At 37.4% G+C, this 72,089-nt stretch overlaps 1 long non-coding RNA gene across 1 annotated transcript; it reads left to right on the plus strand.

Moving 5' to 3' along the window:
* Positions 1–6,616: 6,616 nt before the first annotated feature.
* Positions 6,617–35,460, plus strand: LOC126082001 (uncharacterized). Its single transcript, XR_007518485.1, has 5 exons — positions 6,617–6,694; positions 6,987–7,081; positions 19,567–19,633; positions 29,245–29,309; positions 35,040–35,460. It is a non-coding gene; the product is annotated as an uncharacterized LOC126082001 (long non-coding RNA).
* The last annotated feature ends 36,629 nt before the right edge of the window (positions 35,461–72,089 follow it).

The raw sequence follows: 72,089 nt of genomic DNA on the forward strand, positions 1-72,089 counted from the left end.
AGAGACCTCATTAGGTATATAGTAACCTTTGCCATCCAGTCAATCCTGATTCATAGCAACACTTTAGGACAAAGTAGAACTTCCCCAAAGGGTTTCGTAGGTTGTGATGTTTATGGAAGCAGGCTGTCACATCTTTCTCCCATGGAGCAGCTGGTGGGTTTGAACTATCAACCTTATGGTTATCAGCTGGTTGCTTAATCACTGCACCACCAGGGCTCTTCAGGGATATATCCACTGCTGTGGGGTCGATTCCGACTCATAGCAACCCTATAGGACAGAGAAGAACTGACCCATAAGGTTTCCAAGGAGCAGCTGGTGGATTCTACCTGCTGACCTTTTGGTTAGCAGCCGAATGCTCCACCACTGCACCACCAGGGCTCCACCTTTAGGCATATAGCAGGGCCCTAAATATATATTTTAAAGGAATAAAGTTGTGAATCAATTATTCATTACTCTCATGAAAGAGATTATATTGCCCACTTTTTATAAAGTCATTAGCTGTTTCTAATGAATGATATCCATTTTGTGAATCTTCTTTGACTGGCAAGATATTTATAATAACTTATTTGCTATCTCTGAACTATTTAGCTGAATTTATGCAATTTTCTCCATCAACCCCCCACCACTGTCTCCACTAATCAGCAACATAGGGAACATGCTACCACACAAGCCCTAGCTCCTCTGCTCCTCTTCCCTCCTGGTTGTTGTTGTTAGTTGCCTTTGAGTTGATTCCAGCTCATGGTGATCCCATATGTGCAGAGTAGAACTGCTTCATAGGGTTTTCAAGGTTGTAATCTTTCAGAAGCAGGTTGCCAGGCCTGTTTTCTGAGGGTGGGTTTGAACCACCAACCTTTCTGTTACTAGATGAGTGTTCAGCTGTTTGAACCACCCAGTGACTCTTCCCTCCTTAAACATAAGAAATTATACATTTTAAAGGTATCAGATGTGAGAATTTTGACGGCCTTTCATTTTCAGCCTATGTCTGGTGAACTCTATTACACCCTAATGTCTATAAAGGAGTCCCATGGAAAAAAAACAGATGTGGTAAAGGCACAGAAAAATGTGAGAAATAAAAGTCGCTTCACCTAGAAAACAATTGTTCATCTAATTTTAGTATCTAAAAGATTTCACTTTAAAAAACCTACTACACATCCAGATTAGACTGACAGAAGAAAAGAAATGGTTTTGAATTAGAGCAAGGGAAAATATTAACATTTAAAACTCTATAACGGTTCACCAAAGAAGATTGAGGGGTGCTATTCTCCAGATTCAGAGAAAGAAGGCAAACAATTTTAAAATACAGACTTTTCTTTTCTGCTCTTAACTATGCGTATGTCTGGTGTTGACCAAACTATTTTTGTAGATTAATACTAGCTTTTTTATTCATCTGCTAGGCTCTGGAAAAGTCAGTAAAAAATACAGATTAATGAAAATACAAAATGATATGAGAAATAAGTAGAGTTGGGGTTAATGGAGATACTAAGAACATCATAGCACAAAGGGGTGGGGGATATTTATAGGCCTAAATTTCAAAAGCCTTCGGCAAAACTGTCTCAGGCCAACTTTCCATGCTGTGGGTTTTTTTTTTTTTTTACTACCTGTTCTTATAAAAAAATGTTTTCAATCAATGCAGATTACCAAATCAGGCATGATTTATATTTATAACTGCAGAGGTGAACCTGTTTCATGGAATGGGTCAAACCAAACATTTTTTAGAGTCATCCAGCCTACTTAATTTGAAAAGTAGTTGACAATGGCATGTTTTTGTGTAAGTTAATGATGTGAGAAATATGCACTGCATCCTGGGTTGTTTCAACATTCAGAATGATTCTCCACCAGCTTAGAATTTCTCATACGTTTCTTTTACTCCTTCCATGACACTTTAATTTAGTTCCACCAAATAATTCAAGTTCAATTATATGCTGGTCAAGTGCCTGAGTTTTTCAAATACAACTCTGAGTCTTAAAGAGTTTCTTCACCACTAGGGATAGTTGAGCAGATGGAGAAACATCATGTCAGTAGAAGCCTGAATGTGTTCCCTACTTGGCCCAGGAAGAAAAGGAAGGCAAAATGGCCTCTGGGCAGTGTTCTACAAACTATAACCTGCCAAGGACCTCAATGTTCAAGTTTACTCTGTCCTTTTTCCTTTCTTCCCTAGCAACTAATTGAGTCAATGATTCCAATATTCTGGCAGAGAAGGCAGTTTCTGAGAGTCTGTAGCTATGTCTGTAATTGTCTCTGGTATAGCTGCTGTTTTATGTAAGGAAGGGAGGAGTATATAAAAGAGAAATGAAAAATTAAAGAAAGCCATAAATTTCTGTCTACTTTGGTTTCTGTCTATATGGCATTATCTTAAAGGAAAGATACTGACTTGCCCTGTGTTTAGAGATGGAGTGAAGCAAAAAGTCCACTGGTTTGGGAACCCAGACAACTGGGTTCTGATCTCAGTGTAGCGAGTAACTACTGTGTATAACCTTGGTACATTGTGGTTTCTGCCTCTTGAAAATGGAAGATGTTAGATCAGCTCATTTCTAAGATCCCTTCTTACTTTTTTGGCTAAGGAGTAGCAAAGCCTGAAGCCCGCAAATTCTAAATATTTTCTGGGCTGCACCTTCCAATGAATCCTTAATTCACATGCATCCTCAAATGTTTGACAGCCTAACACCACTCCAACCACTGGCTGTAGGTTTTGCCGGACAACTCTGAGTGAATATTTAAGCATAACACAAGAATTTGGAAGGGAATAGGGGGAAAGGTTGCCTCTGCCTGCTGTGACCCTTTCATAGCGTAGACAAGAAGGCAAAAGTTGGAAAACAGAATACTGAGTGGGTGCAAATGAAGTGAGAAGAATAAGAAGAGTACCTAAAAGTCATCAACACAATATGGCATTAATAAAATCTTCACATGAAAATTGTTTGAGAAAAGACTACCACTGTATAGCTATGTTTGCATAAGATTAACTCTTGGAGCAAACCAATGTGTGTGCGTGTGTTTTCTCACACAAATCTTTAATATACACACTGGATCACCAATGGAAGAAAAAATATTTCTTGAGGAGACCTTACCTTTTTAGTACAAAAAATACTCACTTTTATGCCTTGGTTCCTAAACTATCAACCTGGCAGGCATCTAGGGAGTACCTCACACTCTGCCAGAAACTGTGAAAGCATTATACATTTAAATTTTCATTTATTGCTCGCAAATATTTTTTATAGTAGCTGCTGTTCCGTGGGAGAAAGGTGTGGCAGTTTACTTCCTTAAAGATTATAGCCTAGGAAACCCTATGGGGACAGTTCTCACTGGCTATATGGTTGCTATGAGCTGGAATCAACTGGATGGCAACAAGTTTGGTTTTTGGTTTGATTTTACAGTAGCTATTAAAAAAAAAAATTTTTTTTTTTTTATTAGGAATTGAAAAATGGAAGCTCAGCAAGGCCAATTAAATTAGAAGCCAGATCTCCTTCACTTTAACTGTCTTTTCACTATTCCATGAAGTCTCTATCAACACAGCAGGAGAATTATCCCCAATATTGACTAATCCTAGACTCTCATGAATCCAAGATTTAAGTTTACCTTACTTACAAGCCAATAAATTAGTCTGTTACTGTTTCATGGATGCCGGTAGAGGAACAAGACTCCCGGATCAGAGACAAAGGAATTTGTTACTCATAGCACGACAAGCAACATGAACATTGGTAGATTTGCCTAGGTGACTGTATTAATTTTAGTGATGTAACAAACTGTCACAAACTCAGCAGCTTACAACAACACCCACTTATGATTTCACCAATCTATAGGTCACAAGTCCAGTAATCAAGGTGCCAGCTGGCCAGGGCTCTTATCTGGAGGCTGGGGGCTGGGGGTGGGTAGAGAATCCAATTCCAGGCTTCTTCAGAATTCAGCTGGCAGAATTCTATTCAAATCCAAGTGTTTGTAGGACTGAAGTCTTCATTTTCTTACTGACTGCTCAGGGGCTGTTCTCAGGTCCTAGAAGTCAACCATATTCAGGACCCTCATTCCTCCTTTTCTGCATCTCCCAGACTTCCTCTACTGCATCAGTTCTTAAGGGCTGAGATGAATCATTGGGCCCATTTAGACAATGCAGAATAATCTGCCTATTTTAAGGTAAAATGTTTAATAGCCTTAATTATCTCAGCAAATTCCTTTTCTCATAAAGGCAACATATTCATGGGCATGTTATTTCATCATATCCAAGGTCCCAGAGATTAGGAGGGAAATTTTCCTGGAGTCATAATTCTTCCTACCACAGTTCCTCTTGCCTCCAAGTCCTATGGGAACAATGAGATACGGTACAAATGGATTCTCGCAGTTTGCATCCCAGTTGAGGGACTCTAAGCTGGGGCAATCTGGTACTTGTACAGCAAACAGTAAGCAAGCCTACTCTTTGTTTAAGTGGAGCTGTTACCTCACCTCTCAATGATATTATCTGTAAAAACACAACCCTGAGAAATGATTAAAGAGTAGTCAGGTAATTGCATTCATATCATAGGCAGCAAGACTTGTAGGAGGCAAGAAACTAATAGAGGACTGTCTCTCCCAACCGACTCCCAAATTTCTCGACGAACTCCAAACAAAACCAACCTTAAATCTCTAAACAAACAGGTCATTCTTAAGCTCAGCAACATGTCTTCTCACAGAATTTCAATAAAGACAGGATGTAAATATAAAATACTTCCATTTACTAACTCAAAATGCTTTACTTACACTTACTTCTAAGGGTAGAGAAACTTCAGGAGATAAATTTTGAATAGCATATGTTCAGAATTTTTGATACAATTTAAAAGCACATATTAAAGAGTGTAGAGAAAAACCTCCAAACTTTGGAAAATATGACCCTTCCTCTGAGTTAAATATTCAGCTGAAAGAGACCTGGAGAAATTTTTGCCATTTGCACTGCTCTGGGGCAGTTTCCACAAACTAAGGCAGAGCATAAAGCCCCAAGGACCACCTACCCAAATGTATTCTTTTTTTTTTTTTTTTATTGCTTGGCTTGTAATCATTATTGTGGTTAGATTTTTTTTAAAGTTAATTTTTGTGCTTTCCAACACAGGCTCGGTTCTGCAGTGGAAAATACATTTATATAATTATGTTTTTGTGTGTGTGCAACTTGCATTTTGGGCTTGCTTCCAGACCACCTGGAACACCTTCACCGGTTCTAGTTATCCAAAAGCCACATGGCGAAAACCAATGGGATGCTTCATAAGATTACTACTGGCAGCGCTTTGAAGTCCCCAAATAAAAATCAGCATTTTTTTTTTTTAACTTTTCCTCTTTTGTTACAAATAGAGTGTACCCTGGTGGTGCAATGGTTAAGCCGCTCGGCTGCTAACCAAAAGGTTGGCGGTTCAAACCCACCAGCCGCTCCTCGGGAGAAAGATGTGGCAGTCTGCTTCGGTAAAGATTTACAGCCTTGGAAACCCTGTGGGAGCAGTTCCACTCTATCCCTTAGGGTCGCTATAAGTCCGAATCCTCTTAACGACAAGAGGTTTGGTTTGTTTTTTTTTCCTACATGCTATTTTTTTTTTTAATATTTTAGGTAATATTTGAAACCTGCAGTATAAAAAATAATAAAAATACTGGTCTTTAACTTTCGGCAGAGGTAAATTTTAAAATGACTCTAACATTCTGAGAAAGCTGCGCCTGTTTTTCTAACCCGGACACTGGAGTCTACAAAGTACAGACCACACCCTCAGAGCCTACCTCGGGTTTATAGAAGGCCTAGTGTGTGGTCAAGACCTCTAGACTCACAGTAAAAAGTTCATACCAGGCCTGGGCTCATTAACACTGATGGCTTGTTGTAATTAAGTTGAAACCCTCAGATGGCTAAGGTTCCAGGCAATCAGTCCTCCAAGCACACACCACCGGGATAAGGGCATCTAAGCTCCACAAATTTTTCCAATTCTCAAGGATTCTGCTTTTTAAATAAATATTAATGCTCCAGTTCCTATGCTATGGAAAGAGTAAGGAAAAGCTTAGGAATCGAGCCTGCAAATTTCATGGTTAGAGAGAACTGACTACCTGACCGGCAGGCAGAGAAGGCCAAAGGCACACCAAACCACACAGCAAAAGCTCAGTTTGCCAAAACTGTGGCTGAGCTGAAGTGGATTTGGCCTTAAATATATTAATTCCAGGCACCTGGTGGTCTGAAAGAGCAAAGGCAAAGTAAGCAAAATAATGGGCATAAGAAGAAGCTTTGTTCCCTCTTCCTCTATCCCCCCACCCCGCCCCGCCCTTTTTTTTTTGATGGCCCCCTTCTCACATGTGCCTCTGCTTTTCCCACACAGAAGTCTAAGGACAAGAGAGGGCAGCAGGTGACATCGTGGCTGTGCGATGCTGCCACTCTGGGCACAGAGGATTTGTCTGGCCAAGGCATTTTAAAGTCCCCTGCATTCTCCAGCCACAGGAGTAAGACACTTGTCCTTCTAGATGAAAGGGCTAATCTCCTTCCACTTTCCTGATTTCTAAAGTGCAACTATGCACTTTTGAAAGCAAGCCTTGAAGCTTACATAAACTGACCAGCAACTTCTAGACAGTAAGTCTGAGCTATCCACTTCATCACTACTTGGTCCTAGCTCTTTGGTAATGTTGAGCTTGACTCCATTTGGTCTTTCCCAGTTAACTTTATGCAAAGGAAAGATAAGAAGAACAAAACAAACTTCAAATCAAATGCCAGGTATCCATCATACTTTCATATTGTTGCCTTATTTAAATAAATATGTGTATGTTTTATTTGTTAAGCAGTTTTTCTTCTAGATAATTGCTTCTAAGAAAAAAGAGCTCCCTCTAGCTACCACTTCAAAATAACACATTCTGCTAACGAGCAAACTTAGCTTAAATGTGAGCTTATGTTTGTGTAGCAGTAAAACTGTATTCTGAAAATGAATGACAAGACTTCTGCAGAGTTATTAAACTTCTAATTCATTGGAATTTTTTTCTGCTTTATTTTAATTTTATCCTGGTGGCAGGAAAAACATTTCTGAGGAAGACAGCTAATGAGGGATTGCCAACGGTAGGAGGAATTCACTTTCAAAGCAACTGGAAACGTGCGATATTATTTAAGGTAACGCTCTTCTTTATATACTTTATGAATATTGGGGGGAGAACCAAGATTCAAAAATAGTTATATTTTTAATCTCAAATCGTGTAAAAATTAAGCATAAAATGCCTGTTGATGGTGAAGTATTTTGTGTTTGTGTGAGTTCATCTAAAAAGTCAAAGTTAGAAAATATTTACACCTCATGCTTCTATTTAGAACTGTCTTGTGCTGCTGTTTTACTAAAAGTTACACTTCCTCACATAACTGCTTTTGATATGTCCACCTTTAGCTGTTAAAAGAAACGTGAAGCATATAAACAATAAATACACATCTAAATTATTTCAAAGTATGTTTTAACTGTGCCAAAATAAGTAAAAAAAAAAAAATTCTTTGTCAAGGGCTTAAGTCAGATGGGGATAGGCACCTCCCAAATGAACCAGCAGCCATCTTCCACACAGCTGGGTAATGGCTGTCTCCTCATTACTGCTGCCAGACAGTCGACTAAAAGCTGGGTAGGGAAAGCAGGACTGAAACAGGGAGCTTGAGAGGCGTGGTATATAGAATAAACCAAAATTATGATAGAATGCCATACTCATAATGACAAAGATAAAAAGTTATCTAAGGGCAAAAGTTAATTTTAATGTTCCTAAAATTAAATAAATTTATTGTAACAATTACTAGAATCTGATAACAATTGAAACCTTGAAAGGAAAACTTTTTTTTTTTTTTTTATTTTAAAGAGGGCGTTAAGAGCTCGGCTGCTAACCAAAAGGTCAGTAGTTCGAATGCACCAGCTACTCCTAGGAAGCCCTATGGGGCAGTTCTGCTCTGTCATATAGGGTCATTATAAGTCAGAATCGACTTGATGGCAGCAGAGTTTTGTTTTATTTTTTTTTTACATAGCTCAAACTTAGAGTTGTTCTGGGAGAATTTAAAGACTACCCAGCAACCCCAAGTTCTCAGCTCTCCTGCTGGAGAAACCCACTGGCATTTCTTCACCCAGAGCTCTGTAAAGCTTTACCAGTTTAATTTTGCATGCACATACCTTGCACGTGGGAATGATTGTGGCACTCCCTGAAGCACAGCGGTTTTGAGATGATACACACCTCTCACTCTCACCGCACTGAGCAAAGATTTCTATCTCTGCATCAGTGTCCTTCTGAACGGCAACACAGTACTTCTTACCATGATGTCCAACATTTCATGGGTACTTCAGATTTCCAAAGCCAATTGGACATTATCTGTGTGCTGTCATAAAACTAGTTGTGTGTGATTTCATTAGAATATTAGGTATTCCAAGCCTTTCTTCAGTTTTTATATACAACAAACATGTAACAGCAATTTCAGAGATTATTCCCACTCTCATTAACTCTTCAGGTGAAAAGCTGAAAGTACCACTACTTCCTTTTCTTACTCCTCAACTGTTAAATCCCGTATACCTGAGGCTGAATCCAGACATTTACCTGTGTGTACCATGAATCTGTAAATTCAAGTTCTGTTTTCCACTGATAGATTTAAAGGGAAACCAGTTACATAACATAGGGAAATTAAAAAAAAAATTCTTTTTGATGTCTTTTTTAAGAAAAATATTCCTACTTTTTCAAAAGAAAAAAAAAAAAAAAAAAAGCCAAAGAAGTCACCAGAGGGGAAACAAGTTTGGATTTTCCATAAAAAAATGTATTTCCAGTTTTTCCCTCCAGAGCTTTTACTTATACATAGCTTTGTTAACATTATGGAGTTGCTTCTCTGTGCTTTCCTCTTCCATGGTATTGATCTGCATGAGCAGTTTCTGAAATCTAACAGCAACCGAAGTGGTTTGTAGCATCTTAGTTTCTGAATTCAACTTAGAAATCTTTATAGTGTAAAAAGATTTTTCATTTTTACATTAGAATGTGACCTGTAATCTTTGCATTATTGCCTAACACTTACTGTAATGCTTACTGAAAACTGGACTGTTTAATCAACTAATAATTATTAAGCACCCATGATATGCAGATGACACAAGCTTGCCTGCTGAAAGCGAAGTGGACTTGAAGCACTTACTGATGAAGATCAAAGACTACAGCCTTCAGTATGGATTACACCTCAACATAAAGAAAACAAAAATCCTCACAACTGGACCAATAAGTAATATCATGATAAATGGAGAAAAGATTGAAGTTGTGAAGCATTTCATTTCATTTGGGTCCACAATCAATGCCCTTGGAAACAGCAATCAAGAAATCAAACTACACATTGCGTTTGGCAAAATTGCAAAAGACCTCTTTAAAGTATTAAAAAGCAAAGATGTCACTTTGAGGCCTTAGGTGTGCCTAACCCAAGCCATGGTATTTCAATTGCTTCATCTGTGTGGGAAAGCCGGACAATGCATAAGAAAGATGGAAGAACTGATGCTTTTGAATTATGGTGTTGGTGAAGAATATTGAATAAACCCTGGACTGCCAGAAAAACAAACAAATCTGTCTTGGAAGAAGTACAGCCAGAATGCTCCTTAGAAGGGAGGATGTTGAAACTCAGGTATTTTGGGCATGTTATCAGGAAGGATCAGTCCCTGGAGAAGGACATCATGCTTGGTAAAATAGAGAGGGTCAGTGAAAAAGAGGAAGATCCTCAATGAGATAGATTGACAGTGGCTGCAACAATGGGCTCAAACATAGCAACAATTGTGAGGATAGTGCAGGAGCAGGCAGTGTTTTGCTGTATTGTACATAAGGTCACTATGAGTGGGACCAACTTGATGGCACTTAACAACATCAACAACACTGACCTAAAGTTCGGTTTTTTGAACCCGCCCAGTGGTACTTTGGAAGAAGGGCCTGGCACTTTTCTTCCGTAAAGATTACAGCCAAGAAAACCCTATGGAGCAGTTTTACTCTATAATACATGGGGTCGCCATGAGTGGGAATCAACTTGATGGCAGTGGGTTTGGTTTTGGTGTGCTAGAATCTGTATTAGGTGCTGAGATATAGCAGTGTCTTGCATGATGGAGTTTCAAGGTTAATGTTTGAGATAAATAAAACTATATAAATAATTACACTTTACAATAGTAATACATTATAATAATGGAAGGATGCATGAAAAATGCTAGGAGGATAGTGAATACATACTTAGTATAATTCGAGGGCTTAGGGAAGCGTTCCTAGAGAGAGTGACCTTTGTATGGAACATTCGTGTTGATTTCTGATCAAACATTCAATATTTATTACATAAGATTTTCCCTTACCCTTTGAATTCTGTTGGCAGGGAAACTATTTTTAATTTGGTCGTGGTTACCAACAGTAGGCAGATACAATTACATGGAATTTTCTATTGTATTGTGGAAAAGACAACACTTTTTGCTTTTCTATTTATTTGTGTTTGCATCCAGAAAACAGGATAATTCTAACTCCTTTAAATTCACAGCCCTAGGAACTGAAACTGACTCAGAACCACAGGGTCCTGCTCTCTGTCTGGAATCAGGATAGTCATTCATAAACCCTCACGAGGGGTTAATTTCTTAATCTGTCACCTTCTAACAGATTGTTGGAGAAGAAACACCCAGATTCTTAATCTTTTGGGGTGACCCTTGGAGATTCTGAGAAACTACACACTCCTCACTCAAAAAAATTCACAATAGCAAACTGAATCCAAGCTTACACAGCAATCGTTGGAAGGCAAAAGTATGTCTAGATCAAGAATTCTCCACAACTTTTCTAGCCATCCTCAAATTGGTGAGGACAACTCTCCTTTTCATCATTTAGCAAATTTTGTACTGTAAACTTTTCAAAAAAAATCACATGTTCATATTTGGTATTTGAGTTAAAAGCTACTTTAAAGTAAAACTATATTTGACACAGAAGGCACTCAATTTGAGATTCTCTCCTACTTTGTCTTCCAGCTAAATCCAACTTAATGGCTTTTTGAATATGACAGTAAAATCCATAGTTCATAGGGTGGATTTAGGTTTTGAATTTCAACTTATTTTTAATCAGTCAAGTGTCTTTTGAGCATCCACACTAAAGTAACCTGAATATCCAATCTATCTTTGGGATTTGGAAAAAATTAGATATTTAAATGGTACTGCAGCAAGAAAACTAGATTTGGAATGTTTGAAAATTAATTTATTTCTCTTTAAATTTTCTTTATTTTGTACTTTTTAAATATATATTTATGTTAATAAACATAATGATTTTGCTTGTATAATTTAAAGATTATCTCCCACCCATGTCTGTTGCCAGTTGCTGTTGAGTCCGTTCTGACTCACGGCAACACCATATGTATCAGAGTAGAACTATGCTCCGTGGGCTCTAATGGAGCTAATTTTTTGGAAGCCGAACATCAGGGCTTTCTTTCGAGGAGCCTCTGGGTGGGCTCAAACCATCAACCTTTAATTTAGCAGCCAAGCATGTTAACTGTTATACCACCCAGGGATGAAAAAATAAAGCTAACCAAATTCCATCATGGCATGAATAGAAAGCTATATTAAATTAAGGACAATTGGACATTTTTCATAGGTATTTTTATTAAAGTTTACAAATCTACTGCAAAGCTAATTTATTAGTATCATCATCATCACCACCACCATCATCATTATTAGTTTGCAATGGACTCTACTAATATGGAAAATTTGGCCAATTGTGAAATTTCTCACTCTAACAAAGATACATTGCCTTTTTGCCTAAAGAAAAAAAAAATATATATATATGTATATATATAAAAAAAACATTACCCTTTCATGAATGGAAGAGGGAGCCCAGAGACAATATAATTTTATAAGCATGGGAGTGAGAAAGGAGAGGGAAAAAAGAGGGGGTAGGTCACAGTAGAAAAAGCCAGGGGTGTGGCACTTCCATGTGTCCTTTTCCAAGTGAAGCAGACAGCAAGCAACTAAGCTATCCCAATCAACATGAGAAATTTATATGTGGTTATTGAGCCATAGAGACAGCACACTATGTGAGTGGCTACCTTGAAATGCAAACACTGAAACCCAGAACACAAGGTATATCATTAGCCTACTCCCTGACACATTTTAATGTGATCAATTTTAGTGATTATATTAAAGAGTTAAACTTTAAAATTAATTGTAATAAACTCTAGCAGGGCACTGAGTTTAGACTATGAAGGTTTCTTTGTGAGAAAACCAATAATATTTCCCTAGCCTGGTTCAATATCTCAATCTCCTTTTTTTTTTTTATTAGTTACCTATTCAGTCTGCTCTGATCAATTATCAGATCGATAAAAAATCTCAGAAAGTTCTAACAAATATTCATTTCTAAAGGGAGAGAACTCCACCCTAAGAGACAGTTGCTATTGAAAACACCCGAAGTGATAGAATTTTTCAAAATAACTGGCCTGTCTTCACCCTGGTGGCGTAGGGGTTAAGTACTGCCGCTGCTAACCAAGAGGTAGGCAGTTTGAATCTGCCAGGTGCTCCTTGGAAGCTCTATGGGGCAGTTCTACCCTGTCCTATAGGGTTGCTATGAGTTGGAATCGACTCAATGGCTATGGGTTTTTTGTGTTTTTTTTCTGTCTTCATCAAAAATGTCAAGGTCAAGAAAAACAACAACAACAATAAAAATTCCGAACTTTTCCAGATTAAAGGTGATTAGAAAGAGAGGACATGACCAAGTGGAATTTATCCCAGGAATGCAAGGGTGTATCAACATTTGAAAATCAATCAATTCAATTTACTTCATCACATTAAAAAAGAAAACCCATACAGTTATTTCAATAGATGCATAAAAAGTATTTTAAAAATTCATGTCTATTTATGATAAAAAAAAAAAACTGCCAACTAACTGAAGGTATTTTCCCCAACTTTTGCTAAAGACCATCCACAAAAATCCTATAGCTAATATCATACTTAATGATAAAAATGCAGTGCTTTCATGTAAGACCAAAAACAAAATAAGGATATTAACTATTATCATTTCTAAACATCATTATACTAGGGGTCTTAGCCAGTACAATAAGGAACAAAAAATTAATTTAAACATCATACAAATTGCAAAGAAAGTGTCTCTTTATTCACGGGTTACATGATTGACTATGTAGAAAATTCCAAACCATCTATGAAAGAGTTAATAGAACTAATAAACCCACTATAGCTAACAATTTTACAAGGTCACGAGATACAAAGTCACTGTACTACAATCAATTTATTTCTATATACTACAAATAAAAAATTGGAACTTTATATAAAAATAAGACCAAAAAACACCAAACCCATTGCTATCGATTCCGACTCATACAATACATTATAATACCATAAAAATATGAAATGCTTAAGGTAAATATAACGAAATGTGTGCAATGTTTATAATACTGAAAACCACAAAAGAACACCTAAGGGTGAGATATATTCATAGATTAGCAAAAAAAAAAAAACACATGAAACGGTGCTTACAATCATTAGCCAGTAAAAAAAATCAAAATTAAAACCACAATGAGACATTGCCACACACCTACTATATTGGCTACGATTTAAAAACAATCGGCAATAGAAAATGCTGGCATGGATGTGGAGCAACAGCAATGCTCATACATAACTAGCGTCAACGCAAGATGGTACAACTATTTTGAGGAATCTTTGACAGTTTCTTACAATCATATATTGACCATATGGTCCAGAAATCCCACGTCTAAATATTTACCAAGAAGAAATAAAAACACATATCTACCCAAAGCCCACTATGTGAAAATTTATAGCATCTTTATTCATAATAAACAAAAAAAATGGAAACAACCTAAATGTTCATCAATTTGGTGAATGGATAAACCAGTTGTCATATATCTATACAAGGGAATACTACTCAGCAATTAAAATATGAACTATTGATGCTTGTAACAGTATGGCTGAATCACAAAAGCATTGAGCTAAATGAAGGAAGCCAGACACAAAACTACATAACACATGAGTCAATTAATATGAAATTCTGGAAAGTAGAAAAATACAGGGAAAGAAATCGAATGGTTGTCAGGGGCTGGAGTTGATGAAGAGGATTACATACAAAATGTGATGAGGAAAATCCTGATGTGCTGGAACTATTTTATATCTTGATTTTGGTGGTTGTTAAATAGCTGTATACATTTGTCAAAACTGGACACCTAAATTGGGTGAATTTTCTTTTATGTAAATTATACCTCAAAAAAAGGCACTTTAAAATAAAAGGCATGGCAGCTAAGGCAAATAACGATAAATCTTTAATGGAAAAAGAAAGAAAAAACAAAGCAAAAAAACCCAACCTGTAGATGACATTTTTAAGACAACTGACAAAATATGAATATGCTCTGTTGGTTAGAAAATATTGTTGTATTAATATTAAAGCTCCTGATATTGATTACTTTATTGTGATCATGTAAGAAAATGTCCTTGTTCTCAGGAAATATGAACTAAAGTATTTATTGTTAAAGGGAGATGGTATTTCTAACTTATTTTTAAATTGTTCAGAAAAATGCATGTTGTGTTTGTGTGCATATATATACATAAATGTGTGTCTATGTATATGTATACATACACACGTGTGTATGTATACATATACATGCTTGTATACACATATTTGTATACATACACCTATATGTATGTCTTTAGGTATACATATGTACATAAATATGTATCTATGTATATGATACATACAAACATGCATATATACACATATGTAAGATAGAGGAAAGAGAAGATTAAAAGAGGAGAGAGGAGAGAGTTGAGGGGACAAATGATAAAACAACTGGGACAAAATATAAACAGTGAATTGGGTAAATCGCATACTGGATTTTCTTATATTATTATTACAACTATTCAGTATGTTTTAAGTAGAAAGATGGAATAGTTTTTAAAAGAAATTAAATCTTGAGTGTCTGGGAAAAGAAAAAACACTAACGTTCATAGAACATTTGATTTTTTTTTACATCAAGATCCAAATGAATCTATAGAAAAGGTTTAAGTCTTAAAAGGGATATAACTATTGTTTTTGTTACTGTTGAGTCAATTCAGACTATATAACACTCCAAAATTTATATATATGTTATTTAATATGTAATATATATAAATATATACATTATATATGTATATGAAATGGAAAAAAATTAAAATTGGTGCAGTGTAAAATTGCATCAAGAAACATCAAATTCCTAGGAATTAAAAAATTAAGTTAAATAATACAAAAATAAATGGAGGGATATAAGATAATTACGGATTAGAAGACTCAGTATTGTAAAAACACAACAACAAAAAAAAACTGTCTGCCAACTCACCACTATATTAATACATAAATTTTAAAGGTGTTCCAAGAACTTTCAATAATGTTTGTGTTTTGTTGTTGTTGTTGTTGTTTTTGGAGGGGTAGAGGAATAGATTCTGGAAAATATAGAAGACAGACTAACAATCTTGTACAAGAAAAACAAAATTGAAAACTTACATTATCACTTACAGCAAGATTTACTATTTCTGCATTAATGAAAACAATATGGACTTGGAAAAGGATGCACTAATAGATCAGCGGACCAAAAGTAGAGTTCATATATCAACTCATCTATCTCTATCTATCATCTATCTATCTATCTATCTATCTATCTATCTATCTATCTATCTATCTATCTATCTATCTATCTATCTATCTATCTATCTATCTATCTATCTATCTATCTATCTATCTATCTATCTATCTATCTATCTATCTATCTATCTATCTATCTATCTATCTATCTATCTATCTATCTATCTATCTATCTATCTATCTATCTATCTATCTACCTACCTACCTACCTACCTACCTACCTACCTACCTACCTACCTACCTACCTATCTATCTATCATTTATCTATCTATCTACTCATCCATCGACTTTATTTATGTAAAATGGATAGTTGTATAATAGTGGAATATTATTATAGCAGTGAAAATGAACGATCTGTAAGTACACGGAAAATAAGCTGATGCTCACAAACATAACGAAGAACAAAAGAAGACAGAAAAGAAGATATACCATAAGATAATTTATTTATTTTTAAGCAGAACTAATCTCTGCTGGTAAAACTGTAAAACGTGAATACTCAAGTGACCGGTCGTGACTGGGAGGGAGCATTAAAGGTCTTTGGGGTGCTGAAACTAATTAGTATAAGAAAGGCCAGGATGCCTTTTACCTAATTCACAAAGTCTTTACATTTTGCCCTAATTGCTTTATCGTTCTTGTCCTCTCCCCATTCCTTGCCCTCTTCCCTCTCTATTATATGTGTGGGTGTGTGTGCATACATAGACACATATTTATGTATATATACATACATGCATACATAAAAAAAAAAACCTTTATATATACTGGGTTTTCTATGGGTATGTATATTTTATTAAAATGTATCAAGCATTAAACTCATGATAAATGTATCTGTAAGCCCGCTGTGTTGCTTTTGTTGGGGGTTGTTAAGTTGATTCCAACTCATAGAGACCCCATGTGACAGAGTAGAACTGCCCATGCTTCAGTAAATTTTAGGTTAAAAAATATTCTTTAGAAAAATATGATAAAATTAGAAAGAATTAAATTATGTTCTTATTTTTTCTTGGACTAAGTTTGGGGACGAGAGTGTGGCTGGTAGAGGAAAAGAAGAGGTGAAATAAAATTTATTAGCATTTTTGTATTTATCTTAAATGAAAATACAGTGTAAAGTAGCCTAAAGTTTAGTAGTAGTTGAGTGCCTATACTACCATGGAAAAGTGGTCAAAATTAGCTGCAGAAATATTTTCAAGGGATGCCTTTGATATTCTCCATTGTAATGTACAGGCCAAACCTTAGAGGAGCCTTTGAAGGCCACCAGAAATTTGGGCTCACTGCTGGAATACTTAACTTCTATGACCTTTACTGAAGGCTTGCCAGGAACTCCGCAGAACACTGCGTCGTTTCCTGAAAGAAGCTGTCACATGGGATTAGAAATTCAGTCAGAAATTTGACTTTTCCCTACAGGTTCTGGTGTGACAATTAGAGAATTTTTAAAAAATAAAAGGTCTGACTTTCTGCTGCTGGTAACGGAGTGAAAATCTAAAAGAGATGTTCTATGCATGTCAGATACACATGTATATGGTTACAATAACCTTACCTGTCACTCAATTTCCTCTGAGACATTTCACAATGCTTGGTTTGCCCTCAGCCTATTTCTAGCCATCTTACTAATCTAACTTCTTGTATGGAGTTTACTTCATTGATTCCCCACCAGTTTTTTCAAATTCTCACCCTCACCAAAAGAAATTACTATTGGCATTTTCACTGGGATTAAATTAAACATATAGATTAATTTTAAGATAGATTTAAAGCTTTACTTGATATGCTGTTTTCTAATTTCTTTTCTTTTCAAAACACAGAATTTAAGTCATAGAAAATTCTAGCTGTTGGTAAAGAACTTCATTTTATCTTGAATTGTCCTTATTGTGAGTTGCCATCAAATCGATTCCCACTCAAAGCAACCCCTCGTGTGTCAGAGTAGAACTGTGCTCCATGGTGTTTTCAAGGCTGTGACCTTCTGGAAGCAGAACTCCAGGTCTGTCTTCCGAGGCATCTCTGGATGCGTTCAAACAGCAAACCTTTTGGCTAGTAGTCCAGCACTTTACCATTTGCACCACCCAGGGAGCCCTTTAGCTTGAACAACCAAAACCTTGTTGCTGTTGAGTCAATTTCAACTCATAGGGACCCTATAGGACAGAGTAGAACTGACCCATAGCTTTCCAAAGCTGTAAATCTTTATGGAAGAGACTTCCACATCTTTCTGCCATGAAGCGGCTGGTGGATTTGAATCACTGAACTTTTGGTTAGCAGCCACTACACTACCAGGGTTCCTTTATTTTGAATAGAAACTCTAATAAGGAACAGAATATATTGATTTCACTTCACCAAGAGACTTTGAAATTACATTCAAAAATATACTTAATGTTTGCTGGATTTGAATTAAAAATAATGCTTTTATCTCATACATTTACAATATGAAATGAAAGGAAGTGTAAGTTGCATTCATCTATTAATTCTTAAAGTGAGGAACTAATCTTTAATACATTTTGTCTTTGTCATTTATTAAAGACAACATTAAATAAATCATAATAGTCCTATTATGTGTCTTTATATGAGTGCACAGTAATTACTGGATTTTTGTTCTAAAAGTATCAGCTAACAGAGGAGCAGAGGTGCATGACTCTTGTGCCCTTCGAATGTCTCTTAATGGATGTTAAGGAAAAAAAAACAAAACACTTCCTTGTGAACAGAGAAGCTTTTGGCTTCTAATGGAAATAAATCACATTGAATATGCAAACTTCCTGTGCAATAGATTTTATTGGTGTTCTTACTATTTATCACACAGTATCATTTTTTTTATCGTTGAGGTATTTATGAGTAATAAAATAATAATTCTTATGATAAATAAGGAATTTATTTCACTTGATTATTAATTACAGAAACTAACCTTGAGTCTCTGGATGCTCTGCTGAGTTGCTCAGATTGAGAAGTACAAAGTGAGACCCTGCTGTGTGGGTAAACTGATGACTCACTTTTAATATCAGGTTGAGCCAGGAACTCAGACTCTGCCAAGTTAACTCCACAGGGAGTCCCACTTCAACCCACTCACATTTCCTAATAACAGCACTCTATTTCAACAGTGCTGAAATAAACTCTGCTTCACTTTGGCATTTTGATTTGTACATGAAGGTAGTACAGAAAATAATGAATTGCAGTAGGGTCCCAGGATAAAGTTTTAAAGAAACAAGATAAAAGGACACCTATGTTATGACAATGGCATACAATCACATCCTATTAGAAATTAGAAAAGATTCATTTGTCATATCCTTTTGCCCCCATTTTAGTTACAAAATGATTCAACCTGCAATACCACAAAGATAATGATGCTGTTATTCGTATTATGAAGATGATGGTACGGGGGAGGGGCATTTATAAATTCACGCTTGTAAAAACAGGAGTTTGAAAGAGGTTTAATTTATAAACCTGGGGCCAAAGAAGTTTCATGTGATGTAGGCCATGCATTTCTGTGTTTTGACGTTGGGATTTAAGCTATCACACTGGTTAGGATTTTTATGACCCCTTTCGACATGTTTATTTGAAATCTCTCTGGCTTTATTTGGTGAACTTTAGACATGCAAAAGCACCCTGAGGGCACACACTCACCTCTGGCAGATTTGTTTCCCATTTTTCCCTTTTTAGAACCCTCCTGCTCCAACACGATAGCCAGCCACACAGATCAAAAGCCTCATGTTTATTGTCCTGGCCACATGATGGAAAATATATCTCTGGTTAAGCACTGCTTTAGGTTTCCTGCCTGAGAAGACAAAATACTTTCTGTTCAGACACAAAGATTGTCCTTAAAAGAGGCTTGTGTTTGCCTGTGAAGTGGCACTGGTCCGTTGATGGCAAATCCAGCATTTTGAAATGTTAACAAATCACTGCTTTGGTTTTGTTTCTTTAATGTTCACTTCCCTCGCCTCTTCGCAACAGCACTGGGAGCCTTTGTAATAGCCTAACTAGTGCATTTTTGTTCTTCTCTAGAGTAAAAGAAGAAGTCGGGATGCAAAGAATTGGCAATTTGAAAAGCTTTAAAACTGAGCTTTGAGAGGTGAGCCACAAACATCAGTCACCCTTCTTAGTTGTGTGCTGGGTGCTTTCAAGATACTGCAGGTATATATTCAGGTAATTAAATAAACAATCCTTTGATGGCACAGATCCAAAATCTAGTGCAAGACCTCTGAATATAGTCTTACTCAACAGCGGGTTTTCAATTACTATCATTTCTGGGGGGTCTTGAGTCCCCAGATGGTGCAAATGGTTAATAGGCTCAGCTACTAAATGAAAAGTTGGTGGTTTGAATCCACCCAGAGTTGCCTTGTAACAAAGGCCTGGTGATCTTCTTCTGAAAGATCATAGCCACTGAAAACCCTACGGGGTGTAATTCTACTGTGCACACATGGGGTCTCCATGAGTCGGAACTGACTAGATGGCAACTGGTTTCTGGTTTTGAGAAACAGCCATCTGTAGTTATGCTTTCTTACAACACAGATGTGGTGGCTTATTCTGTTTAGAAATCCTGTATTGTGACCTGAGCTCACTTTATATTCTATTTTGTAGGGTAGGCTGACCTTGCCCAAAGTGCAAATTTGAGCGGTTTGCAAATATGTATACTAAGTTTTAAGACTCAGAAGAAAAAAATTAACAAAGAACTTTGATTCAGAGCTCTGCTCCTCAATCCTTATATATAAAATATCTTAGTAGATTGGCTAGTTTTCTTGCTTCCTCATCACTTTTCTTTCTTTTTTTTTAGCAATAACTTGCTCTTTCCTATCACAAAAGCAAACCAAATTAGTTGTAGTAAAAATCTAGAAATAAAAATATAAAACTTTGATAACCATAAAAAAAACATAATACCCACACTTAAATACCAGTCCAGATTTTGGTTCACTATTTTTGGTTCCCAGTTACCTACTTCAACTTTCATTCAAGAATTATACAGTGTTTAAATGAATAAGGAAGACCAAAGAAGAATTGATGCCTTTGAATTGTGGTGTTGGCGAAGAATATTGAATATACCATGGACTGCCAGAAGAACGAATAAATCCGTCTTGGAAGAAGTACAACCAGAACGCTCCTTAGAAGCAAGGATGGCAAAACTGTGTCTTACATATTTTGGACATGTTGTCAGGAGGGATCAGTCCCTGGAGAAGGATATCATGCTTGGCAAAGTACAGCGTCAGCGGAAAAGAGGAAGACCCTCAATGAGGTGGATTGACACAGTGGCTGCAACAATGGGCTCAAGCATAACAACAATTGTAAGGATGGCACAGGACTGGACAGTGTTTCATTCTGTTGTGCATGGGGTTGCTATGAGTCAGAACTGACTTGATGGCACCTAACAACAACAACACAGTGTTTAAATTACCTCCTTGGCAGGTAGTAAATGCTATTTTAATCTAACTTCCTTAATGTTCATATTTCATAGAATGAGCTGAACTATATATGCTATTGTACTATTCAATACCAAAACCATCACTTTCATGCCACATGTGTATCCTTCCAGACCACAGTTAAAGAGGGTGCTAGTTTGCATTTGTTGTGTGTAATTTCAAGTCCCTAGTAAACATTTTGTAGCTTCTGAAATAATGAATTACAAAAATCATTACACTTTGAATTGATAAAGAGTTTAAAATGACATTTGTTCCAATCAGAAGAATGAAATGAAAAAGTTATTGGAGGTAGAGATTGGCAGATGGAAGAGAAGTCAGCCCTATAGGTAAGGGATACTGCATTAATTTTCCACTTACAAGTGATTAGATGCATTCATTAATATCTCACAAACGTGTAATCTACACGATGACTGTCTTAACACCTAAAAGCAGCACAGAATAATATCTTAAGAAATATCGTTCTAACATTCCAGAATAATATAAAGACAATGTGAAAAATTCTCAAAAAATAATGGTAGAGGTGGAAGCAACATAGTTCTTAAATATCCCTGAATCCCTCCATAAAATGGATAGGGTAGCCAGCGTAGGGAAATCTAAGTCAATGGCATGAACCAGAGTCAGATATGATACTCTGGTATTATCAATGTTTCTGCAGGAGGAAGTAGAGGAAAAGCAACTGTGTTTTTGATGGCTCTGAGAAACTGAGCATCAATTGGTATCCCTGAAAAGCTAGTGAATTATACTTAGAACAACAGCTGAAACTAGAAGGAGAATTTTTAGGATTTGATTCAAAAACAGACCTAGATGTTAAAATGCCTGACAGTGCTAAAGCAATCTGGACTCTAAAAATTACAAAATCAACAAATTAAGATAAATCAACTCATGGAGGCAAAACAGATACAATAGAGGCAAAGAAAAGATAAGGTCCAGATAAAAAGAATGGGCAAGGGAGCAGAAAAGACCGATAATAAAAAGTAAGAGACTATCTTATTATCTATTTGCAAAACAATGGAAAGAAAGCTATAGATCTATGAAGCTGGAAAAGTTATTTTGATCTGCCTTTCCTCCTAAAAAAACAGGAAAATTAATTTAAATGAATAATAAAAATCAATAAAAATGATTATAATTTAATCCTATAAAAATTTTTATAAGAAAACAGAATAATGTTCCTAAAAACTGAAACCAATATAGAAGGAAATGTCCACAAAAGAAATAAAACTGTATTGCAATATTTCAAAATGATATAAATGCTATTTTTTTAATTATAGAAATTATAAACAAACAATGCCAATTAGAAATTAGATGATTAAAGAAAGGAAATTTTGAAAAGAGAGGTCATAGAACCCAGAAAAAGAAAAATTTCAAAAATGAAGACTAAACTAGAATGAACACAAAAATAAACACAACTGCAATGCCTTAAAATATATGGAATGGAGAAAAAAAGTTAAAAATAAAACAATAAAGAAATACATTTAAAAAGCCATGACAATTAGGAAGATCCAATGTATGTATAATACGAATCCCTGAAGAAGAAAACAAAACAACAGAAGATTTAATAAAAGTTAAAATTCAAAAATGCTTTCCTTTAAAAAAAAATTGAAAGCACATTTTGACATGTTAAACTGGGAAAATCAAACCTGACTGAACAAAACCAGGACATACAGTAATAAAACAATTCCATTTGAAATAAATAAAAAGAAAAATTTGTCAGTCATATAGTTAAAAAGACACAATTACTTATAGTGTAAGGAAAATAAGATTGTCATCAAACATTTTGGCAGCTATGCCATATACCAGTATAGAATAATATGAACCACAGATACAAATTTTTATGAACATGCAAGAATTCAGAAATAATTGTTCCCATGAGCATTTCCTAAAAAACCTGCAATCTAAAGAAGGACTTTTATGCAATCGAAAGACTAGAGAGAGATCAAAATAAAGATCATGGTGAGTATTAAATATCCATCTTCTTGTAGAATCAGTGGTACATGATGGTTATAAGGAAATTAGCATACTATAGTATAATATGTAATAGCTATATGCTTCAATAACCATTGTATGTTAACATACAATTGTTGTTTGCTGTTTAATAACAGTTACAATTGTTGTTTGTTGTTAGGTACCATTGAGCTGGTCTGACTCATAATGACCGTACACACGACAAAAGGAAACACTGCCCAGTGCCATCCTCACTTCACAGTCATTGCTATGTTTGAGCCCATTGTTACAGCCACTGTGTCAATCCATCTCATTGAGAGTCTTCCTCTTTTTTGCTGACCCTTTACTTTACCAAGCATGATGTTTTCTTCAGGGACTGGTCCCTTCTGATAGTATGTCCAAAGTACACGAGATGGTCTCCCATCCTTGCTTCTAAGGAGTATTCTGGCTGTACTTCTTCCAAGACGGACTTGTTTGTTCTAGCAGTCCACGGTATCATCAATATTCTTTGTCAACAATTGGTTCAAATGCATCAATTTTTCTTCAGTTTTCCTTATTCACTGTCTAGCTTTCACATGCATTTGAGGCAATTGAAAATACTATGGTTTGGGTCAGGTGTACTTTAGTCCTCAAAGTGATATCTTTGCTTTTTAACACTTTAAAGAAGGCTGAGTAGTCTTTGATCTTCATCAATAAGTATTTCAGGTCCTCTTCACTTTCAGCAAGCAAGGTTATGTCGCCTACATGTCACAGGTTGTTAATGAGTCTTCCTCCAATTCTGATGCCACACTTGTCTTTATATAGTCCAGCTTCTCGGATTATTTGCTCAGCAAACAGATTGAATAAGTATGGTGAAAGGATACAACCCTGATACACACTTTTCCTGATTTTAAATCATGCATATCCTCTTGTTCTGTTTGAACAACTGCCTATTGGTCTAGGTAGAGGCTCTGAATGAGCACAATTAAGTATACATGAAAAGTTGAATAAGTTTTCTGATTCCCTATAGGCTTTATAAGGAGCCCTGTGGCTCAGTAGTTAAAACACTCAGCTGCTAACTAAAAAGTCAGAGGTTTGAGCCCACCAGCCACTCTGCAGGAGAGAGATGTGACAATCTGCTTCCGTAAAGATTTACAGTCTTGGAAATCCTATGAGGAAGCTCTACTCTGACCTATAGAATCACTGTGATTTGGAATCAGCTGGATGTCAGTGGGTACTTACAAAGTCTTTTAGCCTCCAGACTATGAGAAAGCAAATTTCTATTCTTTAAAGGCACCCACTGTGGTATTTCTGATACAACAGCACTGGGTAACCAAGGTTCCCACTATCTTACTTTGTATAGAACAAATGTTGTTGTTGTTAGGTGCTGTCAAGTTGGTTCTGACTCATAGTGGCCCTATGTGCCACAGAACGAAACACTGCCTGGTCCTGCACCATCCTCACAATTGTTGTTATGCTTGAGCCCATTGTTGCAGCCACTGTATCAATCCATCTCATTGAGGGACTTCCACTTTTTCACTGACCCTCTGCTTTACCAAGCACGATGTCCTTCTCCAGGGTCTGATCCCTAGAGATAACATGTCCAAAGTATGTAAGATGTAGTCTCACCATCCTTTCTTCCAAGGAGCACTTTGGTTGTACTTCCTGCAAGACAGATTTGTTCGTTCTTTTGGCAGTCCATGGTATATTCAGTATTCTTCGCCAACACCACAATTCGAAGGCATCAATTCTTCTTCAGTCTTCATTATTCATTGTTCAGCTTTCACATGCACATGATGTGTTTGAAAATACCATGGGCTTGGGTCAGGCGCACCTTAGTCTTCAAGGTGACATCATTGCTTTTCAACAGTTCAAAGAGGTCTTTTCCAGCAGATTTGCCCAATGCAATGCATCTTTTGATTTCTTGTCTGCTGCTTCCATGGGTGTTGATAGTGGATCCAAGTAAAATGAAATCTTTGACAACCTCTCTCTTTTCCCTGTTTATCATGATATTGCTTATTAGTCTAGCTGTGAGTATTTTTGTTTCCTTATGTTGAGGTGTAATCCATACTGAAGGCTGGGGTCTTCGATCTTCATCAGTAAGTGCTGCAAGTTCCCTTCACTTTCAACAAGCAAGGTAGTGTCATCTGCATATCGCAAGTTGTTAACGAGCCTTCCTCCAATCCTACTGCCCCATTCTTCTTCATATAGTCCAGCTTCTCAGATTATTTGCTCAGCATACAGATTGAATAGATATGGTGAAAAGATATAACCCTGGCACACCTTTCCTGAATTTAAACCATGCAGTATTCCCTCGTTCTGTTTGAACGACTGCCTTTTGATCTACGTAGAGGTTCCTCATGAGCACAATTAAGTGTTCTGAAATTACCATTCTTCCTAATGTTATCCATAATTTGTGATCCACACAGTTGAATGGCTTTGCAGAGTCAATAAAACACAGGTAAACATCTTTCTGGTATTCTCTGCTTTCAGCCAGGATCCATTTGACATCAGCAATGATATCTCTGGTTCCAAGTTCTCTTCTGAAGCCATCCTGAATTTCTGGCAGTTGGCCTGTCTGCATACTGCTGCAGCCACTTTTGAATAATCTTCAGTAAAATTTTACCTGTGTGTGATATTAAAGATATTGCTCAATAATTTCCACATTCGGTTAAATCACCTTTCTTGGGAATAGGCATAAATATGGATGTCTTCCAGTTGGTTGGCCTGGTAGCTGTCTTCCAAGTTTCTTGGCATAGAGACAAGTGAGGACTTCCAGCATTGCATCTGTTTGTTGAAATGTGTCAATTGATACTCCTTCAATTCCTGGAGGCTTGTTTTTCACCAGTGCCTTCAGTGTGGCTTGTATTTCTTCCTTCAGTACCATTGTTATGCTACCTGTTGAAATGGTTGAATGTCGACCAATTCTTTTTGGTATAATGTCTCTGTGTATTCCTTCCATCTTCTTTTAATGTTTCCTATGTTGTTTAATATTTCCCCATAGAATTCTTCTCTATTGCGACTTGAGGCTTGAATTTTTTCTTCAGTTCTTTCAGCTTGAGAAATGCCTAGCATGTTCTTCCGTTTTGGCTTTCTATCTCCAGCTGTTTGCACATGTCATTATAATACTCTGTCTTCTGGAGCCCCTCCCTTTGGAATCTTCTGTTCAGTGCTTTTACTTCATCATTTCTTCCTTTTGCTCTAGCTACTTGACATTCAAGAGCAAGTTTCAGAGTCTCTTCTGATATCCATTTTGGCCTTTTCTTTCTCTCCTGTCTTTTTAATGACCTCTTGCTTTCTTCATGTATGATGTCCTTGATGTCATTCCACTACTCATCTGGTCTTCTGTCATTAATGTTCAATGCGTCAAATCTATTCTTGAAATGGTCTCTAAATTCAGGTGGGATATACTCAAGGTCATACTTTAGCTCTCGTGGACTTATTCTCATTTTCTTCAGTTTCACCTTGAACTTGAATATGAGCAATTGGTGGTCTGTTTGCAGTCAGCCCCCAGCCTTGCTCTGACTGATGATATTGAGCTTTTCCATTGTCTCTTTCCACAGATGTCATCAATTTGATTCCTGTGTAGTCCTTCTAGTGAGGTTCTTGTGTATAGGTGCCATTTATGTTGGTGAAAAAAAAGTATTTGCAATGAAGAAGTTGTTGGTCTTGCAAAGTTCTGTCCTGTGATCTCTGGCATCATTTCTACCACCAAGACCATATTTTCCAAGTACTGAACCTTCTTTTTTGTTTCCAACTTTTACATTCCAATCACCAGTAATTATCATTGCATCCTGATTGCATGTTCAGTCAGTTTCAGACTGAAGAAGCTGGTAAAAATCTTCAACTTCTTCATCTTTTGCTTTAGTGGTTGGTGTGTAAATTCGAATAATAGTTGTAGTGACTGGTCTTCCTTGAAGGCTTATGGATATTATCCTATCATTGACAGTGTTGTACTTCAGGATAGATCTTGAAATGTTCTTTTTGGCAGTGAATGGAATGCCATTCCTCTTCAAGTTGTCATTCCCTGCATAGTAGACCATATGATTGTCTGATTTAAAATGGCCAGTATCAGCCCATTTCAGCTCACTAATGCCTAAGACATCGATGTTTATGCATTCCATTTTGGTTTTGACACTTTCCAGTTTTCCTAGATTCATACTTCTTACATTCCACACTCCAAATGTTAATGGATGTTTGCAGCTGTTTCTTCTTATTTTGAGTCTTGTCCCATCAGCAACTGAAGGTCTCGAAAGCTTGACTCCATCCACATCATTAAGGTTGGTTCTACTTTGAGGAGGCAGCTCTTCCCCAGTCATCTTTTGAGTACCTTCTAACCTGGGGGCCTTATCTTCTGGCACTATGTCAGACAATGCTCTGCTGCTATTCATAAGATTTTCTTTGGCTAATTCTTTTCAGAAATAGACTGCCGGGTCCTTCTTCATAATCTATCTTAGTCTGGAAGCTCAGCTGAAATCTGTCTAGCATGGGTGACCTGGCTAGTATCTGAATGCCAGTAGCATAGCTTCCAGCATCACAACAACACGCAAGCCCCCACAGTATGACAAATTGACAGAGATGTGGGGCGCACTAAATCACACTAAAGTTAGGAATAAAACAAAGATGCCACTCTCCTCTGTACAGTTCAACATATTGCTGGAGGTATGTTCCAACTCACTTAGACAAGAAAAGGTAATTAGAAGTAGAAGAATAACTAAAGCTTCTTTTATTAACAGATAACGGGAACATATACCTGGAAACTCCAAAAGAATAAATAAAGAAAGAAAAAAAAAAAACTGCAAGAAAGTAATCTAGTAAAGCAGCAGGCTAGAAAATGAACATATAAACATATATGCTACATACCATTTAGAAGCCCCTACGTGTCTGTCAGCTTATCATACTGTGGTAGATTGTGTGTTGCTGTGATGCTGGGAGCTATGCCACCAGTATTTCAAATACCAGCAGGGTCACCCATGGTGGATAGGTTTCAGAGGAACTTCTAGACTAAGACAGACTGGGAAGAAGGACCTTGTGGTCTACTTCTAAAAAAAGTAGTCAGTGAAAACCTTATGAATAGCAGCGTAACATTGTCTGATACAGTACTGGAAGATGTGCCCCTTAGGTTGGAAGGCACTCAAAATATGTCTGGGGAAAAGCTGCCTCCTCACAAGAGAGTTGACCTTATTGACATGGATGAGGTCAAGCTTTCGGGACCTACATTTGCTGATGTGGCACGACTCAAAATGAGTAGAAACAGCTGCAAACATCCATTAATAATAGGAACTTAGAATATACAAAATACAAACCTAGGAAAATTGGAAATCATCAAAAATGAAATGGAATGCATAACATCAATATCCTAGGCATTAGTGAGTTGAAATGGACTGGTGCTGGCCATTTTGAATTGGACAATCTTATGGGCTGCTATGCTGGGAGTGACAAATTGAAGAAGAATGGCATTGCATTCTTTTTCAAAAAGAACATTTCAAGATCTGTCCTGAAGTACAATGCTGTCAGTGATAAAATAATGTCCAAGTAAAATGAAATCCTTGACAACTTCAAATTAACTTGAGCTGTAAACTTTCCACTAAAGCACACACACACAAAAGACCTGTAATCATTTACACAATCCCTATCCCATCATTTTTTTTTTTATTGACAACTGACATTTAGAATTCTTAAAGGAATTGCACTAAACAAATTCTCTCCTCTTGGTCTCCATTCTTTATGCTTGGGAGTTTTGAGTGTTTTGGGTGATATTAAAATCATTATATTTGGAATCTAAACAAAATACATTCAAATGCAAAGATTAATCATAATTATCTACTGTTTAAACAAATTTTTCAGTGAAATATATTCCTGGAGATATTGAGACAGGGGCTGTGAGGTATATGGCAGCCCCAAAAGGCCACACACACTAATAAAGTTTATGAAGTTCCTTGTATCTTGTGACCTTGTAAAATTCACTTAGTTCTATTAACTCTTTTGTAGATGTTTGCATTTTTTCACACAGTCAATCATGTAATCTGTGAATAAAGAGAGACTTTCTGATTTGTATGATTTTTAAATTAATTTTTTATTCCTTATTGCACTGGCTAAGGCCCCAGTATAATGATGTTTAGAAATGATAATAGCAAATATCCTCATCTTGTTCATGATCTTAGAATGAATGCATTGAGTTTTTATCATTAAGCATGGTATTAGCTATAGAGCTCGGCTGCTAGCCAAAAGGTCAGCAGTTTCAATCCACCAGCAGCTACTTGGAAACCCTGTGGTGCAGTTCTACTTGGTTAGGGTCCCTACGAGTTAGAATCAATGTGATGGCAACAAATTTGATTTTTGGTTTCAGTTTCTTGGCCTATATCTGTCTTCAGCCTAACCACCAATGATTGCAGAGATGCCCAGTGTACAAAGGTAAATTTCTGTTTACTCATGCTAAAATGATCTATGTCCCAAGTGTAAAATTGCCCCATCACCTCCTCTACTAGACTTTAATTTGTGATATTTAGTAAACAAACCCGCTGCAAAAGACTTCTTTAAAGTATTAAAAGACAAATATAGTCACTTTGTGGGCTATGGTGCGCCTGACCCAAGCTATGATATTTTTAGTTGCCTCATATGCATGTGAAAGCTGGACGATTCATTGAATTATAGTGTTGTTGAAGAATATTGAATATACCATGGACTTGGAGAAGAATGAACAAGTCTGTCTTAGAAGAAATACAGCCAGAGTGCTCCTTGGAAGTAAAGATGATAAGACTTTGTCTCACATATTTTGGACATGTTATCAGAAGAGACCAGTCATTGGAGGACATCATGTTTGGTAAAGTAGAGGGTCAGTGAAAAAGAGGAAGACCCTCAATGAGATGGATTGACATAGTGCCTACAACAAAGGGCTCAAACACAACAATGATTGTGAGATGGCACAGGACCAGGCAGTGTTTTGTTCTGTCGTACATAGGGTTGCTATGAGTTGGAACCAACTCAAAGGCAACTAACAACAACAGTAAAGAAGACTATGTTACCCTTAGGCCTAGATTTTGTTTCTTGTGGGAATTAATTTCCTATTCATGACTTAATACTGGATTGCAGTCTTAGGGTAACTCTTTTTAAATCATTGTAAATTATGTCCTCTGGACTTCCTTTATTCTCATATTCCCTAAAATGAATCAATCATAAATAAGAAATCTGGGCAGGCAGAGAGATCATATACTTCAACAATTGTCGTCAGTAAAGTAAGGCATTTTTACCTTCTGATATAGAGGGTCAACGATTTATTCTGGAAAAAAATGAATGGTGAAATGTAGATAATAACCTTGCCTCTTGCCTGATAGTGTAGTTGAATTTTTATTGCATTCTAATAGAAATCATCATCATTATTAAAACAGTATGTGTTAAATATAGATATGAGCTCAGGGGAAAAGAGAAGTGAAAGTTGTATTAATAAGTAGGAACCTAAGGCAGAGTGATCTATGGAAATAGGGGTCTGGATCTGGGCCCAAGAGACTAAAGAAAAGGGTTATAAAGCCTTCAGGAGACTGAATAAAGTGGCATGGATCTTGCACAAAGCATTGCTATTGGAATCTAATTTCTGCTTTCCTTACCCAGTAAACCAGTTGCCATTAAGTTCATTCTGACTCATGACAACAGCATATGTGTCAGAATAAAACCGTGCTCAGTAGGGTTTTCAATGGCTGATTTTTCAGAACACCAGGTCTTTTTTTCGAGGTACCTCTGGTTGGAACCAAACCATGAAACTTTTGGTTAGCAGCTGAGCATTTTAACAGTTTGTACCACCCGAAGATTCTTTGAATCAGACTCTACAACAACTTATGTTTCCCTCACTCCATATTCTCCTAAACCCCAAAACCTGAGAGTACTGTCGCACCATAAAACAAGAACAAAGAAAAATTGCCTGGGAAAGGAGTAAGGAAGTATATCTTCTGCCCAGGGCCTAGAGCAAAATTTTAAGGAAAAAAATTTAAGGAAAAAAAAAAAACACACAAATAGAAATTCAGGAAATCCAAATTTCTACCTGCTAATTGACAGAGAATCTTCTTATACTGTGGGAAAGACAGAAATTTGATTATCTTTTGAGCTTTTCAAATAAAGTATGAATCCTAACATTTCAAGAGTCAGAACTAAAATATACAAACATATTTAAAAACTTTCAAAACAATTTAGGTGTAAAAGGGAATAAAAATTTATATCAATTAAATTGAAAGAGGTCAGAAGGAAAAAAAAAACCATGGTTAGAAAATAGCATACATCGAACCTTTCCTATGTAAAATAGAAAATACGGATTCTTATCAACTACATATGAAAAACATTTAAAAATTGTCCATATACTACTAATATACAAAGGCAGGCTACAAATGCCAAAGAATGTATACCATATAGATGACAATCTTTGTTCATAAAGCAATAAAATTCGTACTTAATAAAAAATAAAAAGAGAACCACATCCTCATGTGCTCGAGAAAAAGAAAAATACACTTCTATAGTAATTTCTAGGCCCAGTGAAAAATCATATCGGGATGAATATTTAGAACTGAATAATAATAAAGCATTACATATTAAAACATGAATGCTATAGTGGGAACCTATAGGGGATACCCTAACCTTAGATGCATACTGGAAAGAAGAAATATTAAAATGTTGCAAAATAATATTTTAACTAAAAATATAGTTTAACTAAAAATTGTAAAAAATAATAAAAAAGAGGAAGCAGAAAGAAGGGAATAATAAAAATAAGAACAAAAATAATGAAATAGAAAAATAAGCAACAATAAAACTAAAATAAGTTCATTTTTAAAAGCATTAAGACAGAAAAATCTTTTGGCAAAATTGGTAAATAAAATCTTTAGGACAAAAATATGAATATTAGAAATGAGGAACAGAAAGTACTGACATTCCAAGGGAAAGATAATGAGACTAGAATGAATAATAGGAGCCCTGGTATCTCATTGGTTAAGTGCTTGGCTGCTAACCACAAGGTCAGCGGTTCAAATCCACAAGCCACTCAGGGGGAAAAAAATGTGGCAGTCTGCTTCCACAAAGATGACAGCCTTGGAAACCCTATGGGGCAGTTCTACTCTGTCCCACAGGGTAGCTGTGAGTCAGAAAATACTTGACAACAAGGGGTTTTGATTTTTGGTTTAGAACAAATAACTTCAAGCCAATAATATGAACATTTAGGTAAATTATATAATTTTATTTAAAATAATTGTAAACATTGGCTTACAACAAAATATAAAACCTACATAGAACAACAATCATTAATGAAACACACACCAGATCAAGATGCTATCATAAGCATATTCTACCAATATTAAGGGAAAAATAATCTCAAACATGTAAACACTTTACCAGAAAATTTTAAAAGAGGGAAGCTCTCTAACTCCCTCATGATGTTAGTAAATTTTGCTGTTACAACCAGATAAGTGCAATACAAAAAGAGAAATAACAGAATAGTGTACATCAACATAGAGGGTAAAAACAAATAAGCTAAAACAATCCCTGACAAAGCAAGGTTTACTAAGGAATGGATGGATGATTCAGTATAAGAGAAATTATCAAAACACATCTTTGCATTACTAGATTAAAGAAAAAAAGCATACATTCATTTTTGTAGTTGTGGAGAAGCACTTATACCTGTTCTTGATGAAAGTATTAGCAAACCAGGAACAGGGGAACAGAAAAAACACTTATCCAAAACGTAGAGCAAAGTATCCGTAATAGTGAAAAGTTAAACGCATTGTCGTTAAAGCAAGATATGAGATGAGGATCTCATTCTTGCTACTCATATTTCAAAATATATTATCAGTTCAAATGAATGCAATAATATAAGATACAGAAATAGGAAGTCATCAGGACAGAAAAGATAATTGGGAGTAATAGGAACTACTTTCGTGAGTTAAAAATGTAAGGCCAACACGTAATATACTAGGAATGTACAAAGCAAATTAGAAATACAGTAATCCTTTGCCTTCAGGACTTCTCTGTTGCATAATTTAATATATAAACTTATCTAGAAAAAGAAGAAGTTTCATTCAAGGAGGGCCCAACGGAGGTTTTAAAAGGAGCTTTTCAGTTAATATTATAAAAAGGATAATCATATTGATAAATATCAGCTCTTCAAGCAAGCAAGTCAGGGAGAGAGGGGAACCTTTGCAAATGAACTTTACATAGTCTACACCCCTTGGCAAAACCAACAAATGTTGAGGAATGGATGAGACTGTGGACAATGAAGAGTCTTTGGGTGGTGCGAAAGGTTACCACACCCGGCTAACAGAAAGATGGGTAGTTTGAGTCTACCCAGAGGCACCTTGGAAGAAAAGCCTGGCAACGTACTTCCAAAAAATCAGCCATTGAAAACTCTGTGGAGCACAGTTCCACTCTGACACAAATGGGGTCACTGTGAGTCAAAGTTCTCTCAGTGGCAACTGGTGGGCTATGAACTTTAGTATTCTATCCTGTTGTGAGATGGATAGGAACCAACAGCCTGCCTTATCAGGTCCCACGAAAATTTGACTTCTCTAAGTTTCCTTTTCTAGGAAGAAAGGGCTGGTGACCTAGTCCTGAAAACCAGCCAGTGAAATTCCTGTAGGTCATAGTGGTCTGGTCCACAGCTGATCATCGGGATGGCAAAGGACTGGGCAGCTTTTCTTTCAGCTGTGCACGGGGTCGCCATGAATCAAAAACCAACTCCCTGGCAGCTAAGAAAAACAAGCTTCTTTTTATTGGATTCCAAGTTTACCAAGGACATACCTATTTAATTTTAAGTTCTCATTTGATTTTTACAGGCAGGTGATAACACTCATCAAATATACACTAACATGCTGATTCCCAGGAAAGTTCTTTTTTTCATTATATATTTTAAAATTTCTTTCTGGATTTAATTGGGTTAGCATTTAACGTGACAACAAAGAAATCTACACTGATCTTGTAGACATTCATATTCTAGTTCCTGTGACAACTTTTCTCTTCTAAACTAGTAAATGATCATTCTTTGATACTGCTGTCTCTTAAACTGGTGAAGTTGACTATACCCCCAAAAGATGAATATATTATAGGTGTGCTGATAAAAATCAAGATTCTTGCTTGCAAGGCTGATTTTTGAATATAGACTTTGTTAGACTGACCATTCAGTCAGTAAATACTTATTGAGTGCCAGCTATCAAATGCTGTTCTATGTGCTTGGGACACATCAGAGATCAAAAAAGACAAAATTTCTACATTCGTGGAGCTCAGAATCTAGCAATAATTGAAAGTCTTCTGTGAGGCATTTTCCAAAACAGCTTGCTGGTCTTTTCTCTGCCCAGCATGCTCCAATAGAATTCAAACACCCGCCTTGCCAGTGGGCAAGATAAATGCCCACTCTAATTTTCTTGAGTGATCTTACATAGTCTAAAAATTTAGAAGCTACCCATATGCCTATAACTTGAGGAGGAAATATGTCATTTCTATCTCACTTTAAGAAGTACTTTATTAGAAGACACTTAAAACATTCTGTTTCTTACAGTGTTTGCAAGTCTCCCCATTCTTAGGAAATAATTTTTCTTGGTCATTCAACTTCCCTTGCCATACATTCTGAATCACTATCTCTTTGTAATCAGAGTTATCACCCCTCCATAGGATTAAAAATTCAGCTATGAAATATTATTGAATTCTTCCTCTCTGTTTATTTTAATGGTAACTTGGTTTCTTCACACACCAGTGTTCTCTCAAGAATATTTTTTTGAATTTTTCTACAAAGAGAAGAAAGTAAAATTTTTTATGAAAAAAACATTTCAGATTTTTGTGTACATAGAGAATGCTTTTAAACAGAGATGTAGATGCCAGCATCCAGGGCTGCACACCTGTCAGTTTCTTAAACGGCATCAGTAAGTTATTTTTTTCAAAAGCGTCTTCAGTTAAGATTTCTACGTGAGCACATAATCCTTTAACAAAGTCAGCAACTTTCTAATTATATTACATGGTATTTTAGAACTAAGACATACTGATAATATAGATTTTAAATAAAGCCTAAAGTTGGGTAATTGACCTCATGTACATCAATGTATTTGTAAAGAAGTCCCAGAAAAGCAATAATGTGATTTTCCTTTTATGTTCAATCTGTTTTTTTTTCCATCTGTCTCCTAGATGTTGCTGTTCTTCAGGATTATATTCCTAGCACACGGGTGGTTTTCACTCTAATCTTCTTGAGCAATCCTACGTATTCTAAAACTTTAGAAGCTACCCATATGCCTGTAACTCCCAACTCTAGCCTAAATCATACAGACCTACCTAACTTCTTATTGGACATTAGCATTTTGGTATTTTTGGGACTCCCAACCATGTGATGAGTGGATTTGTCTTCATGAACACGTTGTGGACCATTTCGGGTATTGTTGAACCCTTACGGTAAGTGGCACATGGCACAAGCTGAGCACTAGTGATATGCAGGATGACCACATATTGGCCCAAGCCTATTGGGAATGAACAACAAAACAACACAATTTGAATAAACAAAAAACCTGTCCAACGTAGATGGTTTGAGAAGAACTGACCTAACTGATCTCTCTGCCGCCTTCTGCTCGCATTCCATCAGTGGCTCCCACTTAGTGCGAAATAAAGTCCCAGCGCCTTGTCATTTCATTCAAATCATGCATTATCTATTTTCTTCTCTTCTGCCTACCACTTTATCACACCCTTTCACGCACTATAAGCAACAAAAATTCCAAATTGCTTATGTACTGTGGCAGGCTATGTGCTGTTTACACCTCTGAGTCTTTGTTCATACGGGTGTCTCCTCCTATGTGAAGCCATCCCTAAACACTGAAGCTGGCTTTATTGTATCTCCTCTCTCCACTTATAATTCCCAGTGTACATCCTATTAAAATATATATATATATATATTCTATTGAAATATTGGAGTCCCTGGGTGGCATAAATGGATAAGCAGTTTGCTACTAACAAAAAGGTTGAACGTTTGAATCCACCCAGAGGTACCTCGGAAGAAAGTTCTGGGGATCTGCTTATGAAAAAATCATAGACATTGAAAACCCTATGGAATGCAGGTCTAGTCTGAAATACATGGGGTCGCCATGAGTCTGAATTGACAATGAAGGTAACTGTTTTACTGTTTCCACCCCCCCCCGCAATGGCGCTCACTATTTATGTGTCTGTCTCCCTCGTGAGAAACTGAGCAACTTCAGGCAGGGACCATGTCCTATTTCTTGTTATAAAGCCCCTGCCTGGCAGAGTAGACACTCAATACAAGTTTGTTACATTAGTGAATAATTAATGTATATTAGACAAGAGTCAAGATTCCTGGATTGAGGCCTATATCTGTACCAGGCTTAAATGTTTCCTGTGTAGATGAATGGGTTTATTTCTCTGAACAAGAGAAATATACTCAAACGCAAAGACAAGGAATTAGCCTCAGTGATTCCTAGTATTTTGTTAATAAAATATGAGGCTCTATATTTTCAGGGGCCCCTAGGCAGCACAAATGGTTTGTGCATGACTTCTAACCTAAAGGTTGGCAGTTTGAACCCACCCAGCAGTACCATGGAAGATAGGCCTGGTGATCTGCTTCCATTAAGATTACAGCCAAGAGTCTGGGGTCCTAAATGCTAACAAGCGGCCATCTAAGATACATCAATTGGTTTCAACCCACCTGGAGCAAAGGAAAATGAAGAACACCAAGGTCACACAACAACTAAGAACCCAAGAGACAGAAAGGGCCACATGAACCAGAGACCTACATCATCCTGAGACCAGAAGAACTAGTTGGTGCCCGGCCACAATCGATGACTGCCCTGTCAGGGAGCACAACAGAGAACTCCTGAGGGAGCAGGAGATCAGTGGGATACAGACCCCAAATTCTCATAAAAAGACCATACTTAATGGTCTGACTGCGACTAGAGGAATCCCGGCGGCAATGCTCCCCAGACCTTCTGCTGGCACAGGACAGGAACCATCCCCGAAGACAACTCATCAGACATGAAAGGGACTGGTCAGCGGCGGGGAGAGAGATGCTGATGAAGAGTGAGCTAATTAAATCAGGTGGACACTGGAGAGTGTGTTGGCAACTCTTGACTGGAGGGGGGATGGGAAGATAGAGAGAGAGGGAAGACGGCAAAATTGTCACGAAACGAGGGACTGAAAGGGTTGGCTCAATAGGGGGAGAGCAAGTGAGAGAAGGGAGTAAGATGCATGTAAACTTACATGTGACAGACTGATTGGAACTGTAAATGTTCACTTGAAGCTTAATAAAAGTTAATTAAAAAAAAAAAAAAAAGAGGTTGACAAAGACCAAAAAAAAAAAAAGAAGATTACAGCCAAGAAAACTCTATGGAACAGTTCTACTTTGTAACTTATGAGGTCACCATAAGTCAGAATCACCTCGACCAAACAACAGCAACATATTTTGAGAACTTAATAAATTTCAAACTGTAGCAATGTTTCAATGTTTATTCTTTCTTCAGACCTTCTCTAATCCTTTGTACCTGCAGAACAATTTATCAGGTGAAAAAATCTTTCATTACCGTTATTCAAGCCTTCCAATCTTATTAATTTTGCTTTTCAGTATCATTGTTTTGCCCTAAAGAGTTCATCTTATAATACACTTTATTAATGAAATTCCTTTTCAAATGGACATTGAAGAGATTTGGATAAGCTTGAAAAATATTGGAAAATTAACATTTTTTTTTGTCTTAAAAGCCACAAAGTTAGCAACTTTTATAAACTTTTAATAGAAATTTTAGCAGCTTGAGGAACTGTGAAATGCATACATGTAAAAATATACATATATAAAAGGTTTTCACTTAGATTATAAAAGTGATGCGATAGCCCAATTAAAATTAAAAGTGTGTTGGGGTGGATGAAGCGGCCCACTTTCCTCTTTCCCCCTCATTTCTCTACACCCCATACACACTCAGAGATACTCTTCACTTTCCTTGCCAACCAATGACCACCCAGATACAGTACTGGTTAAAAAAAAAAAAAACAGTAACATGACTTACTCAAGTACTCTGGGTCATACATGGTGCAAGATCACTCATTATTCTGTACCCACATACCTTAAAATTTTAAAGCACTCTTTGGATTCGATCCAAAATTATCTCATCAACACTTAACACACCAGGCACAAAATGAACGGCCAAGAAGGTGGAATATCACACTGAAATCTGAACCATAGGAGAGACTGAACTGAGACATGGAGGAGGAAAGGGTTTCATAACTACCCCGTGGCCACAATTAGTCTCCCAGTCTACACACTTAGTGAGTCACTGCATGCCTTAGGAGCCCCAGCCAATGGACAAGTGCATGGATGGCCACAAAGTACTCTTAGTCTTTAATTGTTAGCAGAAACAGAATTTTGGAGGAGTGTAAAGGGAGCAGGAGATGAAAGGAAGTCACGCAAGAGAACACCTGCAGCTATTTGGGAGAAAATGGGAAGAGATCAATATAGGGGTTTGGTTGCTAACACTAGGCAGCTTCATTTTCTGAAAGGGAAAGTAGGAAGGCTTCCTTTCAAACCTTTCAAGATTTAGGGGTCCCCTTCAAAACCATATTTATCTTAGAGGATATTTAGCTATAGGAATATAACCAGCAGGAGAAAAGCAAGACTGTTGGCAAGCTCAGAGCACATAATATGTTGCTTTTTCTTTAAAGAAATATTCTTCTTCTTCAAAGAACATAGACTTAGCTTTTTAGTTAAAATTCTCTATACTAATGAGAAAAAGCATCCACTAATAAACTATAAAGAGTTTTGAAAGATTATCTAAGTTGTTATGGCCGTGATTAATTCTTGAGTGTTGTTTAAAAGTGTACTTAAATTCCTACAACCTTTAGGAATATTTATTAAGTGTTGGTGACCGTGTGAGAACTGGAGATAAAATGACAAAGAAGATGGTCCAGCCCTGATGGCTTTTATAGTCCACTGAGGAATATAAGCAAGAAAACAAGCATAATAAACTATTATGAGCATTATGATGGGGAGGTAATAAGTGTTGAAAAAGACATAGTAGGAACTCCTGCTGTAGTCTAAGGGTTACAAGAAAATTAAAACAAGTAATATTTTTCTTAATATATGGAGGATAAAGAGGCGTTATGCAGTGAAAAATGAGATCAATGGTTTGCTTTTTTAATTTTTTCCCTAAGTGTTAAAGGTAACTGGTGAGAGGTAAGAAGAAGGGAGAAAAGACAGATGGGGGAGAAGACAAGAGGAGAGAAATAAAGAGATGGATGCAGGGGAGATTACCATGGCTAGAGTATTGATGGCAAGGAGGAGTGTAGTATGAGGTGTGTCTGGAGTGGAAGGCAGAAAGGCAGGTCAGGAAAGGCCTTAGAAGGAGTGTGACCATATAATTTATCATGTGAACTGGAAACTTCTGAGATCAAGAGGAGGCACTTAATGTTGTAGTGCTCCAGGACATGGGTACAAATGGCAATGTGGTCATTCTATTGAAAAGCTGTAGGAAGGATTTGAGACAGAAGAATGCATTGCTTATATTTGCATTTTTTTAAATTCAGTTTTAATGGAGAATGGTTTGGAGAGAAATAAGGATGGAGTCTTGGTTAACTGTGGGAAGTACAGCTGGTGTCAGAGCTGGTAAAGATGGTGGAGAGAGAAGGCATGTCTGACTTCGATCTCATAGGAATCAGCCTTGGCTCTTGATTCTCCTTCCTCCTTGTGAGGTTAGAGGAGGTCAGAGGCCTCTGTCACACCATTTTTACATCTCATTATTAAACAGAAACCAAAAACTACATTTTGTTAGCAAAGACTATAACTTTTTTTTTTTTTTTTTGGCCTCCATTTCTTCCTTCGTTTTGCTTGTCTTCATTTATTTAATCTGGAATTGCCAATCCTGTAATATGCCTACTAAATTATCTACTAGAATATTACTATTATATCTTTTATATTCTATTCTGATGTCATGAGGACAATTATTTAGGCACCAAATCAAACTCTCAAAAATAATTACTTCATTTCCTTTTACCTTCTGGAAGCTGACAAATCAGGATGAAATAATAATTCCTGTTCATAGTAATAATGTGAGCCAAAGCCACCAGATAAATTCTATGTGTTTTTTTTTTTTAATGGAAAGTTTCTGACACAAGCTAGTGTTCAGAAAGTGTTTATTTTACCCTTCACCTTATTATTATTATTTTTTTCATCTTTAGCTTGTTTTAACATCTACCGTCAGCCCATTTCTACTGTGACTTCCAAATTCTTGGGTTCTACTCTTGATTGAGTCATTTGACCACACAGAAAACTTTGGAAAGAAAAAGTACTATGTTGGTGCATTTTCCAAAACATTGTAAATCTGAGTATGCCTTTACAATAAAATAAAATCATTTGAGTCATAATCCTATCCCCTGACAGATCTTTAAAGATATTTCTTCATTGCCTTATGGAATTTTTATTGTCACAAAGGAGAAATTGAGTCTGATTTGATTTTGCTTCTCTGAAAATAGCTTCTTTTCTTCCTTCTGGATCTTAACAGGATTCTTTAATCTTGATTTTTAATGATTTTACAGAGCTTTCTTGTGTTATGGAACTTGGTACACTGGTTTTGCACGAAAATTATTGAGACCTCTGTTGCTATGTGGTGTGTTGATTCTAACTCATAGCGGCCCTAGAAGAAGAGGAGAACTATCCCATAGGGTTTCCGAGGCTGTAATCTTTACGAAAGTAGATCGCCAGGTCTTTTGTCCCTTCGAGCTTCTGGGCAGGTTTAAACCACCAACATCTCCATTAGCAGCTGGGCGCTCAACCATTGTGCCACCAGTACTCCTTCTGAGACCTCTAGATCTCCCAAATCAGTTCTTTTTGAGATCTGTATAGTTCTCTTTACTCACGCAATGAATAGTTGTTTCTAACCATTTCCATTGTTCTTAAATATCAATTTTTTCTAACCTAGGTATTTGTGATATGCCTTTTGTTATTTTCTCTTGTGTCATTTTCAAATTATTTTTGTACTTCCTTCTTATTTTGTCAGTCTTTCCAGAGTTGGTTTTCTTTATTGGCACTTATTTTGCAATACTGTGTGATTATTATTATTTACAAGGTACATTTAATTTTGTATACTACTTTTTGAAAAATTTAATTGATTTTATAGAGGAGACTAGGAAAAGAAATTTTATGTAGCTCTTGCCTAATAATATCTGTTTTTTTCTGTGAAGTAGGAGACAGGATATCTGTTGACAGTGAAGGTAGGCAAGCATGGATAGAAATCTTGAGAAGATTAGAGAAGAAATGATATATAGTTCTAGAGGAGAATGAGAAAAGCAATTAACCAAGACAAGAAAAAAGAAAAGCTGAGCAAAATAGAACATTTGGCTAAAACTAAGAACCATAATTTGTGGTTTCTGCCCTCAGGGAACATAAAATCCCGTTGGGGAAAATGAGAAGTTCTCAAAACATTACAACCCAAACAAGGTACAAGGGTACATAATTGTGAATAAGCAATACAGAGACGTTTATGACTCCAGAGCTTTCCTTTTTGATGGAATATATACAAGGGGAATCATTTCTTTCTTTCATTAAAAAGTTGAAAAAGAAAAAGCATGATTACAACTTCTTACCAGCCTTTATACATTTTCTGACTAGTTTCCTTATAACTTTACAATGTACAGTGGCATCAGAGAGATCTATATTTACTTAATTTCTTACATTTCTCTACGCTATAGACTCTGAATTAGTTTTGTCCCTGTATTGTGAATACTTTTAACCTCTAAATCTAAAATTTAGACATAAAAAGAAAATAACTTCTTAAATACACAGTTGTTTACTTCTTATATTTGAGGCTGTAATTACTATGTAAACTGAGCTTTTTAGTTTATATCTAGAAAATGTTACAATGGCATTGTGGATGTTTTTGAAATCATCTTAAATTGTGGACATTACTTATACTGAAATAAGATTTAAAAAATCATACCATAAAAATACCAAATGTACTAAAATATATATTTTAGAGGGCAATTGTTATGGTAATCATAGAAGAGTAATGTAATGTTAATCTCTTAATATTTTTAGGTATATTTAAAAATTACCAGCAAGCATGAAAAGATTTATTTAACATCTTGCCTTATTGCACATTAAAAAAAAAAAAAAAAAAACCCTTGCTGTAGTATCCATTCCAACCTAGAGTGACCCTAGAGGACAGAGTAGAACTGCCCCGATGGGTTTCCAAGGCTGTAATCTTTACGGAAGCAGACTACCAAATCTTTCTGCCACAGAGCGACTAGTGGGTTAAAGCCGCCGGCCTTTCTGTTAGCAGTGAGCACTTTAACCACTGTGCTACCAGGGCTCATTTATCCAAGGCAAACTAAAGAATTTAGAGATTTACTGAGTTTTGGTTAGAAGTCCAAGAAACCTGGGGAATAAAGAAGCAGAAAGGAATGCTACAAACAAGAGGACAAGATAGAGTGATACCATAGATTTAAATAAACTCCTAGCTGTTCTGGGGCATGCCCAATGGGACAGGTAACAACTAAAGCATGAAGAAATTACGATTTTTTACTAGCAAATCTCTAAAACAGGCATCACGATCTTTAAAGAAAAAATAGAAAATCATTAAATGTGTTGTAGCAATGCCCTACACACTTACCATCCATGGGGTAGGATTACTGGAAAAATACTTTAGCTTTATTTAAAAAAGGCCTCTCTGCCACCACCTTGGAGGTATTTAAATAGATTCTAAATATTTAAAAAGAGTCACAGATGAAAGCAGTTCCCCATGCTCAGGGCTTCTTTGAAACCTACTTGATTCTCAGCTTCACCCCACCCCCTTCCCATGTTCTGCCCTGGAGACCAGAGAGGTAGCAGGGTGGGGGTAGGGGTGGAAAAATCTTAGATCACACAGTAAAAGTAGTTTGTTTTAATCCTTTTAAATGACCGAAGAATCTTCTCTGGGCAGGCCAAAACACCGGTTCACACAATTTGAGGCACTTTCCCCAAAAATATCAGCCACACTACTAATTAGACTAAAGAGATTTTGTTTGAAGGACCCTCATCTTTGAATAGGTGTTCAACCTAGTTAGGTTCCTTGGAGCATGCAACAACTTCTTTATTCCTAAGGATAAACTTTCCTAGATTTTACATGCTCAAAATATTTAACTTTCCTATGGTCTTCTGTATTTTCTTCCCAGGTGTCATGTCATGTCTTCCCTCCATATGTAAGTCAATTCATGATTCTGTTTCATACTTCACTTAAATAATTTTAGGAAAATTGCCTTCAACTACGAACCTGGACAACAATTTTTATTAATAGTAGTTTTTAATAATTATCCTAATATTCTACTTGTCATCTAGACTCCACTAATTGAAAGGCTGTCTTTCATTTTTGAATATTCCCAGTTACACTTCTGCAAGAATTTTCTATTCATATTTTTTTTTTGAGGTAAGTAGGTAATTTAGTGAACTATTCTGTATTTTCTTTTTTGGTTAATTTAAGACAAAACACTTCTGAAATGGAATCGTGTTAAAAGCAAAGTATCTCATAACCTCTTCGATGTCTATGTAAGAGCTCACTATTAAAACATTTGACCAAGGTATTAAAATGACATACAGAGTGATGTTTATTGCTCTGGAGTAAAATGCTCAGCCTGTTGTTTTTCCAGAAACTCTTTGTTTCATCTCAGTGCATGCTTGGATTTACTCCCTGATATGATTTCCATTCCTTGAGCCCAGGCCTCCTAGATATACCATCCATGACCCGCTCATTTCTGTCATATATACATCAAACAATGCAGGAATGGTTGGAGAGTATTATTTTAAAAAACAGGTCTGGTACTTTCTTGGCTCCATTGTAACTGTTATTATTGGAATTTTTACAATTTTATGGAATTCAATGGGACCCTACAATTTCCTTGAGTGTAGGATTTCTTCTTTCCTGTGTTTTTATGCCACAAAACTGAGTTTCAAAGAGAAACACTCTTCTTTCTGCAACGAACAAAAGGGCCTCAGCAAATTCCTAATCTAATTAACATCTTTAACAACTCAGACAATAAATTGACTGCAACTTCTCTTGAAGCTCTGTGCCACCTTGTTAAGCCTCTTTCCAAGACTGCTATAAATCAAAGGAGAAATGCTAAGGTCAGTGCACATGTTTGTTGCTTGTTCCAATGCGAAAGGCTGATTGCTTTACCAACTGCTCATTTAGGCTGGATATTTTTTCAGATTTGCTTAGCATTTCAGGTTTGGAAAAGAGGCCCCTCTGAATATACAGGATTATATTTTGGCTCCAGTTCCTTAAGCCAAAATTTAATAACCTGATTACTTAGTTTACTACCAGATTATGTGTATTTTTTCAAAGAGAATAATTAGCCCATTAAAATTTATGAAGAAGGGGACACACTACCCTTTGATTCTTGGTCAGAAATTATATCATGGTATCGAACCACCAGTTCCTTCTTTTTTGTAATTACTGATGAGACTTCTGTTGGGGATCTCAGTCCACCCCGTAAGTGTGATAATGACATTCCTCCAAAATCACTGGGTTATCACTCACACTAAAATAAGTCAGTGTCTCTCATATACAAATCGATTGTGCTGCCAGCTGTATAATGGTACAGTACATCTATAACCTATAACACATATGTCTTGATAGTCATCATAAACACCTACGTTACTGGTTTATGCATGTACTGCGCTGTACTTTCTGTCGTTATTTTAAGGTGAACTTTCCCCACTTACAAACAAAAAGTTTACTGTATAACAGTGTATACTTCAGCTCATAGACAACAGCATCCAAACTCATGTATCTTGCATCTCTTGAGCGCTGTAACATTATCTCTCTGTTTCATTTTCTTTTGAAAATATTGACATGAAGTGCATCCTGGCTCTCGAACGCAGCAAAACCAGTGCTAGTGATAGCAGCACCAAGAGGCAAAGCAGTAGTATCAATTTGGAAAGTGAAACAAAATGTATCCCATATAGCTTTGTTAAGTATACACTATGGTGTTTGCACAAGGTTCAAATCATGTAAAGTCCTGTTTCACAGAACGTATCATGGATGTTAAGTGACCCATGACTCTATTATATACTTGGAAACCATGGTGGTGTAGTGGTTAAGTGCTACAGTTCCTAACCAAAAGGTTAGCCGTTCAAATCCACCAGGTGCTCCTTGGGAACTCTATGGGGCCTTTCTACTCTGTCCAGTAGGGTCACTGTGAGTCGGAATTGGCTCGATGGCAGTGGGTTTGGTTTTTGGTTTGGAAAAAAATTATGGAATAATGTTAACGGAGAAAAAGCAGGATTAAAATTTCATGCACACTATCGTTACAGCTATTTTTAAATATTCATATAAAACGATGGGGGAAAATACTCCAAAACAATGATAACTTCTGTACTGAAAAAAAAAAAAAGTGTTTTATGGGTGTTTTTACTTTTCTGCTTTCCAAACATTTTTGTCATGTGGTTGTAGTACCCTTATTTTTTTATTTATAAAACACCAAGCATGTTAATTTATTTTTAACCCATTATTTTTGGTTGGGTAGATAAACCTTTAGTGAGTATAACTATTTGGAAGAAATGGCCTCTGTCCAACTCCCCAGTATCCCACCATGTCCCTTTGTCTCTAAACTGCTGTGATGAAACAGAGACGAAAAGAAAATGTTCATGATAAATGAGGCCAGGCCTACCTGTCAGTTCAGGAAAGGTGGATATGTCATGAGAATTCATTGTTAATAACTGCAGAAGATTTTACAGACTGACTCAGTTATATTTGTTTACACAACTTCATGCTGGAGGCAAGAAAATATTTCACAAAGACACAGTTCCATAAACCCTTTTATAGGATATGAATTGAAGCTTGTGAAAAACCTGATGTTTGAAATGGAGGGTAAGTCAGCCAAGAGGCAGCCTGTGAAACACTACAGCTAAGAGTGTCCCTTTTTCAGCATAATTTCTCAGGCTTTCAGGATTAGTGTTACCCATTGGGGTGAGACCTGAGAGATGGAATCTTCAAGGTGTGTTATCCAGGTGAGCTTCTTAGTTTGTTGCTAAGTTTTAATGGAGTGCAATTGCTAAATTTAAGGTTAGCAGGTATCTGTAGTTTCAGGAGAAAGCCCATGGTTTACTTTCTGCATCCCCAGCTACATCATATCTCTGGCCTTAAGCTTAGTTTAGACCACAGACTTGGCAAATTTCTGCATCCTCAGCTACATCGTATCTCTGGCCTTAAGCTTAGTTTAGACCACAGACTTGGCAAATTTCTGCATCCCCAGCTACATCGTATCTCTGACCTTAAGCTTAGTTTAGATGACAGACTTGGCAAATTTAGCCACTGTTTGGGGGATCAAGGATTACACTTGACTTTCTTTATGGAGCTAGAAATTTGCTCAACATTTATTGTGTGCATTCATGCCTGACTGCATCCATGAACAAAATGAATACATGATGGATTGTATTTTTCTTCTTTTCTTTATGTGCTCTCTAATATTTCTTTTTCTTGCATTTTCCCTAGATGAGAGTGGGGAGGCTTGAAATACTTGTGTTTATCACATATTCAAAGTTGAGATGGATGATATGACCAGTCTGAAGTTACAACTTTTCAAAGAACATGGCACTTCTTCATTTGTTTATCAAAAAAAAGAGATCAATTGAAATTACCTGTTTCAAAGAGACCCCCCTCCCCACCAACTGGAGGATATCTGAACATACATCAGAAAGCGTATATGTTTACAAAGAGAGAATCTATCTAGCCTCCTAAATCAGAAGAATCAGATTTAGTTTCTCAATTTGGGTAAATACTACTTCCAGGAAATCCAAGGTATCAAGATCCCCTAAGAACTATAGACAAGTGCAGTGGTCAGCCCTAACCCAGATTGGCTCTAACAGTGCCCAACAACAACTAAAGATGAAGACAACTCATGCTGGGAGGACCCTCAGAATCTGTATCTGAATTGGAAGTCATGTATAAGAACTGGGTTAGGCCTAAATGTTTTGATAGTTTTCCAAGAAAAAAACCTGAGCAGCTTAGTCTGGTTTATTACAAATATCACCTCTGCTGAGTAACTTCAGTACAGATTTTTCCAATATTTGCCATACTTTTTGATAGGACACATTTATGGTAGTTACTGACTGCCAACCAAAAGGAGAAATGAACCGCTTCTAAGCAAATAATACTATAACGTTTGCAATTCGTTTTCCTCAACTTTTCTACACTGCTACAGATATTATTGTTGTTGCTGTCACTACACTGCTACAGATATTATTGTTGTTGCTGTCAGTTGCCATGGAGTTGATTCTGACTCATGATGACAGATATTAATAGTAGTCCTGAATTTGTCCAATTAAAAACTTTAACATATTTCCTGTTCTTGCTGTTGTTAGTTACCCTCAAGTCAATTCTGACTCACAGCGACCCCAGTTCTAGTCATTTCTATGCAGAGTAGAACTGCTGCGTAGGGTTTTTAAGGCTGTGACCTTTCAGAAGCAGATCACCTGGTCTTACATCCGAGGTACCTCTGAGTGGGTTTGAACAACCAACCATTCTGTTAGTAGTCCAGTGTTAAGCAGTAATCATACTAAAATAAACCTCTCTCTTCATCTTATAGTGTGAAGTATTTGGGGCCTGTTTTGTTTTCTCGCCTAGCTTTCTTACCTTAGCAGTCTCATTCCAATGGCCTCTAATTCCTTATTTATGCTGTGTTTCCCTGTCTAGTGCTTTGGGGTTAAAAAAAAATAAGCATCTAATTACACTAGTTTCACTTGCTACTTTTCAGAGTATTTTTACTATACTTTGTTGGACCTGTTTAAAATCTTTTATACATTTATTAATCAGATCACTTTGCACCTTGGATTTGTGACTACTAACTTGTCTATCAGAGCCCTAGTGGCACAGTGGTTAAGCGCTACGGCTGCTAACCAAAAAAGGTTGGCAGTTTGGATCTGCCAGCCGCTCCTTGGAAACTCTATGGGGCAGTTCTACTCTGTCCTATAGGGTCGTTATGAGTTGGAATTGACTTGATGGCAACAGGTTATGCATTAACTTACCTATCTGGACTAGAGGCTTAAAAATCTCTCTGATATCAGCATTTGCTAATAAAAACCTCATGTGAGTGTTTCTTTTTATTAATTTTTAAAATAATTTATTTTTTGTTGTTCTGAATACCCAGTGCCGTCGAGTTTCCATGAATCGGTCATCCAAACAAAAGATCTGCCTGCAGAGTTTTGTTTCCTAACACATAAACTTGAAGTCTTGAGCATTCCAATTTCTCCTAACAAAAGTTGGTTGAGTTAGGAGGTACATGAGTGAACTGCTAGAGAGTCTATTTTAGTAAGCCCTTAAAATGGCCATGTTTTAAAAGAATGGTTAGAGCAGACACAAAGGCCATTTATATGAAATGTATGATTTCATTTATATGAAATATCCAGAAAATGCAAATTTGGAGAGATAGAAAGCTGGTTAGTGGTTGCCTGGGGCTGGAGTAGGAACAAGGATTAAATGTAAATGAGTACAAGGGATCTCATTGGGGCAATGTAATCTTCTACGAATTGTGGTGATGGTTATGCAATAGCAAAGTTACTGAACATTATTGACTATATATACATATGGGAATGGGTTAATTAGAGTAAATGTTTTCAATTATTATATTATTTCAGAAATTACTCAATAGAAGACACTTAGCTTGATTTTTATGCAATCTGTCTTTTTTCCAACCATCGAGGTACTCCTGGATGATGCAAATGGCTAAATTGTTTGACCTTTACCCAAAAGGCTGGAGATTCAAATTCACCGAAAGGTACCTTGAAAGAAAGGCCTGGCAATCTACTTATGAAAAATCCACCATTGAAAACCCTATGGAGCACAATTTTACTCTGACACATGTAGGATCTCCATAAGTCAAAGTCAACTTGATGGCAACTATTTTTTTTTTTTTTTTTTAAATGATGGTGGAAACAAATTTTGGACAATTTGCTGTGCCTTCCCACAACTGGAGAGGAGTGCATATGCCTTATCCTCCCAGTTTAACCACGTTACTATGGAAATTGGATAATGACAGTGATCCAAATATTCTCTGGAAGGGAGTGTATTCAGGCAGGCACACCGATCATGTCTATCTTTATTACAAATCTATATCCCCAGAACGTAGCATGGTGTCCTACACGTGGTATGCACACCGTACGTATCTACTGAGTGAATAAATGAAGAACTGCATGAATGTATTGCCCCCAAAATAAAGTATCTGCTTCTATAGCATTACCTTCCATAAGTGTAGAAAGCTGTATTAAGTAATTCAGAACACACTGTTGGCTCTGGTACTTTATGCTTTTTAAGATTAATGTGCAACACAAATGTTTGCAACCAGTGTCATTTAATCTATACAATAAATGTTATGAAATATTAGTTCTATTCCCTCTCAACAATTGAATATTCTTTCATTGGGGATGGGAGAATGAAAATGGACAAAATGTTACATCAATTTACAAGGATACATGAAAAATCATTTTATAATTGTGGAGAAAAGAAGTTATGGCATGTTCTGGTTTATTCATAAAACTAAGTCAGAAAGACCTACATCCTGCTTAGCTTTTGACAATAAAAAATTTTTCAGGAACCAAATCAATAAAAGTCAGTGTGCATTAAGAAATTAATGGATGAAATAAAGGCATTTTGGTATGAAAAAAGAAATTAATTCTTTATAACATGAATTTGACTTATGATAGTCAATTCTATTGAACTAAAATGATATACTGTATCTAACTCAGTCACAGAGTGCTAATTTCATAGGTCTTTTCTTTCCCCCAGGTGTTCCTGCGAAGGTGTTAGGGGTAATTAACTGCCATTTTTCGCAGTAATTCAGAATCTGCAATGAATCAAAAACCTGTGTGTGAGTGATTGTAGAAAAATGGCAACACTTAATTTATTATGTAGCACATTCTTATTCCAGTTGTTTAGTGTTAGAGGTAATTATCCCAGAATTTATTATGCATGGGTATCAGACAATTGGTTTTTCTCACTTTATGTCAACTTTAAGTCCATTGGTATGCATGCATATAAATGCATCTATGCTCTCACATGCACCCACACACAAACATGCATATGTACGGACCCACCACCAATAAATATAATTGATTAAAATTTCAGTATTTTGTTCAAAATAAGAGCTGCTATTTTGCACAGAGAATTTTTTCATTGTTCTATCCCTTCAAAATGGGCATCTTGTGAAAAAATTATGATTCAGAAACACACATGGCCATAGAGTTGTAGTAAATAAATAATGTGTTGCTTCTTTTTAATGTAAGGTATGATCATGGGGATGGACCAGGACTAGGCAGCATTTTGTTGCATTGTGCATGTTGTCAGCTGACAGCAATGACAACCACAGGGAAAGTTATATATCATCATAAGTTAGTAGTTTGTGACTCAGAGGTATTTACACCTATGCCTGTCTCTTAACTGAGATCACTGCTGGTTGCACCTATCACAATGAATCCATTTGAAAATTGACTTCTTTAAGTAACTCCGTAACTGGAAGCTTAATGCTCAGCTCGTTGGGATACTGTCTAAGCAGTCTGCTAGGAAACAATTCATAATTGATTTCTGTCCCTTTGATCCTGTGGCAGAGGTAAAGAGTTCCTAAAACCAAGTTCCAGCCTCTTATTTGCAATCAAAGTCTGCCCTGGAGTCCAAATGTGTGCAGTTGGCTGCCAGAACCACAGAGGAATTGCCATGTGTTTTTTTACCTTGGCAACTTCTATGAGCAGAGTTTCCACTGGGTGCTGTGTTTTCATTTAAGAGGCTGATGATAAGGAGTCTGTGCCACTACTTTCATGACCAAAGTCAACCATGTGCCTAAACTGGGCTTTCTTAGAGCAGATGTAGTCCAGCACTTTAGAAATATGTACTGCAGAACCCTGGCGGCACAGTGGCTAAGAGCTACGACTGCTAAGCAAAATGTTGGCAGCTCAAATTTACCAGCTGCTCCTTGGAAACAATAGGGGGCAGTTCTACTCTGTCCTATAGGGTCTCTATGAGTCTGAATCAACTCAACGGCAATGGGTTTTGTTTTTCTTTTTTTCCTATCCCTGAACAGGAGCCCTGGCGGTGCAGTGCTTAGGCACTTAGCTGCTAATGGAAAGGCCACAGTTTGAACCAACCAGCCACTCCGTGGAAGAAAGATGTGGCAGTCTGCTTCCACAAAGATTTACAGCCTTGGAAACCCTATGGGGCAGCTCTACTGTCTTTTAGAGTCACTATGAGTTGGCATTGGCTCGATGGCAATGGGTTTGTTTTCTGTCCCTGATGGGTTGAAGTACAACTGGGAAAGCATATTAGGCCCAGCAGACAACTTTTCCACACATCACATTTTAGACCTTGAGGGATCTTTTGTTAAATTATTGCATTAGATAATCTCTTACCATCCTGTTTGTTACTGTCTGTCTGCCCTACTACACTAGAAGGCCCAGGAGAATGAAGACCGTGTTTTTCCTTCTGTTTGCATCAGTCCACACAGTGCCTAGCAGAGTGCTTAACAGATGATAGCAAATTGATAATTATTTGTTGAAATAAAAAAAATATATTTGCGTGAACAATCACTTAATTGATATTGCAGTTACAGATTCACAAACTCAGTGGTTTGGTTTTACACCATACTTGAAGTCCATTCATGCAAAGACAGCATGATCACTACTATACAGATTTAATATTTTTATTTCTAACCACCTTCAACTTTTTTTTTGTAACCTTAAAAATGTTTTTTTTTTTAATATTCATACCTAAGGAAAAAAAAATTATCCATTTGATCCAGTGTTAAAAAGCTGTTCTTTCTAAGATTCTGAGGGTGTTATATACTGAATTGTGTCCCCCAAAACTATGTGCTGTAAATCCTAACCCTATATCTGTGGGAAAAGGAGCCCTGGTGACACAGTGGTTAAGCGCTTGGCTGATAAATGAAATGTTGGCGGTTTGAACCCACTAGCATCTCCATGGGAGAAGGATCTGGCAGTCTGCTTCTGTAAAGATTTACAGCCTTAGAAGCTCTGTGATGCAGTTCTACACTGTCCTATAGGGCCACTAGGAGCTGGAATCAACTTAACAGCAACAAGTTTCGTTTGTTTCATGGCACAACGGTTAAGCGCTCAGCTGCTAACTGAAAGGTTGGTGGTTTGAACCTGTCCTGGGGCTCTTCAGGAGAAAGACCTGGCAATCTGCTCTCTTGAAGATTACAGGCTAGAAAACCCTATGAGGCAATTCTACTCTGTCACACATGGTATTGTTACGAGTCAAAATAGACCCCGTGGCACCTGACAACAACAATACACCTGTGGATGTAATTCCATTTGGGAATGGGATTTTGTTACATTAATGAGGCCATATTTGTGTAGGGCCCATTTTAAGTCAATAACTTTTGAGATATAAAAAACAGCAGATTAGGCACAGAAGCAAGCAAGCACAGATGGGAGAAGACAGATGCCATGCCACATAAAGATCACCGAGGAAGCTGAAAAGAGATGAGGACTTTCCCCCAGAGCCGATGCCCTGAATTAGAACTTCTAGCCTCCTGAACTGTGAGGAAATAAATTTTAACCACCCACTTATAACATTTCTGCACTAGGAAACTAAAATGGGGGTCATCGAAAACTGATTTCTCTGTAATATTTTTCCTTAGTCCTGAGTTTTAGATCTACAAGTCTTCAATTATCTAACCAGTTGGGACCCTAGTCTACTGTTTCTCAGCTGACACTTAGCCACCCCATGCCGGAAGTTTGCCTGAACCAACCATTCCACAGGACCATGCTCACATAGAGTAATGGTCCTTGTCCTCTCCTCTCAGGGACTGCCTGCTAAAACGTCAAAGCTTTTCACAAAGTGAATATCAAGTCTACTATGTGCGCTCTCTTTGGGAACAGGGTTGTCCCTGTCTTGATTTCTATCCTGGTGAACCTGGGCTCTCAAATCTGAAGTTTACTGTTCAAAGGATTTATTTGACATTTGCTAATTACTGACAGGGTCCTCAGCACTGAATAAAACACAGGAGGTGACAGGATTTGCTTTCCCCGTGGGTTTAGAGTTGAGATAATTATGGTTCTGGGTTTTGTGCATGTTTGGAATTTAAAACAGTTACTTTGTCAGTGTGTTGATTTTATGGTCAGTCTCAAGAGTAAGTAGATTTCAAAAACATAGGCAGTTAAGAGGAGAGTTGGCTGAGTGTTAGAAGTATCTGGATAATGGTAGTATCCATCCCACAAGATGGATCTGAAAGAAGGGTTATAATTGACTTCAGCCACTTTTTTGCTGCCCGTTCTTTTAAACATGTGGCTGGAAAGCTTCTACTGGTCTCTTAGCTCAAATGCTCAAACATATTCTGTAACAGTCATACACAAAGAAAGTATTGTACTTCATTACTTGCCTAGGTTTTCCTACCAGATCAAAAGTGAAAGCTATTTCCATTTGAATTGGAAATATGTAGCAACATATTCTTGATAGACTGCTTAAGAATTCTCTGTACATTGTAAAGAAGACAAAAAGTAAAAATGGAATTAAGAAATATCTTTCTGAAAATATTTTTCTCAAAATGTTCCAGGCTAATATCAAAGAGACCATCAAATGGTTCAGTTACATGCGGGGCAGTACTTAGATATGGGAAATAAGATTTAAGAATACAGTAAAATTACATAGAGTTGGTGTGATGGTTAGGATTGTGTGTCAACTTGGCTGGGCTATGATTCTCAGTGTTTTGGCAGTTGCATAATACTGTGATCACGTCCCTGTTGAAATCTGATATATAATCACCCCCATGATGGAATCTGCTGAGTGGTACTAAGAGTGGTTCTAGAGAAACAAAAATTGTAAGGGTGAGTTTTCTAAATTGGTTCTCAAGTCTGGTTAGTCTTAAAGATGTCGATGACTCTTCTTCCAGTAGTAAAGAGGGCACAGCTAATCCATGGCATGCGGTGGCAATTCAAATATGCAAAATATCACCACCAATAGATCAGGTATCTACACATGGTCACAGTATTATGCAACTGCCAAAACACTGAGAATCATAGCCCAGCCAATTTGACACACAATCTTAACCATCACACCAACTCTCAGTCTATATAATTTTACTGTATTCTTAAATCTTATTTCCCATATCTAAGTTTTTTTTTTTTTTTTCACTTTTAAGTACTACCCCTTATGTAACTGAATAGATCAGGCATACACAGAGTCAATATACCAAAAAGAATTGTTCGATATTCAACCATTTCAAGAGGTGGCATATGATCAGGAACTGATGGTACTGAAGGGAGAAGTCCAAGCTGCTCTGAAGGCATTGGTGAAAAATAAGACTCCAGGAATTGATGGAATATCAATTGAGATGTTTCAACAAACAGATGCAGCGCTGGAGGTGCTCACCCGTCTATGGCAAGAAATATGGAAGACAGCTTCCTGGCCAACTGATTGGAAGAGATCCATATTTACGCCTATTCACAAGAAAGGTGATCCAACTGAATGTGGAAATTATAGAACAATATCATTAATTATATATTGCGTGTTAATATCACACGCAAGCAAAATTCTGCTAAAGATCATTCAAAAATAGTTGCAGCAGTATATTGACAGAGAACTGCCAGAAATTCAGGCCGGGTTCAGAAGAGGACGTGGAACCAGGGATATCATTGCTGACGTCAGATGGATCCTGGCTGAAAGCAGAGAATACCAGAAGGATGTTTACCTCTGTTTTATTGACTATGCAAAGGCATTCGACTATGTGGATCATAACAAACACATGGATAACACTGTGAAGAATGGGAATTCCAGAACATTTAATTGTGCTCATGAGGAACTTTTACATAGATCAAGAGGCAGTTATTTGGACAGAACAAGGGGATCCTGATTGGTTTAAAGTCAGGAAAGGTGTGCGGCAGGGTTGTATTCTTTCACCATACCTATTTAATCTGTATGCTGAACAAATAATACGAGAAGCTGGACTATATGAAGAAGAATGGGGCATCAAGATTGGAGAAAGACTCGTTAACAACCTGCATTATGCAGATGACACAACCTTTCTTGCTGAAAGTGAAGAGGACTTGAAGCACTTACTAATGAAGATCAAACACCACAGCCTTCAGTATGGATTACACCTCAACATAAAGAAAACAAAAATCCTCACAACTGGACCAATGAGCAACATCATGATAAGTGGAGAAAAGATTGAAGTTGTCAAGGATTTTATTTTACTTGGATCCATAATCAACAGCCATGGAAGCAGCAGTCCAGAAACCAAAAGACGCATTGCATTGGGCAAATGTGCTGCAAAGGACCTCTTCAAAGGGTTGAAGAGCAAAGATGTCACCCTTAAGACTAAGGTGCGCCTGATTCAAGCCATGGTATTTTCAATCGCATCATATGCATGTGAAAGCTGGACAATGAATAAGGAAGACTGAAGAAGAGTTGACGCCTTTGAATTGTGGTGTTGGCGAAAAATATTGAATATACCGTGGACTGCCAAAAGAACGAACAAATCTGTCTTAGAAGAAGTACAACCAGAATGCTCCTTAGAAGCAAGGATGGTGAGACTGCCTCTTACATACTTTGGACATGTTGTCAGAAGGAATGAGTCCCTGGAGAAGGACATCATGCTTGGCAGAGTACAGGGTCAGCGGAAAAGAGAAAGACCCTCAACAAGGAGGATTGACACTGTGGCTGCAACACTGAGCTCAAGCATAACAACGATTGTAAGGATGGCGCAGGACTGGGCAGTGTTTTCTTCTGTTGTGCATAGGGTTGCTATGAGTCGGAACCGATTCGACGGTACCTAACAACAACAACAGATCAGGTATTGGTGGAAGGTGAGGCTCTGGGTGATTGCATATATGATACCTGTCTTAGTTATCTAGTGGTGCTATGACAGAAATACCACAAGTGGATGACTTTAACAAAGAGAAGTTTATTTTCTCACAGTAAGTAGGCTAAAAGTCCAAATTCAGGGTGTCAGCTCCAAAAGAAGGCTTTCTGTCTCTGTCAGCCTTCTCATCAATCTTCCCCCAGACAAGGAGCTTCTCTGCTCAGGGAGCCCAAGTCCAAAGGACACACTCTGCTCCCAGCACTGCTTTCTTGGTGGTATGAGGTCCCTCTGTCTCTCTGCTCACTTCTTTCTTTATATCCCAAGAGATTGCCTCAGAAACTTTGGTGGCATAGTGGTTAAATGCTACAGCTGCTAACCAAAGGGTTGGCAGTTTGAATCAGCCAGGCTCTCCTTGGAAGCTCTATGGGGCAGTTCTACTCTGTACTATAGGGTCGCTATGAGTCGGAATCGACTTGACAGCAGCCGGTTGTTTTGGCTTCTGGAGATTGCCTCAAGACTCAGTCCAATCTTGTAGATTCACCACTGCCTTACTAACATAATTGCCACCTATCCTCTCTCATTAACACCATACCCAGAAAAATAGAGGCAGGATTTACAGCATATAGGAAAATCACACAATTTCAGGAATCATGGCCCAGCCTAATGGATGCACACATTTTTGGGGGGATGTAATTCAATCCATGATAATACCTTTCTACAATTTTGTCATAATGAGAACTGTAGGGAAGCTGGTTGATTGGTCCTAGTTTTGCTAGACAAACTGGTGAAAGAAAGAGATGTGCTCAGGTCTTCAGAGTCAAAGCTCAAGTGCTGCATAAACGACCTCAACTCTTTCACTTGTGCTTTGAAAGAAAGCCTTATTTCTTGCAGTAACAGAGCTGATATTGCCGAAAACCAAACCCAGACTGTTATTGAAAGAGTGGCTGAATTACAGCGCCAGCTCAATTGTCAACCTCTCCAGGTGTCTGAAGTTAAAGTGAGGGCATTGATTGGGAAGAAATAGGATCCTGAAACTTGGGACAGGGGCATATGGGCAGATAATCAGGAAGCTGGAGACACTGAGCCCCTAAATTCCCTTGAATTACTCCTGCCAACAGAACAGCTCCCATCTGAGCAGATTACTTCATGTTTGTCTGCTACACTGTCCTGCCCAGAAAAACTGTTAGCCCCTCCATTCCCATCTAATGAGATTAGCCCTAGCCCAGCTGCCTCTGAAGAGCGGTTGCCTGAATCATTGCCTGGGGCATCACCTGAGGCAGATGCTTTACAAGACAATGCTGAATGTTCTCAAAACAATTCCACACTACCAATTCTGGCTTCTAGACCTATAACTAGATTTAAGGCCCAATGAACCCCAAAAGATGAAATATACAAAGTGCGACTCAGGAGGAGGTACGCTGCACTCCGAAAGAACTGCTTGATTTTTCTAATGTGTACAAACAGAAACCTGGGGGATATGTGTGAGAACGGCTATTAAGAATGTGGGTTAATAGTGCAGGGAACATAAAGGTGGGTCAGTCTGAGTTTATTGATATGGGTCTGCTAAGCACAGATTCTTCATTCAATGTCTCAGCTCGAGAAGTTAGGAAAGGATCTAATAGTTTATTTGGTTGGGTTGCTGAAGCATGGATTGTGTGGCGGCCGACACTAAATCAAGTTGAAGTACCAGACCTGCCTTGGTATACTGTAGAAGAAGGTATCCAAAGGCTTAGGGAAATTGGCATGCTAAAGTGGATTTGGAAACCCTGGTGGTGTAGTGGTTAAGTGCTACAGCTGCTAACCAAACGGCCGGCAGTTCAAATCCACCAGGCACTCCTTGGAAACTCTATGGGGCAGTTCTACTCCATCCTATAGGGTCGCTATGAGTCAGAATTGACTCGACGGCACTGGGTAAAGTGGATTTATCAGGTTAGACCCACCAACTCACATGTGGAATGCCCAGAGGACACACTTTTTACCACAAATATGAGGAACAAATTTGTGAAGGGAGCTCCAGGATCCTTGAAGACTGCTGTGACTGCTATTTTATGTAAACCAGATTTTACAGCAGAAACTGCCCTAACTGAATTAAGACACCTAACTACAGTGGGGCTGATTGGACCACATGGGATTAGGGGCCAAGTGGTGGCACTCAATCGACAAAGACAAGGTGGGCATGGTTATAGTAATGGACAGTGGAGTCAAAGCAGTAATCAGAATAGTCTGACTTGTATGGACTTACGGTATTGGCTACTTAGTCACGGCATCCCTAGGAGTGAAATGGGTGGGAAATCTACTAAATATTTATTTGATATGTACAAATGGATGAATTCTAGGTCAGGTGAACAGCAGTCTAACTCAATTCACCAGAATAGAAAGTCACGGTCCCTCAATCAATTCCCAGACTTGAGCAAGTTCAAAGACTCACAACCCCTTGAGTGAAGGGGAGGCTGGGTCCTCTTGAGGAAGGACTCCAATCCACTGCCAAAATTTATACTGTTTAATCTCTCCGTATATATATATATTCATACTCTTCACTGGTTTTGCTTCTCTAGAAAACCCAACCTAAGACAGTTGGCGATACTTTCAACAAGGAGTTGCCCTCAAGTCTAGTTTAATCTAGAAAGAGAGAGTTGTAGATCGATTCACTGGGTAAAGACATTTACAAGGGTGTTTATGTGGCTTAAGACTAAGTAACCCCAACTTCTCTTAAATGCTCTTACAAGTGTCATTTTCATAACAGCAATTAATACGCAAATGAAAATCATTTCTAATAAGGCTTTTATTAGACAAAGTTTTGTTGCTTAATTCAAATGCGTACGTAATCAAAAGTTACAAATTGATTCTTTGCCTTCAGGTATTGTATAGTTAAGAATTTGCATCAGCAGGGTGCATCTTGCATCTGCCATACCCCACTCCCCTACATATTTATAGATTCTAGCTACAGCCTCAGACACAATGCAAACAAAGATGAGGGCCATTCACCTGGTTTAGACTTTTTCTTTTTCATTACAGTGAGCCCAGCACATGACAATATGCCATTGAGGAAAGGACAGATGAGAAGGAGTCATGAGTATATGAAATCGTGTCACTGTGTTGTCTCTCACATAGATTCAGGAGCAAGTCTAAGATCTTTCTAGACCTGAGATAGTCTTAGGAGTTTGACCATGGCTGTTGACATGATTTGAAATTGACTCATCAGCAACTAACAACAACAAAGGTGGGGATGGGGAACTGGCAATGGAGATGAACATGGAGGATACAGAGTTCAGGGAAACCATCCAGAATGCTGGGACTCCACAATGTGTATCACTTCTGTGAATGTGAGTATGGGAATGAGCACAAGAGCCACTCAGAGGGCATGTGAATGGGCCAGGCCTCATGCTGGTATTTGGAAAGTGGTCGATTCACAGTGTCTGCAGGGGGAAAAACAGAGGGAGCAAGGCACATTCAAAGTCAGGATAGACCACCACAGGCCCTTTTCCTGAAACTGTGCCTTTGATCTCATCTTAGCCCAGGGACCACATCCACTCTGAACTAGGGCAGGAGTAAAGTCCTTACTGAGCACATAAGGTTGGGCACAAATAGGACAGAGAGTCAGGGAAAGCTATAGCCTCCACTAGAATAAGGCAGCTCAAAGCAGCAATTTCCTCCTGCTGATGTACAGAGGGGAATCTATGTGTAGGGACTGGTCTACAATTCTTCATCCTACTTGGGGCACAATGTAATGAGCTGGGCTTGTTGAAGCTACTGGCTTAAGGACCATGTAGTGGGACATCGAGAAGACGTAGCTAAGGAGACCTTGTTATGGCTGAGGACCTGGCAAAGGGCATCCTTGTAAGGACAGACAAGGTTTGAGTTGTGTTTGGAATCATGAAGGGGCTATTCTAATAGTTGCAAACTCATCCGCCTCTGTAGACATTGGTTCCAACTCTTCTCTACATTCTATGACTGAAACCCTTGATAATTGCTTTTTGACAGTACATGATTCCTTTTCTTCACCTTGAAATACACCTGACTTTTAAGGAATTGCCTATTTTTTTTTTTTTTCCTAAAATTTCTAGATTTTGTGATCACTTCAAGGATGAAGGAACTGACCTGGAAGGCATGAAGAAATATACACGCACCTTGAAATGTTTCAAAGTGAAAGTTTGAGTGTTTCTCAGGGACCTAACTTCCAATGACAGGGCCAAGGCTGAACAGCATGACAGGAAAGCTACATAGTGACATCTCAATCTAGAAAAGCAAAGATGCAGCCTTCTGCTGAGATCTAATATTATAATCAGTAATTTTGATAGGCTAGGGGCTCCAGTAGGTCTAAATGTTCAGGTTCCATATTGAATGTTAAAAGAGATAGAAAACAGGATTTGACAGTATAGCCAGTTTCCAGAAGGTCTTCTCTGGTGTCTAGGGGACGTGAGACCCACAACAAATGGAAGAACTTGGTGTCCATCAAGACACCAAGGTCCTTCTGGCAGAGACAGAAAGCTCCTAGAAGTAATGGAACAGGCTCCACCATGCTCAAAATTTGCCCCAGTCTGGAGCCGGAGAGGATGACTGAAGCTGGGCAGAAGGTAGAGAACTCAGTAAAATGTCTCGGAAGGCATTGTTAACTGAGGACTTCTCTCTTCCTTCTGTGTCTTTTTCTTCTTTTACTTCTTGAAGGGTTCTAGTAATTTCTCTCCACTCTGACATCAATACAGCAGTATTTAACAATGGTCACAATGGTCACACCCCCTAACCCAGAAATAAGGGCTATGTTGCTGGTCCCCTGAGCTGGGAACTCAGGAACTCAGTTTCATGGCTCCAAAAAATTGCCACATCCCCTAAGCCTGAAACTCAGGGCAGACACAGCCCCTTTGCCTAGGCACTAGCATAGGCGTATGTGGATGTGTAACCTTGCACCACTGCCTAGACCTGTGCATCAATTCAACATCACAAGCCCCCCAAGCCTTGAACCCAAGATTTTCACACCTAAACCAGTCCTGCAGCTTTAAAAAATTTCCATGCCCCCTAAGCTGGGAACTCAGGGTAGGCAGTGACCCTTTGCCTAGGTGCTGGTATAAGGGGTCCACAGACTTTGAATGCCCTGCACCCCTACCTAGACCTATGTGGGCCAATTCAATAGCATTAGCATAGAACAACAAGGTATGTACCTGGAGCCTCTTTTCAACTGCAAAAGCTGAGGAGGATTTGCAGATTCATGACATTTGACATCACCCTGCCCATTAAGCAGGGTCTTCAACCTCCCACACCAGGGGCCTGAGAATTGGCAGTTTCCCTCCCTCCACCTAGCCACCCATGACAGGGGTCCAAAAATAAGTGTTGCCTCCCAGTCCATATAGCCAACAGTATTGGGTGTCCAAAGTCTGGCTGCAAAACCCATGCACCTACATGCCCTAGGGAACAGGGACACACCTTCCACCTAGGCACTGAGGGGCAGTCATCAACCCTCTACCTTGCTCAGCACATAGCCCTCTACTGCAATCAGATACCTGTGCCTGCTCCAATCATCCCTACATAGCTCTGCCTGTCTTGGACTGTAGGTGAGAGCCTGCACCACACATTCAGTCACTGACAACCTGGACACCTGAGCTGAATCCATACAAGAAAAGTAAGTGGACTCCTGGGCTTATACATTTAGCAGCAGCTCCAGGCACCTGGTGACAGGATGTGAGAGTTTCAAAGACCCTAGTAAACAAAGTAGCTTACACACCCAGCCTACTTGGACATATCAAAACAAAAAGCTAGGACACAGTAAGCAAACATATAAGAAATAAATATAATACTTAATTGATGGCTCAGAGACAACGGTCAATATCAAATCACATAAAGAAGCAGGTCAAGGTGGCTCCAGCAAGCAACCAAAACAAAGAGCAAAGAGACCTTCCAGAGGAAGATAAGGTCTTGGAATTACTGGAGTTAGACTTCAAAAGATTAATATACAGAGCTCTTAAAGAGATCAGGAAGGAGATCTGGCAAAACTCAGACCAAGCCAAGGAACATACAAACAATAAAGGAATTCAAGAAAACAATACAAGAAGAGATCGACAAACTTGACAGTTTGCTACAAACCATAGGGAGACTAGTAAGTAGAAATCCGAAAGATTAACATTAAAATTTCAGAATTAGATAACTCAATAGAAGGTCACAGGAGCAGAATTGAGGCAATAGAAGTCAGAATTAGTGAGACTGAAGATAAGGCACTTGACACCAATTTATTTGAGGAAAAAAACAGATAAAAGAACTTGAAAAAAATGAAGAAACTCTAAGAATTATGTGGGACACTATCAAGAGGAAAAACCTACAAGTGATTTGAGTACCAGAACAGAGGTAATAACAGAAAATACAGAGAGAATTGTTAAAGATTTGCTGGCAGAAATCTTCCCTGATATCACGAAAGACTAGAAGATATCTATCCAAGAAGCTCACGAAACCCTACACAGGGTAGATCTCAAAAGAGAGTTACCAAGACATAATTGAACTTGCCAAAGCCAAAGATAAAAAAGAATTTTAAGAGTGGCTAGGGATAAATCAAAAGTCATCTACAAAGGAGCATCAATAAGACTAAGCTCTGACTACTTGCCATGCAGGCAAGAAGGCAATGAGATGACATATATAAAGCCTTGAAGGAGAAAAATTACCAGCCAAGAATTATATATCCAGCAAAACTGTCTCTCAAATATGATGGCAATAAAAAAATTTTTTTTTTAATTTTTTTATTAGGGTATTTTCAGGTACAGAGAAGTTAAAGGAATTTGTAAAAACCAAACCAAAATTACAGAAAATATTAAAGGGAGTCCTTTGAAAAAAATTTTTTTTTTTTTGTCTAGAGAACCAACAATATCAGATAACAATTCAAGACTAGAACACAGGACAGAACAATCAGATATTAACCCAGATAGGGAAGTCACAAAAGTAAGTCAAAGCTAAAAGACTGAAAAAAGAGAAAAAGAGACCTCAATATGTAAAAGATGACAACATTAAAACAAAAAAGAGGGAATAGTGTAGCCATAGAACTTTCATATGAAGAAGAAGTTAAGGCGATATCATGAAATAAAAGATTGGTTTAAACTTAGAAAAATAGAGGTAAATTTTAAGGTAACCACAAAGGAAACTAACACATCTACCCATCAAAATAAAAAAGAAGAAAAACTTTAGACACGGCAAACACAAAATCAACAATAATGAAGATACATAAAGAGAAATGACTCAGCACAGAAAATTAAGTGAACAAAGAAACTGTCAACACCACAAAAAACATAAAAAATAAAAATGAAAGCATTAAACTCATATACCAACACCCGCTGCTGTTGAGTCAATTTCTGGCTCATAGCTACCATATAGGACAGAGTAGAACTGCCCCATAGAGTTTCCAAGGACAGCCTAGTGAATATGAATTGCTGACCTTTTAGTTAGCAGCCATAGCACTTCACCACTATGCCACCAGGGTTTCCAAGTAAACTCATATCTATCAATATACTTACACTGAATGTAAACGAACTAAATGCATCAATAAAGAGACAGAGAGTGTCTATACGCTGCCTACAAGAGACACACCTTAGACTCAATGGCACAGCCAAACTAAAACTCAAAGGATGAAAAGAAATATAACAAGCAAATGACAACCAAAAAAGAGCAGGAGTGGCAATATTAATCTCTGACAAAATAGGCTTTAAAGCAAAATCTGCCAAAAAAGTTAAGGAAGGACACTATATAATGATTAAAGTTCAATATAACAGGAGGAAATAACCATAATAAATATATATGTACCCAATGACAGGACTCCAAAAAACATAAAACAAACTCTAACAGCATTGAAAAAAGAAATAGACAGCTCTCCAATCATAGTAGGAGAATTCAACAGACCACTTTTGGTGAAGGACAGAACACCCAGGAAGAAACTCAGTGAAGACATGGAAGATCTAAATGCCACAATCAACCAACTTGACCTCATAGACATACACAGAACACTCCACCCAATAGCAGCTTTGGCTCCAATGCACATGGAATATTTTCCAGAATAGACCATATATTAGGCCACAAAACAAGCCTTAACAGAATTCAGAACATCAAAATATTGCAAAACATGTTTTCTGACCATAAAGCCATAAAAGTAGAAGAGGATGGAATACTCCCAAACTCATTCTATGAAGCCAGCATAACCCTGATACCAAAACCAGATAAAGAGACCACAGAAAAAAAAAATTACAGATCAGTATCCCTCATGAACATATACGCAAAAACCCTCAACAGAATTCTAGCCAATAGAATTCAACAACATATCAAAAAAATAAATCATCGTGACTAAGTGGGATTCATACCAGGTATGCAGCAATGGTTCAGCATTAGAAAAACAATGTAATCCATCACATAAATAAAACAAAAGATAAGAATCACGTGATCTTATCAATTGAGGCAGAAAAGGCATATGACAAAGTCCAACAACTATTCCTGATAAGAACTCTCAGCAAAACAGGAATAGAAGGAAAATTCCTGAACATAGCAAAGGGCGTTTATACAAAGCCAACAGCCAACATCATCCTAAACAGAGAGAGTCTGAAAGCATTCCCCTTGAGAACAGGAACCAGACAAGGATGCCCTTTATCACCACTCTAATTCAACACTGTGCTGCAGTTCCTATTCAGAGTAACAAAGCAAGAAAAAGAAATAAAGGGCATCCAAATTGGTAAGGAAGAAACATCCTTATTTGCAGATGATATGATCTTATACACGGAAAACCCCAAAGAAAACTACTGGAACTAATAGAATATTTCAGCACAGTATCAGGATACAAGATAAACATACAAAAATCAGTTGGATTCCTCTAGACCAACAAAGAGAACTTCAAAAAGGAAATCATCAAAGTAATGCCATTTACAATAGCCCCAAAGAAGATAAAAATACTTAGGAATAAACTTAACCAAAGATGTAAAACACCTATACAAAGAAAACTACAAGGCACTACTGCAAGAAACCAAAAGAGACCTACAGAAGTGGAAAAACATGCCACGCTCATGGATAGGAAGACTCAACATTTTAAAAATGTTGATTCTACCCAAAGTGACCTACAGATACAATGCAGTCCCAATCCAAATCCCAATGGCATTTTTTAATGAGATGGAGGCCCCAGATAAGTAAAGCATTACTGAAGAAGAAAAACAAAGTGGGAGGCCTCACGCCACCTGGTTTTAGCAAAGCAAATTTTCCAGCCACATCACTAGGGTAAGGGGTAATCAGACATGGGAACACCAGCCTGGAATTATTAACCTAAAATTACATCTCTTTAGCCTTGTTGCTTATTTAGACAAACCATAGCAACTCAAAAAGGGTAGGGTGTAATGGTTTGTTCAGAAGCCCAAAGATGCTAGCAGGAGGGGTAGGAATGGGGAATAAATATAGCCATTCGGGACACTTGATGGACAGCCTCCTCTCAGAGTTCAAGCCCTACTCTAAGAGCACTGGGCTCTAGATATGACTATGAAATCCCCCTTGTCTTCTGTAGGGCTATGAAAGGGGGAGGGAATAAAATAAAATATCAACTTAAGCCATAGCAATGTGTATCTTATTATAACAAGTATTTAAGAAGTGGAAGGGGCTCTCCAATTTGGGGAAGGCTTATATGGGTTGAATAACAAGGGCCCAGCGTTTAGTCTTCATGGTATCCTAGATTGTCTTCGTTTTCCATCTCTTTTTTGGAACGTTAGGCTGTTGTCTATTACTTAACCAAAATAATTGTGCCAAACCCAGATCATTTGGAAAATAAAAGGGAAGTTCTGGATAAATATTAACACAGGGGCTTCCAACTGGTTATGAAAGGATGAACTACTTTCTACTTGTCATTTCTCAAAGGGATTGTATAACACATTTGGGAAGGGAGATAAATGGAAACGGAGTGGATGAAGGGAAACTGTGATAGTGAAGTCCCTAAGATGGTAGGAAGGCAGGTTGGGAGGAGATTTAAAAGGAGAGGTTTGGAAGAGATACCACACCTTCACCAGTGAAATTCCTGGTAAATCTCTCAAGAATCAAATAGGAAATGAAGAGAGGGCAATGGCAGCGCCACTGGGCTTGGAAAGTTGCTGTTAGATTTCTGTCTATTGGATAGAACTGGCACTCTATGTTGAGGGTGTGCCAAACACTCCTAAGACAGGAAACACAGCTCTTCATTTATTTATTTTTTTTCTTTTCAATCAAAACTAACCACCTAGATCAATGAGAACTGAGGGATTGTGGTGGTGGGTGAGGAATGTAATATGGAGGTTTTTTTCTCTTATCTTTAATGTATTGTTGAGTGTTGTATAATTCAGTTCTCAGAAACTGAGTGTGGAGAAATGGAGGCATGCATATCCTATAACATAGAGAGGTTATGAATTATTGTAACATTTCTGTGGGTTTTGTCTTATTTTAAATATAGTAGAATAGCTCACTGATTGTTTCTTTTCCTAAAGCGTGTATGTTTGAAAATCAAAGGCTCCTTTTCTAATGCTAATGATGCTGGATTCCGATATGGTTTTTTATTTGTTTTAATATCAGAGGTTCTTAAACTGAGACATAGCTCTGCCTAAATGACAGAATCATAATGCAAGAAATTGACTTCAAAGTGACAAATAAAACAAAACAAAAAACAGAGGTCCCAACCTGGTGTCCCTGAGGTTCATTTTATTTGGCCGACATAGTTGTATAGAAATTTGTAACCTTTAAAATTTTAAAATTTCACTAAAAATTCAAATCCTAACTTCTTTTGAAGGATCCAAGGATCCTTAAAGGCTGAGTTGCCTTGCATTCTTCAGCGGGTACAAATCAGCTGAAAGTGACCTTCTTTAAACAACTGGGTTTTCCCATCATTACCACAGTGCTCCGCCTCCCCCGCCTTCCCATCTACTCCTTCATTTCATTTCACGCCTTGATGGCATTCGAATTTGAGGCATCTGGTATTTAATAGTAAATCATTTTTTTTAAGTTGATTTGCCTAATCAATCCACATAAATGACTCTTTTGAATCATAAGATTTTTGCTTTTATTTTATTCCCGCTTTTCAGAGATTAATGAATGGTGTTAATCAACTTGTGTCCTCACTGTTCAATGAATTTGGCAGGTGTCTCAATTGCCTATTGATTATCGGGGGGTTACTCTTTAATTGGATTTTTTTTTTTCCCTGAAGGACACATCTTTTTATATAATCTTACAAAAAAAGAAAAATGAAACTCTCCTAAAGATTTTGTCCTAGTGACTCAAAGTAACACTCATTTAGAAATGGACTAGGGGATTATATAAATTTTTAGAAAATGTAGTTACTGCTAATCATTATGACAAACATTTAGTGTTGAAGAACAAATTTGAGTATTTTAAATGAAAAAAAGAAAACCTAAACCAGGCAGATCATTCACAAAGTAAAAACATAAATAATATTTTACAAAAGGATTTGCAATATCTTCCTTTTACAAATACGCTAGTTTCTGAGTTCTCAAACTTTTTTTTAAACTTGAGTATAAAGCCAAAAAGCCAGACCCACTGACATTGAGTTGATTCCAACTCATTGCAGCTCTATAGGACAGAGTAGAACTGTCCCACAGAGTTTCCAAGGAGCAGCTGATGGATTAGAACTGCCTATCTTTTGGTCAGCAGCCAAGCTCTTAAACACTGAGCCACCACAGTTAAGAGATAGGGCTGCTAACCAAAAAAAAGTCAGCAGTTCGAATCCACCAGCTGCTCCTTGGAAACCAAGTAGAACTGCCGTATAGGGCTTCAGAGGAGTGGCTGGTGGATTCGAACTGCCAGTCTTTTGGTTAGCAGCTGAGTTCTTAACCACTGTGCCACCAGGGCTCCAATTTGGCTATAGTGCCTTAGAATTTTCAAAGCAAGCCATGTGTAGGTTATCATTTTATTTTTAAAACTATTTTGGTAAGAAGACCAGGAAATTATTGTACCCATTTTAGAAGTGTAAAAACTGAGTCTCAGGTATGTTTTTAATCACTTGCTGGAGGTCACACGACTAGTAAGTAGTGGAGCCCATCCTAGAACTTTTATTCTGACTTTTGGTTCAGAGCTTTTTCCACTACATTACCCAGGCTCTCAATTTACAATAGAATCTTTTCCAAAGTAACACAGAAATAGAATGTCTAGTCCCAAAGGTGCTACAATGCTAAAATATGAGATGTGATTTAAATTAATTGTCACGTTCTGTGGTAAAGAAATGAAAATATTATTCAAGTTTAACCTTTGGGACAAATTCAAATAAACTCAGCCAAATATTTCGGGAAAATTTCGAAAAACTACTTCATAGAAGGTGAATCAAATTTAGCCAAAACCATCAGCAATGTCCTCCTACTGTTTAAAGTGGAAGCCATGCCACTGTGGTACTGCTTTGTATGCCATTTCTCAGAATATGTTTTGTATCATCCTGACGTGTAGTCCTGGTTTGCTGAGAAATCGTTAGGTTCTTTCTAGATATTTCCACGTTTTAATTGCTTCAGCAAACGGGTAAAAAACAAGTTTTGCGGCAGCCAGACGAACAGTCTCCTTGGATTTCCTGGTTCTCATGTCCTTTATAAATTGACTGGCATAAATGAGCAATGACCACAAAAATGTATTACAACTAACCTCCTCTTTTAAATTCTCCCGACTTGTGTTGTCTAGCACAGTGGTTAAGAGTTTGTCTTCTGAGATCACACAATTCTAGGATAAAAACCTGGCTTCCCATTTTTCAGCTATATGGATAAAATTACTTAATCTCTTTAGGCCTCATTCATTCATTTATTTATTTAAAAATGTTTATTAAATGTTGCCATGTATCAGGAAATATGTTAGGGGCTGAAGATATGGCAGTAAACAAAGAAGACAAAAATCCTGTCCTCATGGAGCTTTCATTTTAGTGTTTTTATTAATACATTCATTTATCTCTGAATGTAAAATGGGGATGGTAATTATATTTACTCAATTGGATAATTCTTGAGATCTTATAAATGTATACCTTGTCTAGATGGACATTTGTGTACATTAGATAATCTAATGTCTGCCTTAACCAGGATAAAGAATGGATTCAAAAAATTCAGAGTACTTTAAATTGTAATGTACCCACCTATGCAGTTAAGCTACCTATAAGAAGTGAAATAAATAGGAAAAAACAAAACAAAAATAGAGTCAGCAAATGGAAATATATCAGAAATAAAAAAAAGTTAATTCAGCTCCTCCCTCTTGTTTCTAACTTTGTATTTTTAAATAATTACAGATTTACAGAAAAGATGCAAAAATAGTACAGAAAGTTTTACTATATCCCTCATCCAGCTTCCCCTAATGTTACCATCTTGAATAACCATAATACAGTTATAAAATGCAGAATATTAACACTGGAAAAATTTATTGACAAAACTATAGGCTTCATTTTGGATTTCACTAGTTTTTACTACTAATGCCCTTCTTTTGTTCCAGTATCCAATTCAGGGTACCACATCGCATTCAGGTTTTATGTCTCCTTAGCCTGCTCCAGTCTATGTCAGTTCATCAGTCTGTCCTTGTTTTTTATGACCTTGACACATTTGAAAGTACTGGTCAGGTACAGTGTCCCTCTGTTTGGCTTTGTTTGATTTTTTTCTCATGGTTACATTGAAGTTGCACATTTTTGGAAGGACAACAAGAAGTGATATGCTCTTCTCAGTGTATCATATTGGGAATACCAGATGTTGATATGCTTTACTACTGGTGATGTTAACCTTGATCATTGGCCAGGGTGTTATCTCTTTCGTAGCTAATAAATATCTCAGGGGAGATATTTTACGCAAATTCCATAATTCTCCTCAAACTTTTACCCACTAATCCTTACCCCCATGTGTTCTAACCTAGAAGAGCCCTGTGAAATAAAAAAAAAAAAAAAACCAAACCTGTTGCTGTGGAGTCGATTCTGACTCATAAAGACCCTAAAGGACACAGCAGAACTGACCCATAGGGTTTCCAAGGAGCGCCTGATGGATTTGAACTACTGACCTTTTGGTTAGCAGACATAGATAGCTCTTAACCACTATGCCACCAGGGTTTCCCCATTATATAGAAGTAAGTGAAAAAGCAAGGCGAGGGGCAACGGTAATGCCCAGTATGACCTTGTTGATGAAAAAAAAAAATTCACCAAACCAACCGTAGTGTGCTTTCTGTTTATATATGTATGTGTGTGTAAATGCACAGAAATGTCTATAAGGATTCCTTTTGGGCTGATGGAAGGAGGGGGGGTTGTTACCCAGTAATTTTAGCATTAATTGGTAGATCTTGCCTGCAACAATTATTACTGTGTTCTAATGGTGATTTTTCTGTTTGCTTCATTCTTTGTACATTTATTAATAGTTGTTATTCTATAAAGAAGATCTGCCTCTTCTCCTTCACTTATTTACTTAACCAATTATTTGTTTAGATTATTATGGACACATGGATATTTATTCTACACTGTGGTTATAATTCAATACTGTTTTATTTTTTGCTTAAATTGCACTAGCTTTGGCCATTGGGACCTCGTTCAACTTGGCTCTTGTGCCCTTCTGAACCCAGAAAACCCAGTGCCGTCGTTCGGACTCATAGCGACCCTATAGGACAGGGTAGCACTTCTGACACGCCCCTAACTTTTTTGAGATGCTTTTTTTTTATTCTTAAAGGGAGCCTGGCAGGTACTTTGAGAACGTAATACACATAAAGCTTTTATATGTTTTCCAAATGTTAATATCAGGAAAAAATATCATCAGAAACTTTGCCCAGCAAAGAGTAAGGTCAATGGATGTTTTTGCTCCAGCACAGTACGAATCACTTAACTTCTTTCAAGTCAAGCTAGACAGATTACCTTTATTTAAAGAAGAATCTGGATGTTCCTATGTAACCCACTTCATGTGAGGGTGATGGCTTAAGTACACATCCGTGAGCATGTATCATTGAAATAATTTCCTGAACCCCATTTTTATTCCTAACTTGGTGCTGGTATCAGAGCATTCAACACACAGTGATGTGTATTTTGGTCTATAAAGAGAATGAGGAGAATCTTATCCACTACTCACTAACACTTCTTAGTCCTTCTGGATTAGGGGAGTGTGGGGCAAAGCCAAATAAAATGTTATTTTCACAAGTCGGTTAGGTGGACATGCTGGCTCTGTTAAGAGAACCAGAAAACACATCTGTTCTGTAGGAGAAAGGCTTGGGCATAATTTGATTGTAGTCTGTATCTTGTTCTAGAACAGGGGTCAGAAAACTATGGCCCATGGGCCAAATTGGGATAGTCACCTGTTGTTGTTGTTTGTTTTCTGTTTGTTCATTTTTAAAGCCCATAAACTGTTTTTTATATTTTAAAAATGGTCACATTTTATAATTACACAAATATTTACATAATACCATCAATTCTGCTTTTCGACCCTCAAAGCCTAATATTTACTATCTGGCCTTTTTTAAGAAAATGTTTGCCAGCTTCTGTTCTAAAAGAAGTCATCCCTTTTTACTTTGCACATGCTGTTCCTTTGGCCTGAAACATGGCTCTACTTTGCCACTTGAGTGATGTCAAATTGTTCTGTAAACATAAGCTCAAAGGTGTCTACTCTGCAGTCTTTCCCTGACCTACCACATGGAGTCAGATCTCCCTGAACATTTATGCTCAGTACCTGTAATGTTATGGCACACGTCTTCTCTAACTCAGTGATGTGCCGGAGCCAGTCGTGGCTCTCTCTTCCCAAATTTGCATTCAGTGACATCACATTGGTAGCTTGAAATCAGTCATGGTTAGAGTATTTATACCATGGAAATTGGCAAAAACTGCAAACCAAAGCTGTTTTTTGTTTTTTCTTCCCAGAGAAGGGCATTTAACATTTACTGGCATACCACTGCTTACCACACTTGGTTTGCTTGTTTATTTTGTTTTTGCCTGACTCTTCCACCAGTCTCTGAGCTACTTAAGGGATGAATCTTTGTACCCTACAGTGCCTTATATAGAGTAAGCCATTCATGATTTTGAAATTAATGAAAAACTAAGTGAACTTTGTAGGCATAGAGGAAAAAAAAAAAAAAACACCATTTCTGTAATCATTTTAGACCCAAGGAATAATCAGTTAATTTAGCAGCCTAAAACCAAAAACCCATTACCGTCGAGTCACTTCTGACTCATAGCAACCCTATAAGACAGAATAGAACTGCCTTATAGGGTTTCCAAGGAGCAGCTGGTGGATTTGAACTACTGGCCTCTTGGTTAGCAACCAGTCTCTTAACCACTGTGCCACCAGGGCTCCTAGTGGCCTAAAAAAAAAAGGCTAATGTAAATCAGAATTTTGCTTAAAATGATCATATTTCAGATCCTCAATAAATGATAATGAATAGGAAAAATAAGAGTATAGAAAAAGGTTGGATAATGAGATAACAGAATTTTCCAGCTGAAGACATTTGTAAAAATCATAAATTCTA

Source organism: Elephas maximus, chromosome 8 (assembly GCF_024166365.1).
Source record: "Elephas maximus indicus isolate mEleMax1 chromosome 8, mEleMax1 primary haplotype, whole genome shotgun sequence".
Taxonomy (NCBI): domain Eukaryota; kingdom Metazoa; phylum Chordata; class Mammalia; order Proboscidea; family Elephantidae; genus Elephas; species Elephas maximus.